This window comes from Netta rufina, assembly GCF_964035555.1.
Source record: "Netta rufina genome assembly, chromosome: 2".
NCBI lineage: Eukaryota > Metazoa > Chordata > Aves > Anseriformes > Anatidae > Netta > Netta rufina.
Genome location: NC_140124.1, coordinates 126,971,895 through 127,043,983, shown reverse-complemented (window position 1 = coordinate 127,043,983; position 72,089 = coordinate 126,971,895). Strand labels below are relative to the sequence as shown.

Here is a 72,089-nt window from a genome sequence, read left to right as displayed (position 1 = left end):
CTGCAACAATTAAAACATCAGCATGTTATCTGCACCCTTCTCATCCTAATCCAAAACATAGCACCCTACTAGCTACTAGGAGGAAAATTAGCTCTGTCCTAACTGAAACCAGGACAGATGTGATTTCACTTTATGTTATGTGTCTTGTAATATAATGAAGAGACCATTGAACTGGTTCACAATTGTGCATTTAATTTCTGGTTTTGTATGTTTGCTCTGGAGAGCTCAGAACTGGACACTACTCAGGTACAGCCTCAACAATGATAAGCAGAGTGGAAGGATCACCTCTTTTAACTTGTGGATTATACTTCTTATCTATGTAGATAAGAATACTGACAGACTTCTTAGTATCAAGGGCACATTGCTGACCCATGTTCATCTTGGTGTCTGCTAGGACTCCCAGGTCCTTTTCTGTGGAGTTGCTTTCCAGTTGGGTGGACCCCAGCATATACTGGTGCCTGAAATTTTTCCTCCCCAGGTGCAGGACTTTACACTTTCCCTTCTTTAGCTTCATGAGGTCCTGGTCAGCCCAATTCTCCAGACTCTCAAGGTTTCTCTGGACGGCAAGGTCTCTCTGGATGGCAACATGAACCTATGGTGAGTCAGCCACTTCCCTCAGTTTCATGTCAGCTCTGAATTCACTGAGGGTGCACTCTACCTTATTGCCCAGATTGTTAATGAAGATGTTAAACAGGAATGGACCCAGTATTGACCCCCGGGGGGGTCAATAAACCCTGCCTATTGCTGGTTTACAACTAGACTTTTTGCCAAAGATCACTACCTGGGTCCGGCTGTTCTGCTAGTTTTCAATCCACCTCACTGTCTGCTCATCCAGCTCATACTTCAACTTCCATATGAGGATCTTATGGGAGACAGTGTCAAAGATCTTACCAATGTCCAGGAAGACAATATCCACTGCTTCCCCCTTATCCATCAGATTGATGGTTTCATTATAGAAGCTTCTGTTTATCAAGGAGAAATACACATACCATCTCTGTCAGTTTTATCCTAACAAAGTTACATAAGACTCATGGAAAGAAAAACAGATTCTCTTGGTTATAGTTAAAGTATCTTGCATGTCAGTACATCAAGCTGATCAACCTCAATGTTTCTATTTTGCAGATTACATAATCCTTATTCAGATTGATCACCTCACTGAGCAACACTTGTAGACTAGGGTTGTGTAGTCTTTTAGGTATGTATGGGCAGACAATCTTCTAGAGATAGAGGAAAGGTGGAAAAGAGACATGAGCTATATGTAACCTATGCTGATTCCCAAAGCACATCCAGGTCCTGTGAACCCTAGGGCATCAGACTTTTTCACCAGGTGAGAGAGAGGCCAAGATCTAGAACGCAGTCTCAAAAAGAAGACCACAGGCTCACAGTGAAGCTCACACTGAAGCTGGCAGAATGCATGATGCCAAATAGAATATCATATACATCCAGCTCTATTGCAATGGCCCTTGAATATCTGGCTGGAAATAAACGTATTTTCAAGGCACAGAAAATTTGACTAAGCCAACGTGGGTTCATAAGGGGTAGGTCCTGTTTAACAACTTTGATTTCCTTTTATGATAAGATCAACCATCTACTTGATCAAGGGAAGCCAGCAGATGTGATCTTTTTGGATTTCAATAAAGCTTTTGACAGAGTTTCCCATAGGATCCTACTGGACAAAATGTCTAGCATACAGCTGGACAAAAACATACGATGGGTGAACAATTGGCTGACAGGTAGGGCTCAAATGGCTGTGGTAAATGGGGTTGCATCAGACTGGCAGCCAGTCACCAGTGGGGTCCTCCAATGCTCCATTTTAAGGCCAGTTCTCTTCAGTGTTTTTATAAATGATCTGGAAGTTCTTTTAAGTATGTTTGAAGTTGTAAGTTTTAAGAAGTTGTTTTAAGTAAGTTTGCTGATGATACTAAAGTGGGAGTTGTTGACTCTGTTGAGGGTGGAAAGGCCTTGCAGAGAGATCTGGACAGATTGGAGAGCTGGGCAATCACCAAGCGCATGAAGTTTAACAAGAGTAGTCCAGGTCCTGCACCTGGGAAGAGGCAACCCTGGCTTTACGTACAGACTGGGGATGAGATGCTGAAGAGCAGTCCAGCAAGAGAGGAATCTGGGGGTTTTGGTTGATAGCAAGCTGAACATGAGCCAGCAGTGTGCTACGGCAGCCAGGAGGGCCAATCGTATCCTGGGGTGTGTCAAGCATGGCATTGCTAGTTGGTCAAGGGAAGTGACTGTCCCGCTCTACTCTGCGCTGGTGCGGCCTCACCTCGTGTGCAGTTCTGGGCACCACAGTACAAAAAAGATGTGAAACTATTGGAGAGTGTCCAGAGGAGGGCTACAAAGATGGTGAAGGGCCTACAAGGGAAGACATATGAGGAGCATATGAGGAGCACTCACAAGCAGGAGTGTAGGGGCAGGCGCCGATCTATTCTCTTTAGTGATCAGTGATAGGACCCAAGGGAATGGAGTCAAGCTGCAACAGGGGAGGTTCAGTCTGGATATCACGCGCGCACTGGAACAGGGTCCCCCAGGACGTAGTCATGGCACCAAGCCTGTTGCAGTTTAAAAAACGTTTGGAATGTGCTTTTAGTTCTGTGGTCTGAATTTTTGGGTAGACCTGTGTGCTGCCAGGAGTTGGACTCGATCATCCTTATGGATCCCTTTCAACTCAGGATATTCTATGATTCTATGATTCTGAGCTTGCAGGGTTGCAAGTGAGATGTTAGTTCTGAGGCAGTACTACTATGTCATTGTACCTGCCCTAGAGACAAACTGGCTCCAGATAACTCCCTCTCCTGAGGAGATTCTATTGCCACGAGTGAGAAAATCACCACAGTACAGGTGATTCACGGACTGATTGAGCACTTACTCTTTCATTTTTTTCATAGACAAATTTTGCTCAAATAAGTTATATCAGCTGCTCTGACTCCTCTTTACATGGTAAACAAAAGTACACAAAGATAATAAACAAACAAATAAATAAATAAATGAAATAAACCAACTCATCCAACTCAAATCTAAATCCAGAATGGCTCAGTTTTCATGAAACTTCAAGTCATATTTTGAATATGTTTTTAGATACAGAATGAGTCCTTTCATCAAAACTAAAAATTAACCTTTCTCTCTGAGAAAAGATCAGGGGAAGATGCCACGTAATTATGGAAATGCCTCCTGGGTTAGTCCCTTGAGGTCTTTTGTCTAGTTACATGAACAAGTGTCTCCTTAACTCCACTGGCCACTCATTGGATGCCACTACTGCTGTCTCCCTGAAAACTGAGGTTTTATAGACTAGTTTAATTGTACCACACTTTTTTACCATTGCAGGCACCAATACAAACCTATCCTCTGGGAAAGATGAATAAGCACTGGAAAGGAAAGGATCTGTGCCAAACATTATTGTTTTTTTGTGGCACAGATGAATACTTGTAAAGAAGCAGTGTCCAAATAAAGTGTTTTAAGATCCATTAGCTACCACAGGAAATTTAATAAATAAATAAATAAATAAATAAATAAAATAAAAAGTAGTGAAAGAAGGGATTCTTTCAGTCAGAATGTACATAGGCCAACCAGTCAACTGAATACTTGTCAGAGCAATTTTGGCAGGGAGCCTCTAAATTATCTTACTGTTCCATTGCTAACTCATCTTTCAAGTACTCTGGGGTTAGCAAATACTTATGAAGTTCATATACTATTGTCTGCTATTTTGCTATTGCTAACATGAGCTAGGACATTTGAACAAGTAGCTCACTGGGGATTATTGTTCTCATTTTGTGCTAGGTTTTGGTTTCTGCCTATTTGCATTGGTGCCCTGAAGCATTTTTTAGTTTTGTTGCCTGTAAAAAATCAGCTGCAGCAATACATTTACTTGATTACTCTCATACAACAAATTCGAATTTATTCTGCAGTCACTTGTTTATTTTTGATAGTGGTGTTCAATTATGCAATGACAATTATCAGGACACCAGAACAAGACTGTGTTCCCTAACAGGGAGGTCGAATGATATTTCAGCTGGTAAGTAGTAGAAGCTCAATTAGTACATGAGTCATTTAAAACGAAATTGAACACAGCAGTCGATAACATTCTTTTGGGAGTAATCTTGCACTTGCAGAAGGATCTGTCTACTTAGCAAGGTAGCCTCAGGGCTGCTCTAACCTATGCCTGAGGGCTGGCCATGCAGCAGCAGCCCAGAATGAAGGCTTAGGCAAGAGTTCCTCTTCCTTTGTATTCCTTCCCTTCCTCTTTTCCTCCTTTCCTCTATCTCTCTCTACCCTCCTCCATCTCCCGCCCAAAAAATACACTGAACCATACCTGCACATCGGGTTCATCTATCAGCATTTTGTTCTTCAGCCACTCCTTTTCCATTCGGCTGTTTAAATTGAATACCATGGGATTGTGGAACTGAAATTGTTCATCTTAATATCATAACAAAGGTTTCCTTCCTTGTTTGTTTGCTTCTTTTTTTTTTTTGTTTCCTTTTTTTTCCTCCCCACAACATCTGGAACAGAGAACTACTGCAATTCAAATGTTAACAGCAAGCAGGGATAGACCACAGCCATCAGACTTTGAAATCAGTGTCGCAGGCCACTACTTCCCATTTCTAACAATTTAGGATGAAACCTTCTCCCCACTTAAGTCTCACTCACAGATTTTACCACATTGTTTCCAGATAAAGATATTGCTGTCATCATGTTTTGCATTCTTTATCAGCTTGACTATAAGTTAGTATAACAGTTACAATATTCATTTATTGTCAATTTTAAAATTTACTTGCTTTCTCCATCATGTCTGCCTCTGTAATCATTTGGATCAGTTAAGAAGTCAGACTCAGGGAAGTGGCAAAGAATCCTCTGAAGAAACCACTGAAAAGTAGGTCTATAAAGGGATCCAACAGAATGCCATGTCTACCCTGTGCAATAACACGTGAAGAATACAAAGTTAGTAGAGAAATGCTACTGTAATGGAAATGCTGTCTTAGGTCTGATGGCAGTTTGTACAGAAATGTCTGGAAATGTTAGTTTAGGTCTGATGTCAGTTTAGCCTTATCAGCCTCATTAAATCACTAAGCTTATTGTTATACCAACAAAAGAATAATTATTGCAATATGACAGCTGTCAGTGAGAGCCCAGAGGTAGTTAGAGGCCATACAATCATGATGAAGAACACAGGACCAAAGAGGGACACAGGTCCCAACTCTAACCATCAAGATTCTGCTCTTCCTAACATCAAAGTCCCCTAGAAAAGCTCCTAAAGTCTAACTTGTATCCATACGCAGATGCATCATAGCCTCAATAACTTGATCAAGCTTTCCTATGGAGATCCACAGCTTGCTCAGGAAAAAGGCTCAATAAGGACACATCTTTTTCTGCTTTCTTTTTACGGTGGTTATCACTCATTCAAATTTCTACATGGGAGGTATCTGGAGTAGGAATGTTTAACTTTCTACCTCACTGCCCACTAGTCAAATCTTCTGACTTGCTTTAGGGGCTCTGTCCCTACCCTGCTTAGGGACATACCTTAAATTATATTGGCTATATGGTGAGATCCTTGTGTTAGCCAGTAAAACATGAAGAGGAGAGGTTTCATTCCTGTTCTTCAATGGACCTTTGCTCAAAGGACCTATCTCCACTCAGGATGCATCCTTCTTCAGCACTGGGCGTTTGATGTAGGTCAGCCCCTTGAGCCACAAAGAGATTGTGTAGACACAAAATTGGGCTAGGGCTTCCATGAGGAAAAATATATCACTGCTTCTATAAAGATCTCAGTGATTTATGTACTGCCAGTGTATAAACCTTTTTGTCCCTATATGAACTGTAAATGGTAGACATATTTTTTTCAGATATGACAGTCTTGTGCAGTAGGTTACTTTTTCCCATTAAAACACATGCCATTAAATCCATTATCCTTTTAAGTTTCACTGTCAGTGCAATCTGTCTCTTTGCTTTGCTACAGTTAATGCCACTATTAATTAATCTTATCCTTAATTCATTCCTCGTGTATTTTTTAAAGCAAATGTAGAGCTTGTAATGAGCTGTACTGACAGGTTTGGAGATCAAAAGCACAGATCCTCAGAGATACATAGGCACATAATTACTATTTAGGTACCCAACTTCCATTGATTTCAGCAGTAGTTAGGTGCCAAAGAATCTTTGAAGATTAGTGCCAAAGTTCACATTTTCATATTAGCTTTATTGCAAAGTTTTCATCATTAGATTCATTTTGAGGGGTCCTATGTCTAAAGGTGTTATAAACTAGAGCAGTTTTCATAGCTGATTCAGTCACTGACCTTGCTGCAAGGATGTGAGTGTAACTCCATTTGCTACTGTAGCTTTGTGGAGAAAAGTGTCCACCCAGCTGATGGCTGAGCAGTCCATTCCACCAACATGTCATATGAAACTAAAAAGAACAACTTACTTCCTTCAAAGCTCTCTCAACAATTTCCAGTGATAAAAGTCATAATTTTCCAACTGTGATTTTCTTTTTGTATTCAAAATAATGAGGAGATGGGGCAGTCTTTGCCATTTACACAAGACACTTGGCTCAGTCTGCATCTTGTCTTCCCACATGGGCTTCTGTGGCTAGGAGAGAGCAGCTGTTCTGCTGAAAGTTGCTGTGGTTTTGTAGTTTGTGTAGTGTTTTTGTTTTGTTATGTTTTGTTTAAATACTGTGGCTGAAATAGCAGTAATTTGCATGATGAGTTGCAGTACTGCAGTATCACCAGTTCTGCAGGGTGACATGCAGTGGCATGCAGACTGTCCCTACACAGCACAATGTGATGGAATGTACCTTTTAGCCCATGAGTACCTCCAGTGAGGTCAACCATATCACTGAAGTTAAGCATTGCCTAACTGCTGTACTGGATCGGGTCAGAGTGCTAAGCATTATTCCAGATTATATCTCAAATATCTTAGCAGCCTGATGAGCTCTACATTACGCCCTGTGGGTGTGTGTTTCCTTGTATAGACTAGGCTACATTAGTGAGTGATACCCAGATAATCTAAATTTCTGTATGAAGGGAGATAATAAGACCCCTGTTATCTCTTTTCAAACTTGATTACTTATATAACAGAATTTGATAAAACTCCAACATAGACTTGCTAAGCTCTTTAGCTATTTTTTTCTTCTCATAACACCATAATATTTTGGATAGTGTCATAATATTTCCTTGTAACATTTTTCATATGAAAAATAAATAGCTAATTCATGAGTAAGGACTATTTAAATGGAGCAGGAGCTTTAGTGGAGGCTGAGCTGTTATTCCACAGGAAACGAAACAGAGAATAGTTTCATTCCAGTTACAGGGTGATGCAGCCCTACAGAGATGCTGGAGCAGGCAATCTGATGCTTCCTTCTCACATTAGGGGTCATCTGCACCACTTAGCCTCATTACCGCAGAGGACACTAGTCACGTGGGACTGACTGAGCACTCTCAGTTGTACTCCTCATCATCTGAAATGAAAGAATATTAAAGGAGCTTGACACTCTACTTTAAAGGTCAACAAATAATTCTCAGTGTCTCCATATATAAAGCAAATGACAGCGGACAACGGGCACAGCTTTGTTTCACATGGTGGTTGTAGTTTAAAGCAAAGTGACAGGAAATAATGAGGTTTAAATTGGTGAATTGGCTTGTGCATTCTGGGGATTAACCTGTAATGCACATTGCACCCAAATTACAGAACTTCAGAGAACAGCCTTAAAGCATGTGGCACACATACTGATTGTAATGACACTTTATTTACAGAAATATTGTTATTCCTCATTACCGTCACATAGTCATGTCATAATCTTAGATAGAAATCTTAAACTACCTAGTAATAAAATTGAGTTGTATTAGAAAAAGAGCACTACTGAAAACTGATTTTAGTAAGGTGAGCAGTAGAGAAAGTGAAAAGTATCAACTAAGGATCTAGTCCAAATCTTACATTTTTGGTTATTTTAGCATTAGTATTCATGAACAAAATAAAGTTCAAAGAGACAAAGAATAACTCATGAATTTTGCTTTTTAAATAAAGGAATAGCATGAAATAACTTCTCTGCTTACATCCTTCCAAACACTCCCTATACTAGTCCAGATGTAGAATGCACAGAGAAGAATGGCAGGATATAGACCTTTGTGTCACCATATGTCTCCCTGTGACATGAGGAACTACCATGCAACTGCTAACATGTTCAGAGGTCATAAATAGTAGGCAATGAGTTCAGAAGCAGTAAGTAACAGAAATGACAGGATGTGCTGCATCCCTCTAAATCTGCTGCTTTCTCTTGCACTTCCTAGTTATTCTAGTAGGTGTTGTTTGTTTGTTTGTTTGTTTGTTTTCCCAGAGAATCTCAGTCTGAACTCACATGAAACCAGACTAACAGTGTGACAACACAAGTACTGCAAGCTTGATGGATTCAAGGATTCTCAAGCACAAGATTCAATATAAATTAAGCTGTAAATAAATAAGGACTCTTACTCTGGGAAAGATAAGATTCAGGTGAAAGAGGAGACAGAGTAATGCAATTAATAGTTATTACACTAAAGGACCTTTATCACCAGCAAATGATATTATTAGGGCTGAAGACAGTAATTTGAGCAAATTAGTTCCATTAACGTGCTTTAGTTGAAGTAGGTCCCATGAGTCTATTTAGTGTGCTGTTGAAGGCATATTCTTTAGGTCTGAGAGTTACTATTTTTTTGTGGTTCTTTTTTTGTTCTTTTTTTAGCCTTCTAATGTCTTCATTCCTCACACCGCCACCAGGCAGAACATGAAGATTAAATTTGAAATAGAACAGTCAATTCCAAGTATTTAAAACCTGGAAGCAGCATTCAAAATACCAGAAAGATTGACTTGTATATGTATATGTGTATATATAATTTATATATATATATATATATAATAATCAATAAACTAAATTATTTCCAGATCAAAATAATATGCCTTCTGATTTTCCTGTGTGTAAGTTTCATTTTTTGAGGAGGTTCTCTGGAACCACGATGCCTCAAAGCTCACTCTAACTGCAAAAAAAAAATACATATAAAAAATAATAATAAAAAAAAATAAATCCTTTTCATATATTCATATACCTCTAGAAGCTGAGACATTGAAAAAGGCAATAGTTCTTAGATCCTTGGCTGATTGTCCTTCTGTACGCATCAAACCTTCATGAATTTATCTTCTCTGTTTTCCCTTGAGACTTACAACACTTCATTTTTCTAAGGCATTTTTCCCCACAATTCCCCTATCTCCTAAGTGTAAATTTCAATTTAAACAGGTGTTTTCTTCTGTAAGTTAAAAACTGAAAACTCCAGCAGTGCTTTTCTCACAATCAAGATGTAGATTCCTCTTCTTCCCTCCTAAAGGACTCCATTCCTATTTTCATTTTCAAACTATTTGTTGGTTAATAAGCACCACCTCAGGCTGTCAGTCTCTGAACAGGCACAGTGTCACAGGGATGGAATATCTGTTTCTGTGTATTTACTCACAGGATTAAATTTTAATTAACCTGCAAAAAAATGAGTTGAAATAGATGACAGATCGTTCTACAGTTAAATCATGAATTTGCTGTTGAGATGAAAATTGATATTAGTTCATATTGCAAAAGAAAATGTACTTCACAGTAAATAAATTAAATATTTATAATATATAATATAATTTTGCTATTCTATAATACATCAGTCTGCATATTTTAGAGTATTGTTCCCTTATACTGTATTTCTGATCAATACTAATCCTCATTAAAACAAACAAACAAACAAAAAAACTAATATAACAATGAAAAAAATTATATGGAAAATTCTTGTCCTCTGTTACAATTATTATCTCCTTCACTTTTTGGCAACCACAGCAAATTAGTCTTGGGTCATGGTAAGCATAATTATATCTTGGAACAGATGATGTTGGAAATATATTGAACAAACTCTATTGAGATTGCCTTTGCCTCTTAATGCAAAATTTCTATGTTCACATGTTTACATTATTTAAATTACAAAAGGCAGGCATCTGAAAAATGGGATATTTTGTTAGGCAGTCATATTCATAAAAATTCATTCAGTTGTGAGGGGGTCAAAAAATGGTGAAAAATAAACAAACAAGCAAAAAAAAACTTGCTCTTCAAAATGTAACATAAGCTGCACTATTTCATTTAAGAAGGAAAATTCATATATGATATCAAAACTAGGCTTCTATAAATTTGGCATACATTTAGCTAGACAGTATTTTTAACTCGAACTATTGTGTTTTATTCCAAACAGGTAGAGAATGAGGACTATTCTGAGGCAACACAAGGGACCTGCAGATCAAGTGTTTTGCCTTCGGCCAGTACCACTTATGGATGTAAGAGGTCAGCAGATTGCCAACTTCAATGCTTCTCTTTTCTCCACTGTTGTATCAAAGTGTTGACTTTGTACGCAACTAAACTAAAAATTGGCCATGTATTTATCTCACATTTGTTGGCCTGTGAGAAATATAAAATAAAGTATAAGTTAGCATACTGAATCAGCTGCTATCATGATTACTTTGCATGATTACTTTATCAGCAGTCCTGGCGATCGGGGGAGGTCCCAGTTGACTGGTGGCTAGCAAATGTGACGCCCATCTACAAGAAGGGCCGGAGGGCAGACCCGGGAAACTACAGGCCTGTCAGTTTGACCTCAGTGCCAGGAAAGCTCATGGAGCAGATCCTCCTGAGAGTCATCACGCAGCACTTGCAGGGCAAGCAGGTGATCAGGCCCAGTCAGCATGGGTTTATGAAAGGCAGGTCCTGCTTGACAAACCTGATCTCCTTCTATGACAAAGTGACGCGCTGGGTGGATGAGGGAAAGGCTGTAGATGTGGTCTACCTTGACTTCAGCAAGGCTTTTGACACCGTCTCCCACAGCATTCTCCTCAAGAAACTGGCTGCTCTTGGCTTGGACTGGCGCACGCTTCGTTGGGTTAGAAACTGGCTGGATAGCCGGGCCCAAAGAGTCGTGGTGAATGGAGCCAAGTCCAGTTGGAGGCCAGTCACTAGTGGCGTCCCCCAGGGCTCGGTGCTGGGGGCGGTCCTCTTTAATATCTTAATTGATGATCTGGACGAGGGCATTGAGTGCACCCTCAGTAAGTTCGCAGATGACACCAAGTTAGGTGCGTGTGTCGATCTGCTTGAGGGTAGGAAAGCTCTGCAGGAGGATCTGGATAGGCTGCACCGATGGGCTGAGGTCAACTGCATAATTCAACAAGGCCAAGTGCCGGGTCCTGCACCTGGGGCGCAATAACCCCAAGCAGAGCTACAGGCTGGGAGAGGAATGGTTGGAGAGCTGCCAGGCAGAGAAGGACCTGGGAGTGATGGTGGATAGTCGGCTGAATATGAGCCAGCAGTGTGCTCAGGTGGCCAAGAAGGCCAACGGCATCCTGGCTTGTATCAGGAACAGTGTGACCAGCAGGGCTAGGGAGGTGATCGTCCCCCTGTACTCAGCTCTGGTGAGGCCGCACCTCGAGTACTGTGTTCAGTTTTGGGCCCCTCGCTACAAGAAGGACGTTGAGGTGCTTGAGCGGGTACAGAGAAGGGCAACGAAGCTGGTGAGGGGCCTGGAGAACAAGTCCTACGAGGAGTGGCTGAGGGAGCTGGGCTTGTTCAGCCTGGAGAAGAGGAGGCTCAGGGGCGACCTTATCACTCTCTATAGGTACCTCAAGGGAGGCTGTAGCGAGGTGGGGGTTGGTTTGTTCTCCCACGTGCCTGGTGACAGGACGAGGGGGAATGGGCTTAAGTTGAGCCAGGGGAGTTTTAGGTTGGATGTTAGGAAGAACTTCTTCACTGAAAGGGTTGTTAGACATTGGAACATGCTGCCCAGGGAAGTGGTGGAGTCACCATCCCTGGAAGTCTTCAAAAGACGTTTAGATGTAGAGCTTAGGGATATGGTTTAGTGGGGACTGCTAGCGTTAGGTCAGAGGTTGGACTCGATGATCTTGAGGTCTCTTCCAACCTAGAAATTCTGTGATTCTGTGACTGTGAGTCCTGACTATCATCAGTGTTGTGCTTTGTGTCTTGCGATGTTCCCAAAATGAGGAAACTTGTAGAGTTGCTCCATCAGGGCATATATTTCAGGCCTATATAACTGGCAGGTTCACCTGTGCCACAAGCATGTGTCATGGTAAAAGTGATTGATGACTTCTATGGGTTAGATGGAGAGTCTCATTTCATTACTATGGTGTTAGTACCCATTGATAAGAAATATGTTTAAATAATGCTTAGAGAAAGGATCTTTGAACAATGATGCAGAATGCACACATGCCTACCTGTACAATCACCCCGCAGGGTGCCAACAAGTTTTCTGAGGGTATGCTAAATTGCTGGGATATGCTTCCAGACCTGCTTAAATAAATAAATAAATAAATGGATAAATAAATATAAATAATCTGTTCCAAATTAATCTGGTGTTTGCAATGAACAAGTGATACACTCGACCACAGACAAACAAACTGTCTTGAGCAAGATTGTCTAAGCTCTCATCTCTATTACAGAGGTTCTGATGATATCTTCACGAAATCAATGATGTTACCAGATTTGTGAAAGCCTTATTTTATTCATTTTTTTCACTATTTTCCTTGAAAGACTGTAATACCTCTTATTCTAGTAAAATGTTTTTTTTCTGTAAACAGTCATAATCTCATTGTATTTCATAAGGTAATTTCATTGAGAGTACTCTCTTGTTACAGTAAGATTTGTTACAAAGAGACCAGACAGTGTTATTCAGACACAAGTAGAATGAGTGGATGTCTAAAATGTAAAAATGTGAATGTCTAGGCTTTTTTTTTTTTTTTCTCATCTCAGAGCACAGAGCTTAAGCTCCAGATTAAACTACCCCTTGATCAGCACTTGCTACTGTTCACCCTGTGGACTTTTAACTCATTGTGTTAACTCATTGTCACACTAGTGACAATCAACTTCTCTAAAGGTAAAAGTAGTGTCAAGCCCAGAATCACCAATGGTTGCAATGAAGAACTGCTGTGTAGGCCATACCACCACGGTGTAACCTGGAGCAGCTGTTACATCAGGCACCCTTACTCCTCTTTGTAATCAAGTTTAGATTTTGACTTTCTAGAAGGCTCATTATTGACAAGTAGACTTTAGAATTCATTAAAATGTTTGGATTTACTACAGGACAGTAAGGAACCAGATGGAAGTAGTGATAAACACCAGCTTTGATGAGAGCTTTATTCCCTTTTTGTATTACAAAACTGACAGAAGAGAAGGAAACCTGTTAACACAATGACTTAAAATTGCTGTAAAAAAGAATGTACTACTTTCTTTCTTTCTTTAGGAACATGAAGAGAAAGATGAAACCTACTGTCATGAAAAAATGAAAAATGTAGGCATTTGCAAAACAATATAGAAGATGTATGAAATAATTCATGGAAAAGGTGGTGTTAAAAATTTGCCACAAATATGAGCAGATGAGAACCTCTCCTATGAAGAAAGGCTGTGAGACTTTTGGTTATTTAGCCTAGAGAAGAGAATGTTCCAGTGAGAACTTACAGCAGCCTTCAAGTATTTTAAGGGGACCTACAGAAAAGATGGAGAGGAACTCTATCAGGGAATGTTGAGATAGAATATGGGGGAATGGTTTTAAACTAAGGTGGTCTGTTTTGATTAGATGTTAGGAGGAAGTTCTTTATTTAGAGGGTGGTGAGGCACTGGAACAGGTTGCCCAGAGAAGCTGTGGATGCCCCATCCCTTGAAGTGTTCATGGTCAGGTTGGATGATGCCCTGGGCAAACTGATCTTGTTGGAGGTGTCCCTGTCCATTGGAAGGGGGATGGAATTAGGTCCCTTCCAACCCAAATCATTCTATGATTCTATGATGCTATTATTTTGTGATTCTAAGTGACACAAATATTGGAGGTGAGCGATTAGAAATAGTCTGTTGGAAAGACACATTTTACTCAATCACAGATGGACAGACATTATTCAGGTGAAAACAGAACTACCAAGTACACAAATATTAAACAAGAATTATAATGGATTTTCTTCCTTTATTCCAACAATGTTAAACTTTCTGTCACAGAAGCATCCTGGAACTCAATACCTTTACCCACATTCAGAATTCCTTAGATGGGAGGAATTTTATGCAGTGATTAGACCTGAAAGCTAATACATCCATCTCTCTCTGTAAAATATACACTCCTGATTCACCTATTGAAGCTGTTGGTAAAATTGATTTATGGAAATCCTTTAAGAGTCTGTCTGTCAACGTTTCATGGCATTGAAGATTTAGGGGATTTTCCATGTTTTCTCCATTTTAAGCTGAAAAACAAACAAACAAACAAACAAACAAAAAACTCTTCTGCTCCTTAAAATCATTAACTTATTTCAACTAAGTCAGCATTTACAAGCAAATAGCAGAGAAATCTTTAATCTAGAATAATCAGCCACAGACAAGTTTCTCAAAGAGACCTGAAGATCTCCAGCATTCAGAGAGAAGCCTCTTCTGCCTCCCATGACAGCTTTTTCCTGAAGCTCTGCACTCCAAATTAGAGACCATTTGAACAAAAGCAAATAACCCAATTCATTGTGCTATTCCCCCCCCCCCAAAAAAAAAAATCCTCACACCCACTTGTCGTGGTTCCGCTCGAGTGGGCAGCCGAGCTCCACCACAGCCGCTCTCTCACTCCCCCTCCTCAAAGAGGAATGGGGAGAAAATATGTGAAAAGAGCTCAAGGATTGAGATAAGGACGAGAAAATCACGCAATAATTATTGTAACGGGCAAAACACTCGGCATAAGGAGATAGTAAGATTTATTGCCTACAACTAACAAGCGAGAGAAGTGAGAAAACAAAGGAAAAAAACCAAAAGCACCTTCCCCCCCATCCACCCTCTTCCACCTCCTCCCCCTGAGCAGCGCAGGGTAATGGGGGAATGGGGGTTATGGTCAGTCTACAGCACTTCTTCTCTGCCGCTCCTTCTCGGTCACTCTCGTCCCCTGTGCTGTGGGGTCCCACCCACGGGATGCAGTCCCTGATGAACTGATCCAGCGTGGGCTTCCCACAGGCAGCAGCTCTTCCAGAACTGCTCCAGATATGGGTCCGTACCACGGGGTCCATCCCTCAGGAGAAAACTGCTCCAACCTGGCTCCCCTACGGGCAGCAGCTCCTGCCAGGTCACCTGCTCCTGCGTGGTCTCCTCTCCACGGGCTATAGGTCTGGCCCGGAATCTGCTCCGGCAGGGGTCTTCCACAGGCGGCAGCCTCCGTCGGTGCAGGGCCACCTGCTCCACCGTGGTCTCCTCCACGGGCTGCAGCATGGAACCCTGCTCCACCGTGGTACTCCATGGGCTGCAGGGGGACATCCTGCTTCACCATGGTCCTCACCACAGGCCTCAGGGGACTTCTGCTCCGGCGCCTGGAGCACCTCTCTCCCTCCTTCTACACTGACCTTGGAACCTGCAGGCTGTTTCTCACTCCCGGCTGCTGTGTGGTGCAGCGTTTTTTTCCCTGTCTTAAATATGCTCTCACAGAGGCGCAAACAACATCGCTTATTGGCTCAGATCTGGAAAACAATGGGGCCCTTCCCAAACATGGGGCAGCTTCTAGATCTTTCTCATAGAAACCACCCCTATGGCTCCCTGCTACCAAAACCTTGCCACGTAAACCCACTACACCACTTCTATTCAAAAGCTACTCACTAAAAAGTATACTAAACGTATTTACTTACAAAGTAAATAACTTCTTTGTTGTAACTAAATTGGTCTAAATAACAGTGCACTAGAGCAAGGAAAGAGTGATTTCTGAAGTTATCCCTGTCCAGAAAACAAACAAACAAACAAATAAAAAAACAACCCACAACTGTTGAACATATGCTTCGTTTTAAACACATATGGAATTAAGAACAGGCTTCAATACTTTTCTGAGGCAGAACTAAAAACTGAAAACCATAGCTATGTATTACTTTGTCATGTTACAGTAGAATCAACTAAAATGTTGCCATCATATTCTCTCATATGATTTCAATATCCTGGTTGAGCTGGGTTGGACTAGATGACCTCCATAGATCTCTTTCAATCCCAACCATTTTGTGATTCTGTGAACACTGTAGAGATGAAAGCATGTATGGTTTTATACTTATTCATAAGATAAGCAATATAAAGCATCATAATTGTTTATGTAAATAGTAAAAAAAAATATATACCAAAAGGCAAATGTGTAATTTGCATCATTCATTTTTCTTTATTGAGTTTTGATGAAAAACAGTCCATTTGAAATATTTCCAACAACCATTTCAATTTCAAACACAAAAACTTAGTATCAGAGTTCAACCATATAAAGTTACATCTTATTATAATTTAATATTTAACAAAGCTAATCATTTTTGATTTTTCATAATTAAGTTTACAAAAATAATGTTACATTTATAAAATAAATCAGCTTTTCCCAATAAATTATAGTGGTGTTCTTCTTATTCAAAAATGTAATATATCATACAAAATAGATAACACCTTTTAGCAAGATAAAATACTAAAGTATATTTTTCATCTAGTACATTTTGGCAGTGTGAGAGGACATTTTATTGTACATTTGATACCTAAACTACAGTGTGAAAACTAAGCACATTCAACTATTATGTGCATATAAGGCACAACTTGTGGACTACTTTTTATTTCCACTTAAATGTTTTTAGTCAGACCAATGTTGTCATGTTCTTGAAATGGGCTTAATTAATCTGATCCAGTGAAGTCATGCAGATCCAGCTAGAGACAAATACTCACCGTCTTTCTATGACAGGTATATAAAAGTGACCCCAGACAGTCAACTTCTGGGTGTCTCTCATGCATGCTTTATCTGTTTCTGCACAAAGTGATAGTGAACTGCTTGGAGAAATAGTACAGTCCTGATCCCTCTAAAGTTGATGGGAAAACTTTGGTACTTTTTTTTTTTTTTTTTGTCATAAAAACTCATACTAAAAGGGTCTTGCAAAAAAAGCAATGAATTGAGAAAAAATAAATGGTAACCAGCAAAAAGAAAAACATTCTCCAAAAAGCAAAGTAAACTTCAAAACAAAGTGTGCAGACTTAAGTACAAATGCAACTACTTCAAAATAACATAAGGAAAACCAGCATCTACCTGGTGGTAAATGTATTCTCATTAAAAATCTTTCGAACAGTTAGGTCAGCTCAGCATTTACTGTGTATTTATTTCCTGCTTGCAAAATAGTATCTGAAGAATAGTACCCATTTGTTTAAGTAACTTTAAAAATCAGAGGTTCAATGCCTTCATGCCACCTTTGGATGTTGTGATTAAGGCAGGTGTCTGATTCAGGATGATCAACATCTCACCTTGAAGAATTTCTGACTTGTCTGTGTTTTCTTTTTGTAATAATTCAGCAAACTGCAAAATTTTATTCTCTCTTTTCTGTTTCTTTCCTTTACAGCTTCTGGGAATAAAAAGTCTAAAGTACTAAAGGAAAAACATTGCTGTTTGGAATAAATAAAATGTGCGAAGTGGCAATTTTCTTATGACACCAGTACTGTATGAATAGCATAATCACTTTTTATATCATAACGAGATCATTTTCACACACTGTTACTGAAAGATTTGCACAAGGTGTCCTTTGTGCAAATCAACAGCGCATCCATATCCAGATGGGTTAATATAGACTCCAGACCCAAAACTTTAGTCAATGCTAGATCCTTCCAAATTGTAAAGGAAGAAGATGGTAAAGGGGGCTCTTCATAGTAAGTCAATTCGTCCCAAGCTTTTGAAGACTATAAGAGTTTGAAATCCACAGAGCAACTATTTGATGTGCTGGCTATTTTCATGGTTTGAAATACCATGGCTCAAAACAGGAACATCTGAAGGTGAACTCAGACATGTCTGTTGCTTGGGTTAGTAAGCCACCTCTCTCTAGACAGAGAGCTACTACAAAACTACAACTATTCTGTAGGTAAAGTTTAGAGTGATTGCTGAAACACAAGTTCACCAGTCAGTTAGGTAAATAAACACAATGGCTACATTTACACTATTAAATTAAACAGTACAAAGTCTCCAGCCCTGAGGTCAAGTGGTGTGGTCTGGCCACGTTCCTATAGTTATACTCTGTAAAGAAAGTTGGCCATATTCAAAGTGCCTAGTGAAAAGACTGGCCTAATTCCCAAAGTGTGCCCATAAATTGTTTGGGAGACCAATAGTTAGTCCTGACGACAAAACATTATGAGTCCCCTTCTAACGTTTTAGCAATATAAATGCTAGCAGTCTGGTGTCTGCACCCACGCCTAGGCACTGTCCAGTTGAGTAATATAGACATTACTGTGTATGCAGATTTTTAAAAGTCCCCAAATGTCTTTGCATGTGGCAGATTCTCTGATTCATACAAATAGGTAAGCAGGGAGAATTCAAATCGTTTGTGGGAATTTTACTTGAAAGAGATGCTTCTTTCAAATCAGGATATTAAAGAAAAAAAAAGGGGGGGGGGATGTATATTTCTATCCATTCAGTATTTTCTCCTTTTTATTTAATACATGTGCTTTGTTTGATAGCCTACTGCCTTATTATTTATGCAATCTTGTCTTTGGTTTGATTAACCCATTTTTTCATGTCTACAATTCACAGCTAAATGAACACTAACCAGTTCAGTCACAAAAAAAAAAAAAAAAAAAAAAAAAAAAATTATATACACATCTAAAACAATAATATTAAGGCAACAACTACAACAGGAAATTAATAAAAAAAGATAAAAAAAAATCTGTGCAGTTAAAAGATCAGAAGATAGTATCAACCTTTATACACATTTTTCACACTTCAGTAGCCACAGTTACAGCTGCACATGTCAGTTAGAACAGCGTATATTACTTTCTAAATCATGAAGGGTTTTAAGAAATACCCACAGTAGTGGCTGCTGAGGAAATAATCTCCTTTATCATCCTGAGATTTTTAATGTGCAAGTGTCCTATCAATTTATTTAGTGCATAAAATGGAAGAAAGAAGGAAAGGATGGAGGGGGGAAGAAGGGAAAGACTGGGATAAAGAAGGAAGGTATGAAGAGCAAGACAAAGAGATAAACATTATCACAATGTTTTTTGTTTCAAAATAGACTGCTGTGCGATTACTGAAGCCTGGTTTGTAGACATTTTGTATTCTTGTCCAGAGCCTTGAGGAGGGGAAGGTAATGGAGTTTCTGGAGTTGCTGGAAAAGAATTCATAAAGAATTGTGTATTTTTATATTCTTGCCTATTCTGCATACATATATACATACTACTGCCCCAAATGGATGTTCTTCTGCATTTGGCACGCTCGGTAAATAGGACAATATCAGAATTTCTCAACTTATTAAAAATTGTTCATGTGAAACCAATGATATATCAGAATGGTGCTGAATTGTTAAAATTAGATTAAATTCAAGTCAAAGTCTCTTATATAACATTGTTTATAAGTACCTGTTTCTAATGTACAATTACTTTAATCTAGGAATGATGATGAAATAGCTCTATGAGCACTGACAGCTCACCAATATAATTAATATTTTAATCTCTAACTTTGAAATGTTATGTTAGAAGGCTAACTTGCAATTACTTACAAATCTGTTCTGCATGTACAGGAGTAGACATTGAACTTATGAGGATAGTTTGGCCAGTTATTGGATCTTGGGCTAAATGAGGATGTACTGGATGATGCAGATGACTGGCATCATTAGAAGTACCTGCAAAAATACATGAGCACATAGCAATTCAAAAGAACATGTTGTTGCCAGCAATTTATATTGCAATAATTACATTTCTGTAGAGCAAATATTTTGATTGGCAATTTGAATAATTGCTTCTGGGTATTCATTAAACAATTTAACCAGACTTGAACCACATTAAGCACTATGTTTATTTGCACAGTTTTGACTGCAGTAACAGTGGATTTATTTAAATATTTGCAAGGGTTCTGCAATCTACCTAAGGAATCTGCTCCCAGTATAACAACCAGCGCAACTAAGTAAAAGCAACAGGTGATAGTAGTAGGCACTTCTCTTTTGAGAGGTACAAAAGCACATATTAGCCAACCTGAAGCATTCTCTAGAGGGGTGTGATGCTTAATGGGCATTTGTATCAGGGAATTAAGTCATCAGGACACTATCAAGCCTAGTTCAGTTCACTAACTATTATCCACTGTTTTTGTTTCATGTGGGCACCAGTGATAGGAGTAATAGGAGCAGTCAAAAGAATATCAAGAAAGATTACAGAGCCCTGGGAGTGGCAGTAAGGGACTCAAAAGCAAGTAGTTTTTACAGTCAAAGGAAAGAGGTTTGAAAGGGCCAATCAAATCTGTTGAATCAACAAACAGTAACACGGCTGGTGTCACAGACAGGGGTTTGGCTACTCAGACCATGAGATTCACCTTGACAAACCTGGCCTCCTATGAGATTCATCTGTCAGAGGAGAGGAGAGCGTCTTTGTTAGGAGACCTGCATGGATAAGCAAGGAGCCCCCGGAAGAACTCAAATAGAAGAAGGAAGTATATGGAATGTGGAAAAAGCAATAAGCCACATGGGAGAAATACCAGAACATTGTCAGAATATGCAGGGATGCAACAAGGAAGGCTAGGATCCATGTGCAAGGGATATCAAGGACAACATGAAGGGCTTCTTCAACTACATCAGAGAGGAAGACTAGGGAAAATGTGGGTCTGCTGCTGAATGGGATGGGTGTCCTTGTGACAAAGGATACAGAGAAGGAAGAATTACTGAATGCTTTCTTTCCTTCAGACTTTATTGCTAAGGCCAGCCCTCAGGAATCCCAGGCCCTGCAGACAAAGAAAAAGTCTAGAGAAAGAATGACTTTCCATTGGTTGAAGAGGATCAGGTTAAAGGTCATTTAAACTAACCTTATAACCACAAATCCATGGGCCCAGTTGGGATGCATCCACACAAGTGCTGAGGGAGCTGCTGGATGTTATTGCTAAGCCACCCTCCATCATCTTTGAAAAGTCATGGAGAACAGGGGAGGTGCTTGAGGACTGGAAGAAAGCCCATGTCACCCCAGTCTTCAAAAAGGGCAAGAAAAGACCCACAAAACCACAGGCTAGTCAGCCTCAGCTCCATCCCTGGAAAGGTGATGGAACAGTTCATCCAGGATGTCATCTCTAAGTATGTGGAGAAAAAGAAGCTGATCAGGAGTAGTCATCATGGATTCACCAAGGGGAAATCATGCATAACTTACCTGATAGACTTCTATGATGGAATGACTGATTGGGTAGATGAGGGGAGACCAGTGGATGTTGTCTACCTTGACTTCAGCAAGGCTTTTGGTACTATCTCCCACAATATCCTCACAGGCAAGCTCAGGAAACATGGGACAGAAGAGGAGCCAGCGTGGAGGACTGAGAACATGGATGGATGGCAGAGCTCGGAGGGCTGTGATCAGTGGTGCTGAATGTAGTTGGAGACCTGTAGCTAACAGTGTCTCACAGGAGTCAGTACTTGTTCACTCTTGTTCAACTTATTTATCAATGATGTGAATGAACGGATAGAATCAGTGTATCCTCAACAAGTTTGCTAGTGCTACAAAACTGGGAGGAGTGGCTGATTCATCAGAGGGCTGTGCTGCATTCAGAGAGAGCTGGACACACTGGAGAGGTGGACTGACAAGAACCTCATGAAATTCAGCAAGGGAAAGTGCAAAGTCTGGCACCTGGGGAAGGACAACTCCATACACCAGTACAAGTTGCTGGAAAGCAGCTATGCGAAGAGCCCAGGAGTCCTGGCAGACAAGCTAACCATGAGCCAGTGGTGTGCTTTTTGGACAAGAAGGCCAGTGGTATCCTGGGGTGCATTAGGAAGAGTTGCCAGCAGGTTGAGAGAAGTAACCTTCTCATTCTACTCAGCCCTGGTGAAACCACATCTAGAGTACTGTATCCAGTTCTGAGCTCCCTAGCACAAGAGAGTTATGGAGCTCCTGGAGAGAGTCCAACAGAGAGCTACAAATATGATTAGGGGACTGGAGCATCGTTCTTATGAGGAAAGGCTGAGGAAGCTGGGCCTATTTAGCTTGGAGAATAGAAGGCAGAGAGGGGATTTTATCAATCTATATAAATATCTTAAGAGGGTGTCAAGATGATGGGCCCAGTCTCTTTGGTGGTACCCAATGATAGAATGAGAAGCAATGGGCACAAACTGAATCACAGGAAGTTCCATCTGAATATGAGGAAAAATGTCTTCACGGTGAGGATGAGTGAGCACTGGAACAGGTTGCCCAGAGAGGTTGAAGGGGATGGGTGATACCTTTTCAGGAGATATTCAAAACCCTCCTGGACATAATTCTGTGTAATGTGCTCTAGGGGACCCTGCCTGAGACTGGCATGTTGGACTAGATGATCTCCAGAAGTCCCTTCCAACCTCAAATACTCTGTGAGTCTGTAAATTCTGTGTTTAGATATCCAGCAATGACTGAGAAAAATACAGTAAAATCAAGTTGTAGGACTGAGGGAACAACATGAGCAGCCAAGACTTAAGCCAACAATTATATGACCCAAAGCTCAGTCGTTGTCACAGTACTCACAGTACTCACAGTGCTTGCTTACATCATGATTCTCTCAACATCCCTGTATGCTAAACTCAACAGAATAAAACATGGTAAATTTGAGAGGTTATTATCTTACCTCCCAGTAACATTTCTTGAAGTAAACTGTCAATTTTAACCATTCCAAATAGTTTAACCAACTGTATTTGCTCAATCATTTGCCAAGTGATGCTCTGGAGTGTAGGCAGTAGAAGCAGAAGTTCTCCAAATCTCCCTCGGGAGTCATATTGACGGTCATTGATATAATCCTCTAAACTTATTTGGACTTGGAACCGCATGTTCTTAATCTTTACTGGATTACTCAAGCCCTTTGCATCTGAAAAAACAAACGGACAACAAACAAACAACAACAACAAAAAATATGAGCACTTGCTACATGAACAAAGATTATTTTCAACATAATCTTAACAAAATTAATAATTGGCAATAATTCTCAAATATTTTCAAATATGTACCTGGGTCAAAAAACACAATTGCTTTCAAGCAAGCGTATTCATTGTCATCTATTTGAATTTCCTGGAAGGGTCGAACTAGTTCATCTAGAATCCGATTTGCCACTCGACTGATCTCTACTTCAGTACTGTTGCGATGGATTATGTAATTGTTACCTTGGAGAGAAAGAAGACCAACATGTTGATTGATATAAAGATTTAGATGTAACATAATACATGAGGAACATTTTCAAAAGTATTCTTCATTTTGCTTAATCAAATTGTTTTTTGTTTGTTTTTTTATTCAATAGCTCTCCATTATATGATACAAAACTGTTATTTTGCAAATAATTACAGCTCTCACCTAGTCAATAAGCTGTGTGGATGAATATGGCAACATGTGTAGTTACTGTTTAGTCTACAGGACTAAGATGGACATTTGAATGCATGAACGTGGAGGAAGCAGGCCTTTATATGAAAGATAAATGCAATGTAATGCAATGTAATCTAAAAATTCTTCCTCCTACATTACAATAACATATCCCAAGCTAAATGATCAGGATTTGTCCACGGACAAAGAAAACTTCTTTCACAGAAGGCACCAGGAATGCTTCTTTATCCAACAGATGATCCTGTTATTCCTACTAAAATGTAGAAGCATCAGAAAATTTTCAGTAAAGAACCAATTTTCTCTGCTCTTATCATTTTAAATTTTGATATTGGGTAAGTGACCATTTTTGGTATCTTCATTCAACTTCTGTACAGAAATGATCTAACATAAGTAATGAGAACAGTGGGAAAAACATAGAGCTTCCAGAAGCCACAAAGCAGTTTTTGAAAGAAAAACGGATGATTATATCACAAGAGATCTATGCCAAAATGACTCATAAACTATATAGGCATCTACTTCTAGGCATCGGAAATACGCCTTAGAGCTTCAAATTGTTTCTTCTTTTTGTATATATGCTGATTCTGGTGATGCTGATTATAATTTTCTGTTTATTTTCTCATTATTTGTCCTTATTACTTGCTAATCCTAACGAAAATGTAGATATCTCATTTTTATTTCATTAATTTTGTCAGTAAAACTGCAGCTAGAGAAAGAAGCTACATCAAGGAAGTCATTTGTATAGTTTCTAATTTGAAAATATCACTGGTGCCAGTAACATCTCCAGAGCAATCTCTACTAATATCTTTCTGTTGCTTTAATGTTATGGTATGTGTGAAAGTAAATTCAAGACGATTTAGAGCTATGAAAAGGCAGTCCCAAAGAGAACAAGTAGCAGAAAACTTTCTTGTACCACGACACTGATAAGTCCATATTCTTCATAATCTTGACACACATCAACATTCCAAGAAGACCTACATGCTTTCTCACAAAACAGCCAAAGTACTGCGCATATTCAGCGAGACCATTTTGGCAGGGTGCACTTGAGACTGCCAGAGTACTGTGTCAGGCAGTGCTAACATGTCATAATCCAGGTCATTATGTACACAGGCACACATCTCATCATATGACTGTGCTTCTCTGTTGTGTGAATGAACGGAAGACATATTTCCACCATGTGACAATGCCCCTTTATCCATGGTCTCTTTATATAACTCAGAAAAGGTGACCATCAATAAGTTTGTCTCATGATTTGTTACACATGCGATACTCCTTAGCATGCCATGGATGTACCTGTCTCCCACACAACAGGGGACAAAAGGATTGCTCTTTACGTGATGAACATGTGATGACTGTCAAGGCAGCAGTGAAAGACCTCTTGGGAAAAATAGTTGCAGGGAAGAAATAGTTACAGGCTAGAAAAGCTAGCCTGTAAGATCTCTGTCTAAAGAGCTCTCAGGAAAGTGCCAGATAAAGAGTTTTCATGAAAACTGAAATGACTCTCTTTAAGAGACTCCTCTCTTAAATGGTTTCTTATGTGTTTTGGTTGTTGTTTTGTTTTGTTTGTTTGTTTGTTTTGCTTATTTTTAATGGAACAAAGATGCCAGAAATATTGCTAGTATAAGGAAACAATTTGCTAGGAACTCTGAATTGTTTCTCATATCTGATCTTTATCCATGTTAATCCACACAAAAAAATGTCCTGCTTTTGCTAAAACAGGACATGTGATATTATGTCTTTAATAGCTGTTTCGCATTCACAGAATGTATAGCTTTAATTGTGCCAGAACAGTTGTTCCACTCAAGTGATTACATGGTTGCTAGTGTACTATAACATCATTGTTATTAATTGAAATAAAATCAATATTTACCTAAAAGTAAAATGTCCTTATACCCCATAGACCGTTTTGCCGCTCCAAGCAACAGGTGTTCCCCAGCATGTGCTCTTAACAGGGCAACCTTAAACAAAACAAAACAAAACAAAACAAAACAAAACAAAAACAAACAAACAAAAACAAGTAAACAAACAAAAAACAGCAGATTCATTAGAAAATAAAGCAAAACTTCTAAAGAGGGGAAAAGAAATGAGGATGCATATTACCACAGGTACATTCAGCTATAGGTACTGTTAAGATTCCAAGATACAATGTAAACTAAATGAAAAGACCTTCCATTTTGTAGCACTGAATTAATAACACACTATAATTAACTTGTAATACTTTGTCACTTCTAACCATTGGTCTAGATTTTAAACTTACAGCTCCGCAGAATACTTCTCAATAGTATTTTGTACTTGCATTTCCTAGTGTTTATTTTATTATCAAATTTTGCTCTGGAATTATAAATTGGTACTAAAGACTCCAGTGGGTTGGAATGAACTAAGGTGGTAAATTTTGCAGTATTGCTCTTTCATTTTTATCACATTGAACCAATAATTTATGTTACTTAAAAGAGCTTTTTTCCCCAACACAGCCAGATATGCTAAAATATCTGCTACAGTCAACAACAAAGAAACCTGATTCATACCAGAAAGGCAGTTCAAAATGTGATCATTACTTTACTCTGTCACATATTTACTCTCCTTTTTAATGTTTGCTCGAAGCACTGACCTCTATTTCTTCACAGAATTTGTGTCTTTGCATGCAAGTCTTTTCTTATGAACACAAGTCAATACTTTATGGGTAACGTAAAGGAACACAGCACCTAGAAATACTTAATGTGTTAAGACTTGACAGATTCTCAGTAGAGTTAACTTATCCACATTGACATGCTCCATGGTTTGACTCCAAGATCAAGAATCATTTCTCCCAAACTACTTGATTTGTTGTTTTTTGTTTTTGTTGGTGTTTTTTTTTTCTAAATACTTTATAAATTATATATATATAATAAACTTGATTTATATATATATATGTAAATTTGATAATTTACTTGATAAGTAAATGCACAATGCCTGATAGAAAGAGGTTATCACAAATGAAAATGTGGCATTTGTTTTAACTCCCAATACCTTTGTCATTGTTTTTCTAAGGTACTTAAAGTTCAGGAATATTTCCCAGACATACTCTTTGAGCAGTGCAAGTGTGTTTTCAGTCTTAAGTTATCTCTTATCTTTCCACGCAATATATTTTTTTCTTTTTAAGAAAGCCAATAACTTTTTAATGATGCCTGATCCTTTCCATATTCTTTCATGCCATCTAAACAAGTTAAAAGCAGCAATATTTATTGCTTGCTTTTGTTGCCCTTATGGAACCATTGTATTTAAAGATCTAACATTATTTTTCTCCCTCTTTTACATGAACAGATTTTTAACTTATTTCAGTACTTTGAGCATGTGCACACACATATTATGTGGGTTTACTAAAGCATCAAGAGCCTACTTTGGAGGGAATCTTCTGTTGCCTGAAACAACTCCATATACCTGGGAAAGAGTATACCAGCAAATGAGCTCAGTTTGAGTTTCAAACCGAAGGATGAGCTAACTAACCTTCTTCATGGGACTTTGTTACAAACTGAAAGACTGAAGAGGCAAAAAGAATTTCTTAATGCCACTTCCCAGAGGCATTTTCAAGCAGAATCAAATGTCAGTGGACTGGAATCAGGAGATCCTGAGCCATGAATTCACCTACTAGCCAGGCGGCCAGTGAAAGGACTGCCTACATGAAGACAGTTCTAAGTGTGCCAACATGGCTGACTCTGAAAACCACTAAACATTAGGTGTATTACAGATGTGATGATAGGTCAGACCTCTGTCACATAAAAACCCTGAAGAACCCATCAAGGTCTCATGATTTTTTCCCCACACTCTTGTTATATACAATATAATTTGAGTACATTACATCATATGAAATATTACTTGCTATAGAATGACATAAATACGTGTTTGGCAATTACTCGAGATTCTGATGACTTTTTTTTTTTTTTTTTATAAGGAAAACATGCTTCATATTAAATAGCAGGATGTCTTAAACCATATTATAAAAAAAGATGGACACAAAATAAACATTTTGCAAGATCAGAAAAAAAAAAATGTTCTTTTTTTACAAGATTTTTTTTTCATTTTTACATTCAGCTTGGTATCTCCTTGCAAAACAATGCAGAAAGCACAAAATACTGATGGATGTATTGGTTTGCTAAAGACTTGATTTCTTGATTTAAAAGGCTGAAGTCATATAAATTTCCTCTATTTTTGTGGTGGTAATGTTATAAAACTTAAAAAATAAAGGGGGGGGGGGATCTAATAACAAACTATTTGATCAGAAAAAAAAAAAAAAAAAATGACCGTTTACTCATAAAATTTAAAAATCACAGAAAAGACACAACAGTAATTAAAGTTCTCTCTTTGGTTTCCTCTTGTACCTGGTCATCCAATGGTAATTCACAGAAGCCTGGAATATATTTAGCCCATTCTACCAGGACCAAAAGTTGTTGCTTCATAGATTCACAGACATCACTAATACCAGCAATTTTCTTAGAATTTATGTCAGTGCTTGCACCAGGACTGGAGATTGAGATCTGGACATATTGAAAGAAAAAATTAATAATGTTGAACTTCGTATAATTGAATTTATATGACAGCTTAAAAGCATAGTAAAAAAAAAAAAAAAAAAAAAAAAGTTGGTTGTTGTTGTTGTTGTAGCTTTGTTTTATTGTTGCTCTTTTTTTCCTCTGAAATGGTTATCTTGTTTTAGAAAAATGAAAGAGCTCATAGAGACAATAACATTAAGGGCAAAGAAAAAGAGAGATACAGGGAGAGATAAAGGAGAGGAGAGGAGAGGGGAGAGGAGGGGAGGGGAGGGGAATACTGTATGAGACCTCTGAATCTGAGTTTCACCTTCTATTTAACTTAGGAAAGCATCCTCAGGAAATCTGGTGATTTGGTTATAGCTGCTGCCCCCACCCCAGTTCCAAGATAAGAAAAGATTGTCTTATTTTTACATAGCTACAAATTTGAGGATGCTGGATGCTATTTGCATTGACTCCTACCATATTCCCCTCATTTGCAGATCCATGTTAAATCCCCCATTGGGATCCATGGTAAAATCCCGTTTTACTTGGTGGGTCAAAGGGAGTTGCACTTCTGAACTAAAGCCCAACACTTCCTACATAATTCACTAGCCTAAAACCTTGAAAACAGCTTAGACAGTAATGGCTGTTAACCATCTGAACATTACTTCTCAGGGGAATACAGCAGCCAGGCAGGTGAAAAAATCCTCAGACATAATTCAAAGGCTATCATGTAGGAAAAACATTAGAGACATTGTCTCTTTGTAGGCAGACCATTTGTGAAATCCCTGCTGTAATCATGAATCCATTTCTGGTATCTGTTCTACAAAAACAAAGTTGAAAATACTGAATAGCATTCAGGTAAGAACTACCAGAGTCATTCAATCTAGAAAACCCACAGTACAGTAAGAGAATAAAGAAACTCAACATTTCTTTTTTTTTTTTTTTTTTTCCAGAAAAGAGGAGTCTTGATCATGATTCAAAAATACCTACACAGGAAAAAAAAAAATGTTTTGATAGCAGGATACTCTCTGATCTACAAGAAAAAGACATAGTAAAAAAGACATCCACCAACCAGTTGGTGGGAAGGACCACCAAAGAGGGGAAAGAACAGGCAGTTTAAATCATTAGACTTATCGACTCATGAACCTGATACACTGTCCATCCTTTAATCAAAGCGATACAACTTCATAAATTACACCTTCTAGGAAAAAATATGGGCCGTGTTCTGAAATTACTTTGTGAACTTCTGTTGGGGATTCATAATGAACTCCTAGGTTTGCATCTCTTTACAAGGACATGAAGCTGTGAACTTTCCTTTTTCTATTTCTTCATTGCTTTGACATGCCCCTCATTTCTGGGGTTCAACATGGGAGTCATCAACTTGATGAACATGACAATATGACACTATATCCCCACAATTCTGAGAAGCGTCAGTGACTCATATCTTTACTAATATGAGAATCTACCATGTCCCTTTCACAATTACATGATCCAGAAAGCTTCTCCTGTAACTGTGAGAAAAAACATTTTACTTGGACAATTTGCCCTCATGAAGCATATTAGGAGACAAGACAATTTATTTTCCCTATTTTAATATGAAAATTTAAAAAAAATGGAAGAATGCCATCTTCTTCCTCATTTTCAAAGCTGAAGGACTGAGCCAATTATTTGTGACACTACCTCCATTTCCAAGTCTCTTCTCAGGACTGAATTCATCTTACAGGCCCGTTTGATTGAGGAGAAAAAAAAAAAAAGGACTTGAAGGATATCACTTTTCCGTCATGTTAATGTCACCTCTTGGTCTTTGAGGTGACTTTCATGTATATCTTCATATGTGCTTGGCTTATTGGGAGAAATTCTCTCCCACTACAACAAGTAATAAGTATAATACATTCATATGTATGCACAAGATGATGTCTTAGGACAAGAAGCTAACAGCTGAAAAGAAGTTTGTGACAGAAAAGACTCAGGACATGATTCTGTTTAAGATAGCTCTTATTTCTGGACTGCAGGTGTCAGTTGGAAATGATTAAGGGAGTAACACACACACAAAGCACAATAAGCAAGTTCAAAGAATTACCAAGGAGGTAAAAATAGGTATATTTTTATACTGTATAGTATGAAAGGTAGGAAGGTACATTACATTCATCTAGTCTGCCAAGACATGCAATATGTGCCAAAGACTATCACCCAGTAATTCCTGCATCAATTCTTTACAGACAGTTTCACCCTAAGAGAGATGCTGATAAAGGATGAGATTACAAAACATTTGGGGATGTATAAATCATTCATCATGAAATCATAAAGGTGGCAGTTAAATTCTAAGTAAGTTAGTAAGAGGTGCAAGAATGCAGAATCAATGACCATGATTTATCTGAGTTGCAGAAAAGGACTGGAGACTGTTACAGTCAGTAATTGACTGAACATGGAAAAAGAAAAAAAATGGAAAAAAAAAAAAAAAGGAAAATTAAATTCAGATGAGACAAATAAAATTTAAAAGTGAGATATGAATAGACTACAGTTGGAACACTTTTGTTTGCTGCATTTATAATGTCTAAGGATATTAAAAATGGGATTTTCAAAAGAACCTAAGGAAATGAGTGTCCACACCCCTTTGAAACCTAATGGCTTTGGACAATTTTTTCCCTAATTTTTCATGAGAAAGCCAGTCTCAAGGATAGATAGATGCCACAAGCTGCCTGAGACAGCAACTGATTTAAAAGCAGTAAGAACCATAAAGCTTTATTAAGAAAGGTGCCTAGGACATATTGTCCTGGACAAAGTAGAATTTTTTATTGACTTTGCTTTAAGAAGGTATTATATTGCTGATTCTTTCATTAGGAAGTCGAAGCTGGGTGCATTTTGCAAGTAGGAGAAAAAATAATCTTCATTTAATACAATGAGAAACTGAAAGTATTTAACTATTGCATAAATGTTCTTAAAATCAGGAAATAATTTTATGGTGGATCTCAGTACCTGACGGGAGAGTGTCTCAGCTTGTGACAGTGTGCTAATAGATGGAATGTTGCAGCCATCAAAATTGTTTCTTCTTGTACTTATTCTGTCCCGTTCGTTTTGTACAGCTGTAAGAAAATAATTGTCTCATTTATTAACTTGTAGACATTACCATACAATATCATTTCAGAGGTTTACTAGATAAGCATAAGAAACAAAAGATACGACACTCAAAAAATACTTTCTGCTTTTAGTTCTGTGTAATGAGGAAAGATGACAATACCTGTTCATGGTCCTTATTCATATAATGAAGTTTGCCTGTAAAACTAAATATAACTACTTGCATCTAGATACTGAATTGCTAGCACTTTTGTGACTGTCATTATTAAAGTTAAATATATTTCTTCCTTTAGAACATATTCTGTCATTTTTTTTTTTTTTATTTTACCCACTTCAGTAAATGAGGCTTTATGACAATGGTAGAAATTGACACTTGGTACTGCTGAATAGGTCAAGAGGCACCACCTCTGACAAAATGTCTGAGTGAGAGGAAATATGAAAGTCCTACTCTTGGATTTCTGTGAAAAATCCTGAAACAGAATGAATGGCTAAATCCTCTAGTAATGTAATTTAATGGTTTAAATCTCATGCTCCTCAGTGAAAATGAATTCTTAGCCAGTTCACAGAACATTAGCTAAGTACAAAATATATATAATGTATTTTAAAAAGCAAGAAAAAACTTCCAGGAAAATAAGTTCTGTCTCATGGTGTCTTAAAAAAAGACAGTTAAAAGCACTTTGGATAAGAAATCCTTAATTAGTACACAGAAGGCTCAGGAAGCAACAAGGCTTACTTTTGAATTCAAGGAAGAAAAGAAAATAAAACTCCCAATCAGATTTTTCTAAACCCCAGACCATGCCCAAGATTAGGCCAAGAAGAAAAAAAAAAAAAAAAAAAAAAAAAAAAAAGAAAAACAATAACAACAACAAAAAAGAATGATACTGATCAAAATCTTTTCATTGCACAAGGGATCTCATCATCTTTTAAGGGCAGTAGCTTTATTTCCAAAGATATGTTTGCTGTTTTGTGGGAAACAATCTACATTACAGAATTTAGAAGTAGTACCAAAGGCTTCAATAAAAAAGAAAACAAATAAATAAAAAATCCATACACTGAATAGTTTTCAGGGTTTATCTGAACAATTCACACAGTTTATTCCTGAGGTGTAGTAACTTTTTGCCAAGGACATTCAATGATGGGCCTTTTATTAAGGTCACAATAAGAAATGTTGCACAGTGATAAACACAAAGTGCTAAATGTTTGTGCAGACGTGAAACAAACAAACGCAAATAGCATTTTTTACAAGAATGAAGAATAAACATTCACTTTGGATCTCTGCAGCTTAAGTGCTTAAAATAAGGTCAAAATAAGGTCAGCAATGATTGGTATTAGAAAAATAGTATGTTATTCTGACAATCACTAGTGAAAGTCACTAGCAGAACACTTTGATTTACATAGGTAAATGATTCTATTTGCTCTTGTGTATGTATAATTTCTGATGGACTGGATTGTTTGTCTTCCTAAAACTTTTGTTCAGACTCCATCTGCATATTAAGTGGGAATATTTGCTCAAAGACGGCTTGTATAGCCTCTGCCAGCTGAAACCCTTTTTCACTTTCACACTGAAAGAGAGAGTCGCTGAAAACAAGCTGAAAATACATCATATAGACTATATTACAGTTACAATATAAGATTTAACCTGATGGTGTACAGAGGTCTAAAATAGAATATGAGTAGTGAAATTTACAGTTTAGTCTTTTCAATTACTTTAGTAAATTGAAAAATTTCAAGCCTTGAATAAACATGGCTCAGACACAAGTTAAAAATAAAGTTAAAAATAAAGTTCTACAGGTAGTGGGATCAGAAGAGGCAGAACAATGTAAATGAGACTAAAAGTTTTGAATAGGATATATCTTTTCAGTTCCTAAACATAAGTCAGCAGCATGTCTTGTGGTGGTGTCAGCAAACCATGCACTGGGCTCACCAGTGTGTGGGAGACACTGGAAAACTGGGAGGTGTCCAGTGGAGGGCTATGGTGATGTAACCCACAGGCTGTCCAAGGTGAAGCAGGGAAATGTGTCTTTGTTTATATGGCAGAGGACCAAGGTGGAAGTGGAGGTGAGGTTCTAATTTTTGTAGGGAAATTCTTCTCAGATGCACAGTGAAAAGACAAAAGGTGATGGACACTACACTACTTGCAATATAATACATTCCAGTTAGATATGAGGAAGAAAATGATAATGAGGGTGGTCAAGCACTGGGAGAAGTTGCTGAGAGAGCCTAAGAAATCTCCACTATCGGGGACTGTCTAAACCTGGCCAGACAGGGTCCTTAGCAACCTGACGGAAGCTAGAAGTTAGCCCCGCTTTAAATGGGGGCCTGGACTTACAGATGTCCCTTCTGAGGTAAACTGTTCTTTAATTCCAGTTTTTGAATGTCTGTAAAGTTCTGCTTTTTGCAGAAGTTTTACAGCTGCTATGGACTTGAAAGTCTCCCCTTTTCTTCGTTTTAGATTGATGATATATACCCAACATTACTAATTTTATTAATTAAAATTTCAGAAGATTAAACTGTGCTCCACAGAAATTAGCAAACCCATTTCATATATTCACAGCACTATTCTATTTAGAATATTCCCATGTGTTTGCAAGGAAAAAATTCTTTTTATCTCATACCACAACCTGATCACTAGCAAAGAAATACTACGGTAAAAATGCACACACACACACACAAAAAAAAAAAAAAAAAAAGCCTCATATTAGGAAAGCTGTGTCTAGACTAAAGCTAATGTAGACTAGTTACAGTACAGGAGAGCCATGTGTTCACATTGCAGACTGGCCTTCAAGTGGACATACCATGTTACAAATAAAACAGGTTGCAAAGAGTATCACAGCAAACATAAATTTTGTGATGAAAGAACCATTTTAACTGCTTATTTGAACCAGATTAGGATGTCTTTTGCCTCTACATTATAACTGGCAGTGAAGCAACAGGCCCAACAACCTGGTACAAGAATTCTCTGATATTCTTACTGCTTTTCTTTTGCTATTGCTTTGTAGTGATCTAATCCTTCCACTTCCACAAGAAGATCACTGGGATACCCATGTTTCTTCATGTCTGCCATGGAGATGCCTAAATAAAAATCTTCCCATACACACGAATGAGAACCCCAGTGAGGTTAGAAGTCTTTCTGATTATGGACACTCTACTGACAGTTACCTCTATTAATCTCATCAGTACTTTTTCTCTCAATTTAACAAAGCTTCCTCTTGTTTAAATGTTTCAAACATCTAAAATTAAGGGAAAAACAAGTAAATTGGCACTGTAACTTCAGTAATGTAGAAACAAAATCCTAGATGTGGATTTTATTATTCAAATTTGGTTAAAAAAAATAAAAATTTGAACTAAAATCTCATGCTTTGAATTTTTCCAGGCATACAGCTCAATGTTTAGAAATTAATACATTTTAGTGCCAAGATTCATGCATTAAACAGTTTCAGATTTACTTTAAACCTATAATGTTTTCTAATGCCCAAAGTGTTAAAACTTCTTACCTACCTGAAAATTAGATGATGCATATGTCACCTCAGTATAAAAGCAATTCTCCATCATTCAGGCACTAGAACAGACTTTTCTATTGAATTATTCTGCTGTTATGTTTTTTAATTTTGATCAAATTTTAGAACACATTCAGATTATTTCTCTTAGTATATCAAATAGTAAATGACTATATTACCTTCTTTTTTCATTCCTGCTCGAAAACATTTTTTTAAACGACAATATCTGCATTGATTCCTCTTGTCCTTGTCAACAACGCATTGTCGATTGAATCTATCAGAGATGAAAAAAAAGAAAAAAAAAAAAAAAAGATAAATATACAGAGCATTAACAAAGCACCACCTTGATTATGAAAACTAAATAATCTGTCCTGACAGAATAATGTCTATAATCACTTTTTATATGCATTTTTTTTTCCATTAGCCAGTCTTGAGAGGCATTTCATACCTCCTTATTTTGTAGGCATGTGTGTGTGTATAAAGTGTGTATTGGAATGGACAAGTGTAGAAAAATTTGGAGTTATGTGCATTATTTACACCTCAGTCTACTTGTAAACTAAGCCAGCAACTGCCTATACAGAAAGGTGGTGGGTAGGGGAGGAAGGGTAGAAAACCTACTAATAGGAAAAAGATGGGACAATTGATGTAAATGTCAACTGTTACAAGCACGGAGGAGCCCATACCTGCAACACTGGTACCTTTGTCTGGCAGAGTTTACTTTTTCCAGGAAATACCAATGAACAAGTTGTGTCATTACAGATGACAACTTAAACAGGAAATGTGAGAGAAAAAAAAATGAATACCACAATAAAATAAAGACATGAGGAAATGCACAGAGCACTACAAGAAGAGATTGGACTGTGCACTTAGTCACATGGTCTGAACTTTTGGGTAGACCTGTGCGGTGTCAAGAGTTGGACTTGATGATCCTTAAGGGTCCCTTCCAACTCAGGATATTCTATGATTCTATGATTCTATGATTCTACAAGTAAGCTTACCTAGCTTTCTCATTCACCCTTACAGATAGATGTACTTACAGAGAATGGATATGAGATATCCTCTCCTCTCCATTTGTTTTTGCCTTTTTGTTGTGCATGTATTAGATAAATCACAGACAAATATATAAATAGATGTATGTTTTCCAGAGCTCTGCTTGGAGTCAGTTATTGTCACACCATGTCACACCACTTTGGAAGCATGTCTATGGCATATCAATGTAATCTACTTATAAGGCAGATACTTCCTTATAAGAAAGCTCAGTGTTCAAGGAAGAGCTGAGCAAACATTTCCAGCAACAAGGCTATAAATAAGTTTTCTGCTACTGATGTATCTAAACTCACAAAGTACTCCTGTGCATGACTTAAAACTGGTATATTACAGACTTGTGCATGCACAGAGCAATTCCTCAAATATGGTACACATACCTGCAATATGACAATTTGGGCAGCTAAGCATCCAAATATTAGGAGATTGCCATTCATACTGACAGGGGGGAGGGGAGTGGAGAGGGGAATTGTCACTAAAAGGAGCAGTGTGTCACCAAAGTGGAAAGATGTGTAGATGTGCTTGAACTGTCTTCAGAAGACTCATAAATTCTATTCAGAAACTGCCTTCTAAGGAACAATTTTGAAAGAAAAAAACAAAACCAAAAAAAAACAGTTAAGAATCACACTTTCCACATTACCAGTGAAGAGACAAGAAAATATATTGTTTTCTTCTTTCTTTTTTTTTTTTTTTTTTTTTTTTCAGGAGATCCCTTTCTGGACATGGTTCAGGGCAACCTCCTCTAGGTGTCCCTGGGGGGTTGGACCAGATGGCCTCCAGAGGTCATCCAGAGGTCAACCTTCCAACCTTAACTATTCTGTGATTCTGTGATGCCTTTTATAACCATAAAAAAGTAAGCTCTTTAGTCTTTAGTAATACAATGACAATTTTTTTCTAGTAGAGACAAAAAGAATATAATTCATAGCAAAAATAAATAAATAAATAAATAAAATTTTACATGTTACAATCACAAATAATAATAATAAAAAAAAAAAAAAAGCATGTACGGTGTTACAGAAATTTCACCTCAGAGAAGCCATTTATAGATAGTCCAATTCAGTAGTCTTGAGTGGAAGGTGTTTTTTTTTTTTCCAAATTTTGAGAACATACCATCACTTACATACTCCATTAAAATGTTGTTTAGAATTCCTTCAGATAAAGCTGAAATACCCCTTACAAGTTCTGAAAATTCTGAAAAAGTCTGAAAGTAATTTTTGGTACATTCATTAATTTGGTGCATCTAGAGGAACTTCTTTAATACCTGCATGTATAAACATGATTTTTCCGTATACTTCGTCTGAAGAATCCCTTGCATCCATCACAACTGGAAGCACCATAATGTTTTCCGGTTGCTCGGTCTCCACATATCGCACAGAGACTGCTGACTCCACTGTCAACAGTATTCATGTTGACTGCTTCACCTGAACTATCTGAGGAGAGGCAAGAACAACATATGTAGTTACAGACAAGACTTTCAACAACGACTCCATGACCAATTTATACTTAAATTGAGGGGTTTTCAGGTCTTTTCTCTTTTGATTGACACTTGCTATTTATTTACCACAGTACGTGTGATTATATCTGGTTGTCATTCTGATGAACACTTCCAAATTGATAGAGTCAGATTAGCAGAATTTATGAAGCTCACAACAGAAATAATTTTATTCCAAACTCTATCCAATTGAAAGGGGTTAAAAATTAAAGTATAACTTTGTAAGTATAATTACATATATGTTCTAACTAACATGATGAGTAACTTTGACATTGACTAGTGTTGCCTACTTAGCTGGCAAAGATATATACTGTCTTTGTAGTCACAAATTATTGCCAGCTCCTATCATATAAAGAAACAATTGCATGCATGACATATAAAAAAAAAATAAAATATTTGCATAATAAATGATAAAATGAATGTTAAGATGACTTGGTTTAACTTCCTTGAAGAAATTTCCCAAAGGAAGACTTGTGTAGACTTTACAGTTCCATGAGAGATTATCTACATATGATTAACATTTAGTCACTGAATGTGGTAAACAATACTGAAGAAATTTACCTTAAAACAGAATAGTCATATTTATTCTCTTTTGAGTCACAAGGTTTAACAGATGTTTTCTGAGTATGTTTCTAGTCTTATGAAAGGAAAACTCTTTGCAGTATGTCTTAAGCATTTGTAGTTATTCAGTCAGAGAGGAAAGAGTTTCACATTACTTAGATATTCAAGCCTGCATTAAAAACTCAAGTACCTCAGTTCATGAAAAATGGTCAGATTGAAAAGTAAAACTATTGATATTGATAAATATAATTTGTCATGTCATAGTGGATCCATCTGAAATGTATTATGCAAACATATAATATAATTTTGCTTGTGTTCCAAGGATCTTAAAATTTAAATCGATTTTTTTAGACAAAGAGAGAAGAAGCACCAACTTTTCCTGTTTTACAGAGATGTGTTTGATGAAAATTATAAAATGCTCATATAAAAATAAGAAAGTTAACAATTCAGTTATATGAAGAACTTATTATTTTAAAATTGGGTTTGTTTGACTGGAAAACTATTTTTAAAATGGTTTACAGAATAATTTAGCTGGAGAAATATAAAAGTTTTCTTTGTAAGCTATTATATATATAGTATATATAGTACATATAGTATATGTATATGTTTATAAAGAATAAAATTGTATCTCTTTGTATGTGCATGTATGTGTTTGTATATAGACACATATAGACACATAAAGAGAGAGACGGAGATACTTGTTTTCCTTGTTATTATTCTGAAACAAAATATCTGTGAAATCGACCTGATTTTGTAAAATTCTCAGATTTCAACAGAACTGCATAATCTGTCTGAATGTGGACAGTTAACATTCTCTGAATAGTTCTAATTAATGAAGTTTCAAAAATACACATATGAAAGTTCAGAAGAGACATTCTGTTCCAGACTAGCACTGTAACTCGAAGTCAAACTTTTTGATAAATTCTATCATAAAGCACATAAGCTTAGCTCAAAGCAAATGCTAAACAGAAAAGGACTACATTCAATAACTAATAATTGTCAAACTAATCATTTACAGTGAATAATTTAACTGTATCACCAACACATAATGCAACACAGCATAACCTCCCTAATCTGCTTTCCCATTCTATGTAACATTAACAGATCTGAAGGGTGCAATTCAGCAAAACACAAATGACCAATGAAATCACCCATATTGAAAGAAAAATCAGATAAATCATCTAAAAGTTACATAATCATTGTTGATAGCTTCAAAATCATTTTGGCAGTGAAGGTTTTTCTTCCTAAATCAATAACCAAATCTACTTTTCTGTTTACTAAGAAATTCAAATAAAACTTCAAGCTCAACAACAAAAACTAACTTGGGCTCCCTATGGCAGGAATTTATATATATAGGAAATGCAGGTGCTGAATATTTCCTGTAAATCACTAAATATTTGTTTTGCCTTTTAACATATATTATATTTCATATATATTACATACACTATAATATATACACTATAACTATGAATTATGCTTTATTATAAAGCTAAAACAATTTTTTAAATACATTAGAAGATTTCGAAAGTCATTTTAGTTTAGTTTAGTTTAATTCACCTGACACTTCACTTTAATAGTCTGAGATTTCCTATTTTTCTCGTCAGTGTTAAAAGAAGGCAGAATTAAATGGTGTGCTTCCTATTTCAAGCATAACTGACTGGTTCAATTTCTAAAAAAAAAAAAATTACATTAAAAAATTCCACCTAGAGTAAGTAGAGTGGTTAATGCTATATTAGCCAAATACCAATAGGTTTTCTCAGCTAAACTGTACCCTGTAGAAAGCCAACATGATTTAAAATAATCACTCTCATTCACAGATACATGTATCTAGAATGGTTAATTAATATTTAAATAAGTAAAATATTAGTCCAATAATTAGAAATTAGGCATCAAGAAGCAGTAGACTTTTTATTTATTTTTTTTTTCACAAGCCTCTGGACAATTTTGTACTGTCCTCATGAGTGTTATATACAAAATAGACTTCATGTCCAAATCGTCAATACTAGTTATTCATTTGTCTTACAGCAAATAAAACAACTGCTGAATACACCGTTTTCTTCCTTTGACTAACTGACTGATGACAGTTAGTTCAGTTAGTTTATTACATATAACCTCTCGTTTATTTCCCTTAATGTTAAAGAATTATAATATTATTAACTTAGAGTTAGCGATGAAGTGTAAAAGAACAGATTTGTAGTTTGAAAACAATCCCCAAAAGCTCCATAAATAAAACATTTAGCTACCACCCTATAACATTACTAAACTTCACTTTTTCTGCTAACTGTCTTGATTTTGTGTCATGGAACAGAACTCACCATTGCCATTATACAGAATCTGCATAGTTTCAAACTCCAGAGCAGTATACGTTGGATCTAAAACTTCACTGTAGTTTGCCATTTCCATGTCTAATATTGCTTCTGAGAGCCTCATCATTCAGTGCAAAAACAGTGAAAAAGCTACTCAAATGTACAACCTTTCCATTCTGTTTCACAGTGATTGATAATCCAAAGTTAACTATAACCGTGTCTCTTGCGTGCTGCAATGGGAGGAGCTGGAAAACTGCTTCTGCATGCTATATTCTGTCTGCATTTTTTTTTCTTTTATGATACAGTGCAACCCTTCTGATAATCTTGGAATGCTTTATGGAATAACCTTATCGGGAGTTGCACTGGCTCCAATTCTTCCGTGAACCCAAGTACATCCAGGAAGCTTCCTATCTCTTACGACCTTCTACACATTTTGTTGTCAATTTGCAGTGTAAAAGGTCCCAAACAAACCACACTTGCTTGTAAATGGATTGCATGCCATTTTGCTCTCTCTGTTCTCAACAGTAAATAAATGTGATATGATTATGGACTATGCTCAAGCCCCATATATTTATTGTTATTTAAAGAAAAAAATATACCTATTTCTACAGTTGTTATTTTTTATATATTAACAATATTTATTTATTTATTATTAACAGTGACAACAAGCAACTGTGTAGGCACACTTAACCAAGACCTCAAGCAACACAAATGCTACAGCAAAAAAGGAAACCTTAGAGATTCCCTCCATCACATCCTGTGTCGTAATGGCAGCAGTGGATCTTGCACAGTCTTAGGTTATGATGAAAGCATGTTGTTTTCAAGTAACATTCAGAGACACAAGAAAAAATATAATTCACCTTCTCTAAAAAGAAGACAGAGATTTTAGGTAGGTCCACTGCTCATTGACTGGTGTACATGGCATATACAAATCCAGTTAACCTCCACCTTTGCCCACTGCCCCCCCCCCCAAAAAAAAAAAAAAAAAAAAAGTTAATTGAGTATCAGTGGGAAAGCTGAATTTCATTTGCTAATTAGCAAAATGTCAAATGTTTTTGCTTCCCAAGTAATTCTGTACAGAGAACTACCCTTTACACTTCAGAACAGTTACATTAAAGATTATGTACATAGGAAAACTTTCCAGGTTGCTTAACTAACAAGGGCAACTATACATACAGCACTGAAATGCTTATTTGAATGGAAAGAGTGCCTGCAGTTGTTGTTCACTATAGGTAGCCACAAAATGTCATCATAAAATAATTCCTTGACTAAATAAATAAAAAGACAGCAATCAACATCAGGCAAACTATCAATGAAAAATGGACATTCTCAGAAGACAACCTAGAAAAAAAAAAGTTTCAAAATTCATCCTTCTAAATTCCCAGTCCTCATTATTACATGAGGCACAAATTGTCCTGTTTCCTTGTGGACACGGATCCCAGCAGACACCACGGGCATAATTATGACAATAGGATTCCTAAAGAAGTGGCTATCCCAAAGCCATCCCCAAATTGAAGAACATTTCTGATCGTGTTCCTGATTGCACAAATTCTCTGCAAATTTTGGAGGGTGTCCATGGGGGCTATCCTTTTCAACCTACTGCTGTACTTCCCATACACTGCAGAAAATAAACAATAGTTGGCAAAGTTATAAGATATTTAGCATTATGTTAAACAATTTCATGTCTACAAACATGAAATTCTATTCAGAAAGTGCCATTTCAGAAATTTCTAGTGTATAGTTTCACTATCTTTGATTCTAACTACTATTTTTTGCCTATTTTTAAAGCATATTGGTATCTTTGCAAATTTAGATTGACAAAAAGCTATTTTTTTATTGACATCCCTTATTTGTTTAGGAACTCACGGTAGTTTCATCATGAAATAGAATCCTATTACACTCCAATGGTTCAGCTTGAAGTTTCTTCAATAGAATTTTTTTCAATGCACTACTTGCTACAAAACTAGTTACTAGTTATATGAATAAAATGATTCATTGCATTAAATAATATACTATATATACCTAAAATAATATACTAACATACATAAAATAATATACTAATTTTTCATGTTAACTAGAATTATCTTTTGTTCCTTCCTTATATTTTCCTTAATTCCTTGATAAAATTTTCAATTAATAATTTCTGGCTTTTTCATAGCAAGACTGTGTGTTGCTCAAACACAAACATAAACTATTTTATATCATTTTATAAAAAATATATTTTATACAATTTTATATATTTTAATATATCATAAAGTAGCTGTGTTTTATTTCAAAACTCCAGATCCAAAACCACTTTGGCATACAAATAACTTTGAAATAAGAAAATGAATGTAAAATGGAAGATATCACATATGACATGATCAAATCCTAGTATTCTTTCCACTGTTAATAGAACTTCTTCAATGCTGCTAAAACAGGCCCCTCAGTGACTACTAAAGAGAGGGAATTAATTAGTGCCTCTGTCATATAAAAACTAATTTTGATTGATTTTTTGATATGGAAAAAAATATATAATGATAGGAAAGCTGTTCTTTATGCCATTTTAATGTTCTTTATACTTCTTCATGTTTTGCTAAGGAAATTACTTGCAGTCAAATCTTAAATTGATAAAAAATCTGCATTCATATGGGGATTTTTGGCATCATGAACCATTAATGTATAGTAAATGACTAGTCTAAAATATTAATATGTTTTCTTTATCTCTGAAGTGGATCACAATGCTGTCCCAAAACTAGAGCAGTTGAGGAGGGAAGTCAATGATCAGCTTTTGGTCCTGTCAGTCCAAACTTTATAAAGTTCATTAGCATTCGAATCAATGTACAGCAGTATTCTTTTCATATTAGACACTTCCATTGTTTTTCAAACTCTTTGTGACCTTGCAGCTTGTAGTATATGTTCTTTCAAATTCTAAGTCATCTACTGCTGACAGCCAAGAAATATTAGCCTTAGATAAGCAGATATTTTAAAGTTGTATAATTGGACTGCAAAACAGACCTTTCAGGTAAGTGATATTGCAAACTTGAGTAAGAAGTTATATTTCAAAATTAATTTTACACTAATTCTGAAGAAGTAGAAAACTGCATAATATTTTCTTCATATGTTTTTATTTTTATTTTTATTTTTTATTATTTACATCTGACCTCACTGTGACATACAGAAAGCATTCCTATCTTATCTTTAGGACTGTTAACCCTGTTAATTGTTCAGCTCTCCATACTAAATGTAATCATTCTTTCTGATTGTGGTATAAAATAGAGCACAAGCTAATAAAATCAAGGTTGTTTCCATAAAAGTCTTCATGAAAATAAAAACAAATCTCAGGTTACTATCACTATTGATTTTTTTTTTTTTTATAAGTAGCAATACATCCTTTTATTATTCTAGCTTAGTAAGAAATGTAGGTGCCTATAATAAGGTCTTTATTTAAATGTATGTATTCCTATTTCCCATGTGTTCTGAAAAAGGAACACATCTTCACAGTATCTCTTTGTTTTGCATGTACAGTGAGTTGTAATGGACATCCTACTTATGTCAATAAGTTGGCATACTTATTCAGTATGTTAATAACGCATGTTTTGAAATGTCTTTTCTCCCATTTGCTGGCAGTCAGGGAGCCTGTATAACAAAGCCTAATGAAATCATATGAACTTATGCCATAATAGCAGCTTGCAACAGTCAACGTAGCCAAAGATCTCCAAGTCAGAGTTTATTTGCTAAAAGCTTGATATGCGGGAAGCTGATCATAAATTTCCTCACACCAGTGGAGAATTTCACCTTTGGTTCATAAACATGAACCTAGCAGAGACTGAGTGTCCCTCTTCTGTAATGCATCCTCAACACCAGGTATCTTCACAGGGAGGCTGCATCAGCTCTGCCGCCGCCCACCCCAAAGTATTTCATAAATTATCCATGAGCAATGGCTGGGAAATGTTTGCTTATATTCCATTACACATAAAATGATTTAAGTGATTGATATGAAGATATCTGTAATGCTGCAGTATCACTGTGCGTGATAGAGATCAGGTTGTTTTTACTTTTTGAAAACAAAAATGTCAAAGGTGAATCACATCCAAAAAAAAGACTGATAAATCCAAATGTGTTATTACCCAGTTTCTTGGACTTCTTGGAGCATAAATTATCTCTTGTGCTTAAAACCTAAATATCATGATAGAAACATGGCTACAGTTTCTACACAGCTACAGCCATGTCCTCTACAGTTCTAAAACAGTACAAGTCTCTAATGTAGTGGTGTCTTCCCTCCCCTTCCTCCCAGTAAACAACAACATAGTTCCAAACCACAAACAGGACAATGTTGTTATCTCAAAGAGATAGTTAAGGTTAAAGGAATTTTCAGAACAATTTGTGAATCATGAGAGTAAATGCACAGCACAACTGCTTCCAATAATCTGATTAAAGGCACCATCGTACTTCTGAAACAGAGCATCAACTATCTGCTTTACCGAGTAAATTTCTAGCACTTACAGGCTTCTGTGTCTTTTTTCATTTTACATCTCCATTTTCACTGTGTCCTGAAAGAACAGGTGTTAAACAAAATACAAGAAAAGTGAAATGAGAACCAGAATAGGTTTTCATGACACACGTATTAAACAAGGTAGTAAGATTAGCTGCAACAAATCATGCCAGGTGAAACATAAGTATAAATCTTTCTAGGAAATCTAGGCTAAGCCTGTTTCTATTACACACATTTTTAGACACTTAGACCACCCCAGGCATTCTATAAAAACGAGATACTTGCACATACTGAATCTGCCTCTTTTTTCACTTGAATTGGTTATTCATTACATTGAACTCCATCATACAGCTAAAATACACAGACTTCTTTAATAAGTTATGAAGAGGGTTGTGGGGTTTTGTTTTGTTTGTGTGGTTTTTGTTTGTTTTGTTTATCTGTTTTCGTTTTGGAGTAACAGGAAACACAATTACTGTGAGGTGTGAACTGTCTTTATGTTTTTAGCTTCATAAAGCATCTAATGCAACAATCGCCTACTTCAACAGCCATAAATATGAATACACAGAGAAAATAAAGAACATGCCTGGCTTCTGACTTGTCAAATGGTATGGACCCACACTATTTAGTATGTTTTGCAAGCTGGAAATATTGCCCAGACTGTTATGAGGATGTCTATGACTAGTCTACATCAGAGTTTCAAAGGTCAGTTGCTGATTTAATATTCCAAATTCTATGAAGTGCAATTTACAATTTTAATCTTGCATCCACTGGGGGCTTGTCTGCACTTAAGGGGAAATATCAAAGGAATATGAAAGCTGTAAAATATTTTAAGCCTGATAAATTGTTACTGGAGCATTTGAAGATAATTTACACTAGGTGAGCATATAGTCTACCTTCAGATCCTCTCACCATATTCCAATATCATCCTCTGCAGCTTATTCTAAAAGATAAATGATTTATTCATTCTGGGCCCTGCAGCACAAGAAGGACATGGAAGTATTGGAATGAGTCCAGAGGAGGGCCACAAAGATGATCAAGGGGCTGGAGCACCTCTCCTATGAAGAGAGGCTAAGAGAGTTGGGGTTGTTCAGCCTAGAGAGGAGAAGGCTCTAGGGAGACCTTAAAACAACCTTCCAGTACCTATAGGGGGTCTACAGAAAATCTGGGGACAGACTCTTTTGTCAGGGAGTGTTGTGATAGGACAAGGAGTAATGGCTTTAAACTAAAAGAGGGGAGATTTATATGAGAAGTTAGGAAGAAATTCCTTACTCTGAGGGTGCTGCGGCATTGGAATAGGTTGCCCAGAGAATCTGTGGATGCCCAATCCCTGGAAATCTTCAAGGCCAAGTTGGATGGGGCTTTGAACAACCTGGTTTAGTGGACAGTGTCATTGCCCACGTCAGGGAGGTTGGAATTAGATGACCTTTATGGTCCCTTCCAACCCAAACCATTCTATGATTCTATTCCTCTTACATTCCACATTGTCACTGAGGAGATGTTATACTAGCATAGCAACACTAATATAATGCAGCCATATGCAAAGTGAAGACATTATACCCACTGTGTAAGGTCAAGGTAAACAAAGCTATTTGGTTTATCTGATTTTATTTATCACATACACATGCTCACATATATCAGTTTGCAGTGAGTGTCTTGAATAGAAACTCTCAAAGTAGAAAACATTTTAGATAAGAAACCCTTAGTAGCTCTCTCTCTCTGTAAGAGAAAGGCATGTTTTGAGGATGATTCTCATGTTGGAAGTACCTGCTTTCTGCACAGATCAAAATTATTAAGAAAATATCTTATGTGTTTTCCCAATGTGCTCTGCTACTGTCAACGATCTAGCAAAAAGAGTGGTGTTCCTGTGCATGGTGGTCCTGCAGTGGCAGCCACCAGCCCTTGAATAAATACCAAAATCAGGAAGATTTTTGCTATTATTATTTCACTTCTTCATTATCCTCATGTTGCAGTGAATTTCTTCAACCTAGGAGAGCTGGATTGCACCTAAAATAATTCTATGTCAGCAACTGAAACTTACAAACTTTCTTCTGAGATTACTTGGCTTCCATCTTAGCATAGGTTTGGACAGCCTTCCACCAAATAATAACACTATTGAAGAGCTAAAATTGACCAGGAAATGTTATTTCATAGCCTAGAAGTCACATACGGACCACTGAATATAAGCCACCACAAAATGTCAGATAGCAGCTGTGCAACCACACTGGTGGAGAGCAGTGTGTCTGTGTGAAGGAGAATCTGATGTCATGATAGTGCCTCTTGAAGAAGCACCTTTCTAAGGGAAGATTTAGAGGGACAGCTAATGGTGAAGTGGAAGCCTGATGACAGTCATGACATAGTGTTCCTGGTTAGGAGATTAGGGGTTAGGTAGTGAAGAAGACTGAGGACACAAAGTAGTTATATTTCCTTATCTAGCAGTTCCAGGAGGCATTTGGAGACAGTAGACCTTGAGACACATGTAGATACCAAAAGATATGCAGATTTAAAATCTCAGTTTATGTAATATACACATGTATATGTGTATGTATACATACACATATGAATTTCTTTTCAGTGTTTTTCTAACAGTTGGATTTGGCTCCTGAATTATTATCGACTATAGCTATAAAAATGTATTTGGCAGGGGAAAGCTTTCTATTTTGTCGTAAAAAGTCTCATTTGAGACTTTTAACCTAAATATTGGATCCCAGTAATTCTTGATGTTATATTGTCTGCATGCAGATTTTCTTCATAAGCTAGTAGTAAATCTGAATTTTGCCACTTCAATCCATTCCCGTGTTTGCTTTGTGTCCAGATTAACAGTAAATTTGCTAACCCTATCTGGTGTTAGCAGGCAGTATTAGATAATTGTACTTTTTCATGGGGAGGTGGGATAAAAAAATAGGATACTTTTGCTTTTACATAGCAGCAGATAAGGCTTACTGTTAGGTATGTGGATTATTATTAGGTAGACTTTAGTATTTAATATTTCTATTTTAACTGAATATTATTCAGTTCATTTTATTCTTGAATACTCAGAATAGCCATGAAGTTTTGCCAGTTTAGAGGGCTTAAAGGATTTTTGTAGCATACATTTTTTGTGATGAGATTTGCTGAGTTACTGTTAAATGACTGAAGTCTCTTGTTAATTATTTGCTTAGATCAGGTAACTTATTATTTTCTGATACACACGGGAAAATTAATCAGAGACTTGTCTTGAAGAGCAGAATGAACTGAGCAGAAAAGAGGAAAGAATTCAGGCATAAGATAAAAGCAAAACATCATGATATCGATAAACAAGATTAAACATTCTTGTTCAGTCACCCTCAGGTGATTATTAATTTCTTATTAAGCCTTCTTGGCAGGTTTTTATTCAAACTTACTCATAAAAAAAAAAAAAAAAAAAAAAAAAGTTTTACATAGCCGGTTATAGAGCTTATAATTATCAATGTTTACCTTGATAAATACCATATAATGATACATATTTTATATATTTTTTTTCTCCATAAACACCCTTGTCTTTGTCATACACAATAAAAGAGTTCAAAAAAAAAAAAATGTTAACCAGTATCTAGGCAAGGTTTATTTTGTTTTGTTTTGTTTTCAAGCTTGCCTAGAATCTTTCTTTTCTGACAAATTAATCACAGCAAGTCTTCTATATTCTATCCCTTGCTGAATAGGTAATATATTCTACATAATGTTTCAGGACAAATTCAGTAAACTTCTGCCCATGTTAGTGACTGTATAACTCTCAGTCCTACGTAAAAAAAAAACTACTTAAATAACTGGATGGTCAGAAAAGTCCCATTATTTTCAGTTACTCTATCTAAAATTAAAATTTTTAACTAGAGTTAAACTGACTCATCACATTCCTGCAGAGAGAACCTCATGTCAACACACTCGGCGTAACTCTTCCAAGCCATTGGCATAGTTATGCTTAGCTTGACAACTTCTCTCATTTTTATTGTTACAAAACTCAGTTAATGAAAAGTTCAGAGTGTGTTAAAGACTACGAGGTTAAACTGAAAGTACTGCAAAGGGACGGAAAAATCAAAATACTACATGAAGGCACAACAAGAATAGAGAAAGCCGTATATTTTGTTTCAAGGATACTTTGGATCATTTTTTTAAAGTATCAAAATAACTCAGTTTTATGCACCAAATAAATATTAAAATTTTTAAAACAACTAATCTTCTGTGGGGCCCTGTATGTAAATATCCTGACTTTCAAAAGGATATTGTTCCTTGTGAGAACAATAATATATGACAGCATTAAATACTGGTGAAAATCTAGCATCCAAAGTGTGTCAAAACCAACAATCCAAAGCTTCTAAAAACCCTAAAATGGGCCAATAAAACCATTATGCTAGCTTTTAAACCAAGAAATTTCACAATGAAATTGTTACATTATTTTCCTTAAGAGAACAAAGTCACTCTTGGTTTCAGGGAATACATAAGTACAACAGTGTCTCCTTGAAAATACAAACCTAGCTTTCCTAAGAGTTGGGAAGGCCCTGGACACTTAATATGTTTATGGGCAGAGGCATCTGCATTGTACATTCAATAAACTCACAACCCGCTGTGCATAAAAAAATAATTATCTGTGGAAGGAAATTTAAGTCTATTCTTTGCTGTACACACAGAGATATCAGCTCTGCAATTGGCCAATGTTTAACTCTTAATTTTTAAGTCATGCTCAGTTTGTTCTCAGGTAGTAATAAAACATTAACTCTCATTGCTTCTAAGAGATACAAATGAAAGTATTCCTAACAGAATTTTTGACAGCAATTTTAATAAGATCAAAATGAGCAAAATTCTCTATTAGAAAGCTGATGATTAATATTTGAGAGCTAAAATGGACTTATCTGTCTGACGAACAAACCAGAAAACTGATCAAGATGAACACGAAAAATTCATTGGTATTGGTAGGGAAGCAGTGCTGCAAAATTGAACTTCAGCTTACCTTTATGTCCAGGTAACTTTAGGAAACAGTCAATTGAGGAAACTTTAAGAAATAGTCATAGGTGCAGTTATGACCAAAACCACAACGCAAATCATCAAGATCAATCTATGTGTAACTACAATAGTGTAAGTTACATGATCAATTCTGTGTTAAATTTTATAGATAACTCTTGTGCCTGGGTGGTTTTTTAGACATCAGCAATATTCATATGGTCATATTCCTTTTTTATTCATGTAGGCTTCATCACTATATTTGAGAATCTTGGAGTCAGTAAAATTATTTCTGTATCTGTAGGAGAGGGTCAAACTATATTCCTCTTTTTACAAACAGAGAACCAAAACAAAGGACAATTAAAGGTAGTGTTTATCACGTGAGTCCATGTGCCTACAACATAGTAATCCGTATGCAAACTAGAAGTCTAACTGCCTTTAGATACAATGAACAGACACTGGCACTTCTAAACAGATTCATCAAACCTGTCTTTGATTGTGGGTTGAACTGAAACGTCAGAGATCTCTTAGGCAAATTTGAAACCCACAAATCCATGGACCCAGAGGAGATGAATCCACGAGTGCTGATGGAGCTGGCAGAAGTTATTGCTGGCCCACTATCTGTCATCTTTGAAAGGTCATGGAGAACAGGAGAGGTGCCTAAGGTTTGGCAGAAATCCCATGTTACCCCCATCTTCAAAAAGGGCAAGAAGGAGGACCCAGGAAACTACAGGCCAGTCAGTCACACCTCCATCCCTGGAAAGGTGATGGAGTCACTTATATTGGAAGTCATCCCAAACACATGGAGAAGAAAATGATCAGGAGTAGTCAGCATGGATTTACCAAGGGGAAATCATACTTGACCATCCTGATAACCTTCTATGATGGAATGACTAGCTGGGTGGATGAGGGGAGAGCAGTGGATGTTGTCTACTTTGATTTCAGTAAAGCTTTTGACACTGTTTCCCATAACATCCTCAGAGGCAAGCTCAGGAAGTGTGGGATGCATGAGCGGACAGTGAGGTGGATTAAGAACTGACTGGATGTCAGAGCTCAGAGGGCTGTGATTAGTAGCATGGAGTCTAGTTGGAGGCCTGAACCTAGCAGTGTACCCCAGGAGTCTACACAGGGTCCAGTCCTGTTCAACCTATTTGTCAATGACGATGATGGAATAGAGTACATCCTCAGCAAGTTTGTGGATGACACAAAACTGGTAGGAGTGGCTGATACCCTAGAGGGTTGTGTTGCCATTCAGAGGGACCTGGACAGGCTGGAGCAGTGAGGAGCCTCAAGAAGTTCAACAAGGGCAAATGCAGACTCCTGCACCTAGGGAGGAATAAGCCCAGGCTCCAGTACAGGTTAGGAGCTGACCTGGAAAACAGCCCTGAGAAGGACCTGGGAGTCTTGGTGGACAACAGGTTAACCATGAGTCTGCATTGTACTCCTGTAGTCAAGAAGGTTAATGGTATCCTGGGGTGAATTCAGAAGAGTGTTGCCGGCAGGTCAAGGGAGGTGATCCTGCCCTGGTGAAGCCTCACATGGAGTATTGTGTCCAGTTCTGGGCTCCCCAGTACAAGTGCTCAAGCCAGTCCAGAGAAGGGCAAGGTGAGGGGTCTGGAGAACAAATCTTATGAGGAGTGGCTGAGGGAGCTGGGCTTATTCAGCTTGGAGAAGAAGAGGCTCAGGGGCAACCTTATTGCACTGTATAGGTACATTAAAGGAGGCTGTAGTGAGGTGGGGGTTGGTCTATTCTCCCATATGCCTGGTGACAGGACGAGGGGGAATCGGCTAAAGTTGCGCCAGGGGTGTTTTAGGTTAGATATTAGGAAGAACTTCTTTACTGAAAGGGTTGTGAGGCATTGGAATGGGCTGCCCAGGGAAGTGGTGGAGTCACCATCCCTGGAGATCTTTACAAGACGTTTAGGTGTAGCGCTTAGTGCTATGGCTTAGTGGAGGACTTGTTCGTGTTAGGTTAGAGGTTGGACTCGGTCATCTTGAGGTCTCTTCCAACCTAGACAATTCTGTGATTCTGTGTGGTCCTCTTAAATACTTCCAGAGGTGGCAACACTATAAATACCTTCAGGGATGGTGACTGTATAGTTTCATTTGGAAGGAACACCAAGCATGCAGACAAAATAAGAGTCCAGCCAGTACCTTCTTGGGTCTGGGGACAAGGCATGCAGCAAACGCAGGTCAGTTCCCCAGTCTGCTGGTACACCGTTCAGGTGCAATTCCTGAGGAAAGGACTGTTATGCTTTCAACCCAAGGTATAAATACAGCCACAGGAATCTCCACTAGAGGTTAAGCTGCCTTATCAAAGCTACATGCTATATTGAACAAAAGGAGAAATCACAACTGATTTATTAAATATATTTCAGGAGAGACACAAAAAAAATTATTGTACCCCAAAGTTTTAGTTATTTTTCAAAATAATGCTTTCAAGACATACAATTTTTCATCTGATGTAGGAGGAAAGAGCATCTGTAAACTGTATTATTTAAAATTAAATGCCTTGGCAACCTTCTCTATCTAAAGCTGATTTATTATCCAGGTAATGATATTGCTTTAATTACACATGAGAAAATATTCAAGGTAACAGTCTACTTGATCAGTAAGTTTTATACATACATCAGCACATAAAACACATTTGTATTTAAATATCACTAACTGATTTGGGAGCATGGTAAGAGTAACTTCCTGTGAAAAGTTAGTCTTTCAGTACCCAAAAACAAGCAAAAGCACACTAGAAGAGTATCTCCTGGTAAGAAAGAACCACAGAACAAATATATCTGTTTAGGAATCAGGAAGTCTGTTTCTGAGTCAGAAGAGGTGGGGTGTAAGGAAACTAAGATGACAAACTAGGCATATGACAAAAAGGTCATTAATGGGCGTATCTAACCATTTATGTTAAGGTTTTATTACAAATAAAACAAATTAATTATTAAAAAAAAGTTCAGAATCTGCAGGTGAATTGAAGTGTTAGGTGTGACAGGATATTCTTTTTCAGGTGATGTAAGGTCTAGAGCTGCAGGCACTGTTTAGTAGACTGACTGTTATACCTAGCAGCAACAATTTCTGCACCAGAGGATCTCCTCACACATCATACTAACATTTGCTGTTTGAAGCAGCTTGGTCTAGCAGGAAATGTGATCTCTTCCTAAAACTTTGCTAACTCCCTAGTTTGAAGAGAATTAAACTGACTAAAGTAGTATTGCAGCAGATTGCTGTGATGAAGCAGAGAAGGAAAAGTAAATAAAAAATAAATAAAACGTCTGGCTTTTTCTTATTTCCTGAAGGGGATCAGAATATAAAATGCAGCCAAGAAAGAAAAGATACAGAAGTGAACTAAAAGGCTGTGCATTTGTATAGCACCCAGTAATAAGTTTTATAAATCCGACAAGACTCATGAAGACTAAATTTTCATATAGTCTACAGGACTATATGAAATAAAACTATATATATGAGGAATCCTGAATGCGTTCTTAATCATTAATTTCAAGGACCTCAGGAGATCATCTACTTCAACTTCCTGCTCAATGCAGGTCAAACCAGGTTGCTCAGGGCTTTATTCAGTCCTATCTTGAAGTACTATGAAGGATGGAGATGGCCCAAACTCTCTGGGCCATCTTCTGACAGATCTGTCAGATCTGGTTTCACCCACTGGGGTATTTTTTTCTCCTTACACACAGACTGAAACTCTTCTGTATCAACTCATGTCCATAGCCTGTTGTCCCCTCTCCCTCACCACAGTGAAAAGCCTGGCTACATCTTTTTTACTTAGTTCTTTGTCTCTTTGAGGTACTGGGAGCTGTTGTAAAGCTCCCTCCACTAAAGCCATCTCATGTCCAGGCTAAGACATCCCTGGTGCCTCACCCAGTGCTCTTCTCACTGGGCAGGTGCTCCGGCCCCTGACCATCCTGGTGGCCCTCCACTGAACTTGCTGCAGTTTATCCATGTTTCTTCTTGCATGGCAGAAGAGGAGAGGGAAAACTGGATACACAATTTTAGATAATACCTAATAAGTGCTGAATGAAGTGGAGAAATCACTTCCCTTGATCCTATTAATACAGCTCCAGCACACACTACTGGCTCATGCTCTGCTTCCTATCTGCCAATACCCCTTGGATTTTTTTCAGCAGAGTTGCTCCCCAGCCAGTCCCCTAATTCTCCCCCTAGTATAAGATTATTCCCCAGTTCTCTAAGGACCATAATGCCTTTCCAGCCTCCCCTAGCTAAATTGCTAAAACATTCTTTATGCTTAAGATATATACATAAATTAAGTTACCATGATGGATTTGGTTTGAAAAGATTGATTTAGCTGTTTCAATTTTAACTAAAATACTGTAGCATCCATCCATTTAGCCATGATAAAAAATCAGACAGTTTCTTCTACCTGTACTCCTGGGCATATTTCATAGAGCCTGAACTCATCTACACCTCCTGCTGTCACTCATCTGAGAGTGTACAGTATTTCTGATTCCATCTACACGGGGGGAGGGCTTAAAAGCTACCATTACAGCTGGAGTTAAGGAGCGCTAATGGCTTCCCAGCCATGTTCAGAACATGAGAATGTACATACTACAGAAAGAGGCTAAAAGGAGTTGGTTTGCCCATCTCAGGGAAGTGAAAAGTGAGAGGGAAGGTTTTCTGGAAATAAATCATGCATGGTGAATGCTGTAGGGGGAAAAATATTTAGATAATAAAATAGTGCCATCAAAAGAACAAAGGAATATTTTTTAGGCTGGCAAGTGAAAACTCTCTGAATGTGGAAGGCTTAGAGCACTGTAACAAACTTCCACTTCGGTGGCAGAGGCAAGGAACCTAACTGGTTTTAAGAGACAGAGATTTATTTATGAAAGGTATTATTTGGGTTGATGACTTCAGCCAAAGTGATGATTTAGGAAATATCTCTTTGTCTTATGGTTTGCAACACTTGTATCGTGATTTATTTTTTTTAAGTGGTCACTGAACAATATCAAGTGTGATATTCCAAGTATGTGTTAAACAAATACAAATGACAGAAAGTTAACCTTAGTGTGATAAGCAATTAACAGAATTATGCTGTGACTGCAGCTGATACATAATTAACAAGTGCTGTAAGTGATATCCATCTAATTTGCCCAGATTGGAGTAGCATTATTATTAGGCATGCTTAGAAAGTTCTGTGGTAATGTGCACTTGAGTGAAGTGCTCTTTACTAACGTGTTCAAATTCACAAAGCTGTTATTAGAATTGCAAATAAGATATACCCCAGCATTATTTTCTCTGCCCATCATTTTCTCTTCTTCATACCTATCCTTGACAGAAAATCAAATTGTAACAAGTCCAAAGGATGTTTACACAAACCGAGCAAAAGAAGCATTACATAATTAAACAGGAAAAAATGTGCAAAAAAATCATCCTGATGAACCAACTGTGATTGAATTAAAACAGTGAGTTTCTGCTGGGTAGGAAAAATGGGAACTATGGAGTTCACTGGGGACAGAAGGTCACGGTAGAATTCACTTAAGAAAGTGGAAACAGGAAAAATATTTTTTGAAATGTTGTATATCTAAGGCCTCAAACTGGAGAATATCTGATCATTCAAAGTCTAATGAAAACAGTATAAAAAATAAAAATAAAATATTTGCCCTTCAGTGCTGGGTCTTCAAGGGCAATATTTATTGGATTTGCAAAGTAATTAGCTGATTAAAGCAAGACAATTAAAGAAAAAGCTAGTGATTCATAGGTCTTCTGGTCACCTTTCTCAGAAGGATATTGAAGAATCTGGACAGGTGGAATAGTAATATATGATGAAGGAGCAGTTGTCTCAAATGGAACACACAACAGCCTTGGTTGAACAACATATCAATCATGTATAATTGATGCATAGACATATGCAGTACAACATTTTGGTAAAAGTCCTTGTGTTAGGCATATCTTCCACCAACCTACCACCAATTTCTTCAATTTCATAGATGTTTATGTGGCTTTCAGGAGCACATGATCATTCAGACAGCTGTGTCTTCAAATAGTCACAATTTTCTGAGAGAGTGGCATGTCAAAATAGAACAGCTAACTATATAATCTCTAACAGGCAAGAAGGATATTGAAGCATGCAGCAAAACTTACATTCAAGCACAAAACAAGAGTGCAGAACCTTCAGTTCTCCATATACAGATGAGGAAAGGCTAATTTCCTGGGTTGTGTTTCCATCCTCACTTGTAGATAACACCTGCAGTAAACAAGAGTAAAATAAATGCTAAGCTACCTGTAACGTAAACCAACCACGCTTCTAAAACGTATGTATTTTGATTATAAATGCTGAGAATACAGTGCATTCATTCAAAGTACATAGGCATTTCAGAAGGTTAAAGAAACTTCAAGAAAATGCTTAAGTCATCAGACAATGTTGCTATATTTTCTTCCACTTGTAGAGCGAAAAAGCATAGAATTTATTCAATTTCTTGAAATACTATCTGCAAGGATTATATATAGTGAAAAAGAGAAAAAATGTTTTTAAGACTCGATCTGTTGACAGAGAAGCATATGAATAAAAGATTCCCTGGGTTTTGGATAACTCTAATGTTACGTATTGGATAAACTACATAGTAAAACAGGCTTTGTAGTAAGTAGTAAAGTCTGAAAGAAAAGTAAGTTTGGTTTGACTATGTGCAGAAAATTTCAAAATGGATAAAGGTATGAAGGAAAGCAAGGGACAACTTGTAGTAACTTTGAGAACTACCTTACACATCTTACAGCCATGTTAATTTTTCTGGAGTGACTTGCATTTTTAAATACTAAGCTTTAGCTGAGCAGTACTACCTTTCTCCCTCCTCCCCCCCCCCCCCCCCCCTTTTTCCCTTTTTTTTTTTTTTTTTTTTTCATTATACACATTTTTGCCAATGCTACCTATAAATTAAATACACTATTACACATCTGTAGATTTATAAGAAATCCTTAAATACAAACAAAATACACTTAAAATACACTGAAAGACACTTTTTTTTCTGCTTCTCAAATCTAATTCTTTACTACTAAATTCCAAGTAAAAGCATGTTATTTTCAGGTTCTCCTATTAAAAAAACAAAAAAAAAAAAAAAAAGGCTTAACCTAAGAAAGTGTTCTTTGCTTTGCTTTTTATTTTACTAGAAATGTTATGGATTGTATATTTTCTTTCCCTTGGAATAAACTGACACCTTCTAGACACCAGGGCTGAAAATATCTTCCCTTATTAAGATGTAACAGGACTTTAGTCAAGAACAGATATTCTTACAGTCTAGATTGTAGGTCTGCTGAGGCATTATACATGTATTCCTTATTGATCGTATAAACTGCAGTGAATGTAAAACAGAAAACAGTAAAATTATTAGCTGATAAGTACTTTTTGTCCTCAGAAGTGATACTGCTGTTATAGTGTATGAGGTTAGTTTTGTCAATATTAGAAATTAGAGTGTTTTATTTAGTAGTTGGCAATATCAGGACTTATTTAGTAGTTATGTATACATAAAACTAATTCTCATCTGCATATTTTCACACTTCGACTGTGGAACTGAAATGTACCATTTGGCTAACTGCGCAGTACATGTAATGACATTTCCTCTCCCACCGGGGCCACTGTAAAGGCGCATAATATTATCAGCTATACTAAAGTAAGGATGAAACCTAGAAATTGATCTGTTCTTTAAACCCTTTTGCACCTTTCTCCCTACCCTAAATTTTCTACGCAAATTAAATCAGCCTCTCCATCATCCATGATTAGGAAAATTTAGAATCTCTATAGGAAGCACACACTTCTTAATATACTTCTTTCGGTGCTACATTTTCAGAACTCCCTTACACACCTAATCCTATAGCCATTACTAAGGTAATAAAATGACATAAAATGAGCAAAGAGCAATAAAGCAATCATATCCCAGCTTGTTTATTTAGTCATGGTCCTTAATGACAGAGACCTTCGTACCTGGTGATACCTGGAGCTGTTACTAATTCCTCCTCTGTCTCAAATCCCTGGTTAGCCTTATTCTCAGACATGCCCAATACTTTACAGCCTGCATCACAAAAACCATGAAAAAAACAAACAAACAAACAAAAAGCTCAAAGAAAAAAAAATGGTTAGTTGTATGAATTTATTTATTTATTTTCAAATTCAGCCCAAACTCATTTTCTTTTAAAGCAACACATGTAGAGTAGTTAGGTGAGGTAGAATGGTTACGAGTAGACATCAGGTCTGCCTCACCAGGTGTGCTCAGGCCGCATTTCTGCTGCCCACACTTTGAACAGGCTAGATGCAATGAAAAATGTGCACATCTGCACTGAGACTGTAATAAAATGTGTAAATGTTGGCCTCAGCCTTTAATTGTATTATCCAAACTAGGTACATAAAATGGCTGAAACATAGAGTTTGGTGGGTATTGTTATTAGACAATACAGACATCTTTACTAGTAAGAAAGTTTTTTACAAAACCTATGTATTTGTGAATCTGATGGCCATTCAGGCTTTCCTCTTCTCAGAATACTTGACAAGCAGACAAATTGAAGATGTACTAACTACAGCATGTTGTAATTACTTTTACAGTCACTGCTGTGCCAATCTAAAATCCATTCTTAATAAAATACCACTAATCTACCCTGACTTCTGATTAACACAGAAAAGTGCAGTTTGACCTGGTTATTCATAACCAGGAGCAAGCACATGTTCATCTCCTTTGAGAATCCATTTTGATTTTAAAATGATCAACGGCCTACCAAAAACACAGGGGACCAATGGCATTGACTAGTAACAGTCACAAATATGGTCACAGTCAAAAAACAGTAACTTATTTCCAGCTTGGATATTTCTAGTTTCACCCTTCAACCATCCTTGTTTTTATTTTCTTTTTCTTTCTTTCACTCTCTCTCTTTCTCTCTCTTTCTCTCTTTCTATCCCTCTTTCTTTCTATCTCTCTCTCTTTCTCTATTTTTTTCTCTCTCTCTTTTAATGAAAATTAATCTATTTTATCTTTTTAGGGTTGTCAATTTGTCATATCAAATGTCTGCAAAATCATTTTAGTTTCACCTCACTCACGTGCTGTGTATGTTCCAGTATTTCCTGCCCAACATTTCTCTTTCTTCTTTCCCTGTCCCACTTGCTCAATTTCAATCAATCTCTTCCCTCTTTAATTTTGTTTAATTCATTCCCTACAGAAAAAGAACACTAAAATAAATTAAAAACATTATATTTCATGAAGCTAAAATGTCTTTAGACTGGTATTGAAATTAGAGAAATCCTTTCATGGAACCATTTTTCCAGATGAAAAAGTCATAATATTCCTGAACCTGGAAGAGACCTCTGTTGGATTACTACATCATACTGAAATATGAGCAGATTTCACTTTCTTCTTTAAAACCTTCATAACAAATGTGTGAGAGTGTAATTATACATTTTCTGTGGCAATTTGGACAGGACTGGTCTTTGAATCACTTTTTAGATCTGGAATTCTCTTTTCAGTAAATTCTGGGGTTTTAAACTGCATTTCACCTGCTGTAATACACATCTGCTGCAATACTCCTACTCTTCCCATCTGCTCTAGATTTTTCCAGAGATACTTTATCAGAAATTGTTTTACTGTAGATTTCAGCAGTGTTTTGTTCGTCTCCAATATGCTCAGGGAACCTGTCTTCCTTCAAACTGGGATGAGCTACACAAATGTGGAAGCCCAGCCATACACTAGCAACTGCTCAGAACAAACAAATTACCTGACCAGGACAATATGTGGTACGGTGCATTAATATTGTAAGCAAAAAGATAAAACAGGTTGTGTTTGCACAAGCAAGTGCACATGATATACAGAAAAAGCTTAGCAACATTCTTCAAAAAGCTTATTCTAAAGTTGGTCAAAAACTACTATGAAGAAAAAAAAATGTCCTTTTACATCTGAATTTTTAAGTGTCCAAAAAGTATTTTACAGTAAAAAAAAAAAAAAAAAAAAAAAAAAAAAGCTTGCTGAAATAAAAATACAATAAAATAGAGCTATGTGTTAAATTATTTTATTTTATTGAGCCAGGACAAAAGTAAAGCACAGTGTATAAATCACCTCATTTCGCTGAAAAACAGAGGAGAACAAAATATGGACAGATACAAGGAAAAAAAAAAAAAAGGAGAAACTAAGAAGACAATGGCAGAAAAATAAAACAAAGAAATACCCCTTTCAGGGTGGTTGAATTTTGTTTAATCCATATTTTGCTCTCCTCTACATAATTTTATATTCTTGGCAAAGTCTCAGGCAATTGGGAAAAGACTAGGAAAATAGCTTTTTGTCAACATTATGCCTCCCTAAATTTGAAGACCTCTTTGAATAAAGAATCTAAAAATAAATCAAGGAAGAATGTCCATAACGAAGAATGAATTACCCAGCAATAAAATAATAATAATAATTAAAAAAACATTTTTAGTATATTTTAAAAAGAATTTTTATAACTTAAATAGTGGCAATGAAACTAGACTGGAAAAAGTAATTTGTAGCTGACTTCTACAGATGACCTTTTTTTCCTTTTTTCTTTTAAATGACACTGCTTATATGCCCTGTGCCTTGTTTACTTACATGTTTAAACTATTCTAAGTACTCACAGTTAAAATGTGGCCAACATGTACTTTAACTAATCTTAATAGCAAAAGCTGGCACTGAAGTTGGATAAGCAAATATATTCACACTAATAGTTACAATTTTCATTTCCAGAATGAAAACCGGTGCCAATTTACCTGGATACTGTAAATAAATTAACAGAATATACAGTAAAATTAATATCTACAGATTTATATTACAATTTGGTTTTCATCACAGGTATAGCATGTTTTTGTGTATACAAAGAGGTAGAGAAGGCTATGCAGGTTGAGTTAGTGACAATTTTATGAAACAGTCATATTTGAACACAATATAATTATATTTAATGAAATGTGCTGATAAGTTATGAAGTTGAAAAATATGCATTTATACAAATATAACAGATTTATTCCTGGATTTTCTAACAGACACTTTTCCAAGACACTGTAAGCATTAATTATATTTATATAATATTATATTTATTAATTATTCTTCAGCTATTAGATTAACATTATCAGAGGTATCTGACAAGAATGATATTTGCTAGGCAACTACTATATAAGTTGTTTAGTTGTATATAAGTTGTAAGTTGTATATAGCTAACTAGTATAATTGATATATCCAACAATTTTCCTGAAAAAGCATCTATAAAATAATGACAGTGAAAAATTAAAAAAAAAAAAAGGAGCAAGTTGATTATCAAAATTAACAAAATGTTAATCCAAATATGAAAAAAATATATATTAATCATTTTTTTTGTTTGTTTGTTTGTTTTTAATCCTTTAGAACTTTAGCAAATAAAATTGTGTTTCTAACTATCTGTAATGAAATGCAACACTGAACCCAGGCTGAGATTTATACCAATTTCTGCCAATTCTTCATCTCTTCTATGAAATTACATGATTTTTCTGACCTACAGAATGTCCCAAGACAGAAGGTCCCCTACAGTACAGTAGGTTACAGTACAGTATAGCACATATATCCAGCTAAGATACTATCTTTTTCCTCCTGGGAAACCTGTAACCAGAGAAAAGCAGAATTATCAACCAGCTTTATTCACAACCTCTGGATGAAATTAATCATGTCTTACCTTACAATTCACTCAAGCCCCTAAATTTTTTCAGTGTTACTCTTCTGTGCCTATCCACCTGTCCCGTATCCTTTTCAATATTACTAGGATTATATTTTCCTATGTTAATGCACATAGATTTTTACCACTCACTTTGGTAAATTCATCAGTGAAACTATTGCTGGTCAGAGACATGTAAAAGTGAATGGTACTACTTGTAGCACGGGTGTTATTAGATTACTGCCTTCTCAAGCCACTCTTCTTGATTTTCCAACATACCTGTATTAAGCTAAACAAATATTTTCACTCAATAAACTTCCAACAACTAACTGAACACAGTCATAAAATATACCAATCAGTAACCAAATCCACACACAAAATGAGCAAATTATTACAAAGCAGCACTACATCTGCAACAATAGCAACATGCAGTATCTTCTAGAAGGTACTGAAGGACAAAGGATGCAAACCTTATCAGTATCACAAAAAAAAATATACCATTTGGGATACTACTTTCAAAAAAAGCCTGTGAGGAAAGCTAGCTAAAACTGTTAGCAATAAGTACATTTAGAAAGTACATTCGAGTTTAGAAATAGAAGTAGATCTAGAACTAGGATGATCTTCAGATAATGGCTTGATGGCAAGTCTGACCAAAGATGGTCAAATTTTATATAGAAAAATTTTGCACTTTTTAATGGGACAGAAAGAAAACTCTCCCATTGTTTTGTGCCATAAGAATACTTATTAATATGTTAATAGGCTGACATTGATTTTAGTTGAAACACTCTATTAAGTATCGGAAGACATGGTATAGAAAATGTGCAAAGCAGTATCTAGTCTACAGGAAATTAAACAAAATGAAGTGAGATGAGATGAAATGAAATGAAAATATATAAAAAAGTGTGATATACTAAAATGGTTCAAAATTCTAAAGAAGCAGCCAAGAACAGAGACCTTAGACCTGCTGAGAACTCATATTCTCAGCAAAGTAAAGTATCAGTGAGCAAACTGAAATGAGAAGTATATACAATCCACAGATCATGTACCCCCATAAAAAAAAGATCCAGAGACTTTTCAAAAACATTCAGGCACCTTCTTTTGCACTGCAAAAGAACCTATGGCTCTTAAAATAATGGCTAGCCTCATCCTATTGGGAACCAGAAAGGTGAAATGCATAACTTTTAACTGAAAGACTTAAAGGACGGGATCACTAACATTAAGAAGGTGAAAAGGAGCAAGTATCTTGTGCCACACAAGACACTTCTCCACACATGCACACAGCTGCAGTATTCACTGTAACATGAAAGAGAACTACGACCCATAATTATTTATGATGGTTTCGATCATCCTGTTCCTTTTTGCTGGCAGACTAGAAGCTGAGTTTACATACAAATAATATAGATATTATCTGCTTAAGATATGGAAGCTGTATTTCACTAGGTATCTATTTATACAAATCAAAAGATTCATATATATTCTAGTGCATGAGCCCCTGTGAAAATCTGATCCCAGTCCTAAGTATATTCCTTTGAGAAGTATGCTGATAAGGGCTTGTCTTCGCTAAACCATTTGTGTCTTGAGCTCATCAGTTGTCAGTTAACTGTAAATGATTAAGGCAATCATAAATGTTTGTAGGCAAGTCTTAGAGCTCAATTCCAGGTGAAAATGAGACATATTTTCAGAAACATGTTCTTGGAAAGTACAAACACCAACTGATTAACTTGAAAATGTAGGTTTTTTTGGTAAATATATCCTGAAAAAAAAAAAAAAAAAAAAAAAAAGAGCTCAAGGTCTTTTCCTTGTTTTTCTTCTGCATGGATATGAATTTCATGAGCAATGTATACTACTAAATCTAAAATAAATACAGGATAAATTTTAATGTAAATGCCTCTTCATTAATTAAAATAACTGAAAAAAAAAAAATCTGCAATTATTAACTAAACCCCTTTTTTAAAAAATTGGTTTCCAGCAGTCCAACCGCATGGCACTGTATATCAGTCACATTCTGCTATACTAAGACAACACAGCCAGTAGCAATTGAGAAAACACATTATACATAGCACTTAGTTCACCATGACATTCTAGATGAGCTAATGATAGATAATGGCCTACAATTCATGTGTAACTTATTTTATAGAAAATCTCACTGATACAACAATTCAAGCACATGGAATCAAGGCTGTGCTAAGTATAATCAACTGGACTTGCAGAAAAGTCGGCAAAAATCACAAAACAATAAAAAAGAAAGTGACACACTTAGAAGTTCCATGATCTCTATGTTGTCTGACTATCTTAACACTTCTGTTTTATTAGGATTTCCAGTGCAGACTTTGTGGAGAACAGATCTATAGTGTCATGCTCCTGAGTATGCTGCTCTTTACCAAAAGCTTTTCGAGTAGTTACAAAAACCTGCCCAGTATCACTGTGATGGCTGCCATAGTGACTGACACCAAAATGACATGTAGAGGGTATCTTTGCAAATCCTCTTACATCTTTTTAAGTGGGTTACCAGATCCACATCCAATATTCAAGATTTTGGTGCAATCTGGATGCAACAGGTTTGCAGCACAAGCAACCTTTACTACATCATGAATCAACCCCTTTCAAGAAGCTCTGATGAATATATTGAATAGCAGAAATCCCAGAAGTATCTATTTATCTAGAAATAGATAAATATGATAAATAAATAAATATGATAAATATGATAAATATGATAAATAAATAAATAGATAAAATGTTAGCAATCCTTTCATTACAAAAGCCAACCATAAGCCTAATCCTAGCCCTACCCTTTGTTTTCCATCTATTAAACAATCATTAATCCAGGAAAAATCTTTCGGTTTAACCCATGATATCTTATTTTCTTTCAATGCTTTCTGGAGGAAATTTGCCAAAGACTTTTTGGAAAACTGGATATGCTGTGATAGTGTCTAAAGTCCCAATCAGGAAGCACTTCAAAATTCCCAAGTCTTAGCCATGAATTATATTGGGATAAGGGCAACAGACTTGTTGTTTCCCTCTCAGCATTCTTGATGATGGGACAGGAGCTATGGCATTTGCTTGCTTTCTCAGGACAGGATAGTCAGGGACCAGGAGACAGGGAACACATAGCACCAGGAGTTCCATCAAGGCACACCAAGATCAGTAATATCTTTTCCCTGTATTTACTAACTTATTGAAAAACATAAAATCTTATGAAGTGGGTGATCCTGCTGGAAATATGTTTTCTGTTATAACTTAAACACTTTGTTTTCTATACAGAGCTTACGCTATATTTCATTGGATTTCATCTACAGACCTTTATATAGGGGGGAAAAAAAATGTGTGGCATTTACCATTTTCCATGACATTCTGGTACTTTGATACAAAGGTATATAGTGACATAGACATGGGCTAGTGAGACAGATTAGTAATTATGGATCATGCTGTAGCAAGATAGATGAAATAATAATACCTTCAAATATCTTCCTACTTGCAAACAGCATGCTAGAATGACCATTCTTTTTACCAGGATGATGTGTAACAACTTCCTGTGGAAAGGACAAGAATGGTGGTTCTCATGCTCCTACCTTTGTTCTTCTGCATGGACAAAGAAGCACCTCACTGTTGGTAGCATAAAAGGCAGTGCTGTCAGCTTGGACTCTAGATGGCAGCTCTCGCTCTGCAACCAATGCCAACCAGATCAATGATAATGAATTTATTTAAAAATGAGAAGTCCACTCTGCAATCAAAAGTCATTGATGTTCACCCACAATAGGTGTCAAAGCGTGGTCAGTAAAAACTGGAAACATGTCTGATCCTTAACAAATGGCTGTGTTCATTTGTGGGGAAGTCCATTTTTATATGGCATGTGTTATTTCATTTTGCTGTTTTGAAAAACACTAAAAAAAAAAAGTGAAAAAAGCACATATGGAACACATTTTGCTATAAAAAAATACAAATAATCAGGAAGTACATGATCAGGCTGAAGAGACATTGGAGTAAAATTTGTCTCAATAAAATTGGCAAAACTAGCCTATTTCCACAATAAAATATAGCCTGAAGCATTTACTTTGTCATTATTTATTTTTCTCATCTATAATTGTTTACCTAATATCAATACAAACTTGTGTAACTCTGTAGATATAAAGATCTCCTCTGTAATCATATTGTTGCCTCAATACCCAAGTACGTATTTTTAATTAATCAACTGAAGACATAATAATAATCTAAAGCTGAATTACTGGTTTTCCTTGATATTACCTGTCCATTCTCTTCAACAAAAAATAAGAAGAACAGAAATATCACTGCTCTTCTGCTACTGATTCAGTGGACATCTACAGGTTCAGAAATTTTTAGATTCACTTCTTATAATTTATATGGGGCTTGACATAATTTAGTTAATTCATAAAAAGATAGGCCCTCTTCAGCAGAAATGTCAGCTCTGGTAGCAGTGTTCACTTATGACTAGGAAATCATAAGTCCATATAAAGAGACTAAAACACAGTTCAAACTGCCTTTTTAACAACAGCTCCCCTAAGAAAATCAATACTAATACACCATTTCTTCCAAGACCAGAAATTACTCACCCTCCACCCCCAAATAAATAAATAAATAAATAAATAAAAACATAATCTCTAAGAATATGTGTAACAGTGCCCTCTGGTGAGTATGTGCCCAAGAAATATGTTTTCACTCTAAGGACAAAGACAATGATTCTGTGGCATGGTTGGTAAGTAATTTGAACAATTTTGTGAACTGCATTATGGTATCAATTCTCAAAACCAGCAGTGAAGAAATTAGGTATTTTGAGATTACAACTATTTCATACAATTGGTTTATGCCCATGTTTTTAACTGCAAACTTGCATGAAGAAAGAGACAGTAGCCTTGACTAGCTGAAGATTTATGAGTGCTATATACAGCATAGCTACTTTTATGGCTGAGAATGTAATATACCCTAAGCAAACACTGATAAGTCCTCTTTATTCTTCTAAGAAGTAACCACCCACCAAGTATCCTGACATTGGAAAGCCCCATAGTTTTGATAAGAATAAAGACAAGCTAGCTGTAGAAAACAACTTCATTTCTTAAGTCTAAGATCTTCATCAAATGTTTTGTGAGCAAGAGCTGTGTCTTCCTCCATTATTGGACAGTGATCACTGCATTTTCAATCCTACTGCAAGGTGTGCACATGTAAAATACATGTATATACACACATAAAATATGCATTCTATATATGTGTGTGTGTGTGTATCATAGAATTGTTAAGGTTGGAAAAGACCTCTAAGATCATCTTGTCCAACCACTTCCCTACCCACTAAACCATGTCTCTAAGGACAAGCCTTTTGTTAAACACCGCAAGGTATGGTGACTCCATAGCTTCCCTGGTCTCCGTTGGAACGCCTAACCACTCTGTCTGAGAAGAAATGTCTCCTAATTTCCATCCTAAACCTCCCCTGGCACAATTTGAGGCAATTCCCTCTTGTCTTATCACTAGTTATCTGTGAGAAGAGGCCGACCCCCAGTTCCCCACTACTTCCTTTCAGGCAGTTGTAGAGCAATAAGGTCTCTCCTGAGCTTCCTCTTCCCCAGACGAAAAAAAAACAGTTCCCTAAGCTGCTCCTCATAGGACTTGTATTCCAGACCCTTCACCATAGCCTTTCTCTGGACATGCTCCAGGGCCTCAATGTCCTTCTTTTAGTGAGGGGGCCGTATTTCTGAGAGTACAGGGGGAACGTCACTTCCCTATATATACATATATATATATACACACTGAAAAAAATAAGATATTGGAGAGATTTTTTTTACTGAATCAAGGAGTAAAATTCTACTTTCAAAAGTTTTAATTGTCAAATACAACAAAAGGCACTTAAAAAAAAAAAAAAAAAAAAGCTGATATTAAATTGCAGTGTTTGAAGCCTTAAAATACCATTCTGTTCTAGTTTATTACCTAGGGGTGAAAGTTTATTTCTCTAGGGGTGAAAACAAGGGTAGATTCACTGAGTGTCATAATACTTCATTAGTACCTCCCTGTAATCACATATGCTCCAGCTCTCAAGGTACTACAGCAGTAACTTCTAACCTCTATAACATAAACTAAACTGTTGCAGTGCTCCTATAAGGGCAGGAAAAATTAGAGAAGTTATCAGAACTGTTTGTTTCTATGATGTTTGTACAGCAAAAGAATGAAAAGGGAACTTAATTAAAATATTACACTAATAAAGTTATCTCTCTCCTTTGACGATCACTTTTCTCACTCATATTAAATATGCCTCATCAGTCTCTTGCTCTGATCATGGTGACTAATTAACTTCATGTTTTTTAAGAAAGGAACTTGGCAGTCTCGCTGCTCTGTTTAACAAATAACTAGCTATCCTCAGAGGATTCAAAAGAATCACTTCCAGCCAAGTTCCTTTTGGCCAGGTACAAATATCAGCAGGTGGCAGCAAGAAGTAAGGGGGATTGTAAAATTAGATAAAAAAAAAAAAAAAAAAAAAAAAGTAAAATTAGATCAGGAAAAAAAAAAAAAAAAAGACTTTTACATTATTTTGCAATGTTCAGTCAATTTATTATAGCTACTGTGATGGTTACATTGGACATTGTAGGTCTTGATTATACCATATGGCTCTTCAAAGTTATGCATTTGTCTCCCCGAACAATACCTCCAGAACATCCAGACATTAGTTTTCCCAAAACAGAGGTATTGGTACTTTTCAAAAAGGACAAGTTCATTCATTTTACACCAAATAAATGAGTGTGCTATGTTGCAAACAACAACTATAAAAGGTAGTTTCAAAGAGTTAAAAGTTCTCCCTCTTTGGCAGTGTGTCATCCTGAAAGAAAAACAAATGGAGTGAGTGAACTCTGCTTTTCCACAGGTCAAAAATGAAGCCAATTTGTTTTGGCAAATAAAGAAGGGAAGGGGCTGTGAAAGTCAAATCTGCAGTAGAAATATTAACTTTGCTGATAATACTTTTAAAAGCACTAACGGTCCTAGAGCAAAGGCTACCTTTTTATTATGCCAGCAAACAGCATTCAGTCTCTTGAGGCTAGCAAGCATTACTGCAATATATGAAAAACCTAGTGATGGTTCAGACCAGTCTGGGGTCTCCTTTGAACCTCAGGTGCATGGAAAGTTAGGAGTCAGCAGTCAATTTAAATTACTGACTTTTAAACTTTCCCATCATATATTTTTGTACAGTTCCATAAATAATTCTAAATTTAGGCAGCCATCGACAGCAGCCAACAGCAAAATGGAAGAGTGAAACTACAGTGTAAGATGTCACCACTTGCTTATGCAAGGAAGAGGAATAAGAGCAGAAGAGGAAAAAGAAAGACACTTTATGTTTAGTGTTCCTCACTGGTGATGGAACTGATAGCTCAAAGTGTTGGGATGAGAATGTAGTTATCTGGTGCCAGATTAACAATTTTGGTGAAAAAATATGATCCAGGATAGTAGTAAATAATACTGCATGGGAATTTAGTAGATGCAATACAGAAAGTTTACATACAATACATACAAAAAAATCAAAAAGCAAATATGAAAAAACTACACTTCTGGAAAAAAAAAAAAAAGAAAGAAAAAAGAAAAAAAGAAAAAAAGAAAAACTTAACAAATTGACAAAAAGTGACAAATTTGTTACAGTTGTCCTACATTCAAAATTGATGTGATCTTACCGTAACGGACATTTGTTCCGGTGCTAAAAACAAGAGCGCTAAAAAATCAGAAATACTGTCTTGCTTGGGGTTCAGTCCGGGCTTGTTCTGCTTGTTGCAAAGCTCTGCATTCCCTAAGGCATGCTCCCTTCTGTACCACCAAAAGTGGTGCTGACTTTTTCTCCCTGAGCATTTGTAGAAGAGTTAAAAGAAGCTTTACTGAAATTAAATCCTTATTAATCAAAGGCAAAATAATTCTCTCTCTTTCGGTCACATCACAGGGGGACAGTTATTTGGGACCTGGAGAACCCTGGCAGCCCTCCTGGTTCTTTTAGCTCAAATATATAGTATATCTCTGCCAGCGCTGTGGCATGATTATACTGAACTGACTTTATTCTTCTGTTCACAAAAGGGTACTTCACATATCTTAGATCAGTCACATCTTGCCCGAATGATTTGAAAGAAAGAAAAGATATAAAAAGAATAAAATAAAATAAAATAAAATAAAATAAAATAAAATAAAATAAAATAAAATAAAATAAAATAAAATGAAATAAAATAAAATAAAATATATACTATTATTCTAGATTTAAAAAAAAAAAAAAAAGAACACTGATTTTGTTGAGTACTACTCATTTTCCTGTGCATTTCTACATCACAAGCTGCTCAGACAGTAATGCTGCATAGTAAATAAAGTAAAAAGAAATACTGATCAGATATACTTATGATTCATTTAGCTGTGTTACCTTGACAAAAATGGACTCTAGTTTGTTTCCTTTGGGCCGTGGTATCACACCATTACAGACCCTTCAATATAAAGTTACAAGAAAAAGAGGGACAAATACGTTTTTTTTCCTATTTTTATCAAGTTTTTATAATGTCTAGGTTTTCCATCTCAACTGCTCTTGTTCAAACTAAATCTAGTTCAGGAAAATATCCCCACCTCATTTCCCTGAGAACCTAGTTATTTTATCTACCTCAACAACCAAGCTACTCTACCTTGTCATTTCAATTTTCACATATTTTCTTTTTGTGTATTAGTTCTATGATTTAGTGAAATCTCATCTCTTCAGCCCACTGCCATAAACTATTGTCCGGAACAAAGCCCTCTCTCAAATTCAATCTCAAACAAAATGAAAAAGAGAAAATCACAAATGAGAAACTGGACCATGATCAATCCTATGGGTCCCGTTCTCTCAAGGTCTGCAAGTCTGCTTCATCAAGTAAACCTGAACTATGGTAAGGTGCTATCACCTCTCTCATTACCAAATGAGAATGTGTTAATAAAAACAAGACCTCCTTACAGTAACATAGGAGTGTCAATGTTAATCACTGATTTTGCTGAAATACACTTCCTGATCTTGAAAGTGATTTCCAGATGAAAGGATTGAGCAAAGACATTTATTAAGGTTCTCTATGGTGAGAAAACACTTTGTTATATAATGATGCCTCTAAGTAATTTTTGCAATCAAGAACAAGTAGTTGTCTGTATCCAAAAGGTGCCATGGTTGAGGTACAAGTCATACAATTGCTTCAATGGAATTACATGCAAAGAAGGGTATCACTGAATTCAAAAATGTTTCATACAAGGATTGTGAATTATAATAAAAACAAAATAATTCATTTTTCCTTCTATCGCCATTATTTTAAACTGGTGTAACTCAACTAATTAAAGTATGATAAGCAGAGAAATCATCAACAGTGTGCAGAATTAGTTCTAATGATTCCCATGTGCCACATCATATCAGTATCACTGTTATGATGTGGCACATGAAACAGTAATAGCATAATCTAGCTTGATGCAGATGTTCCTAGAGCCCCCATGACAATTGAAACAGTTTCACTTTGAAAAGCAATACTTGGAATTCTTTATTCAGCATGAAATAGGAAGTGTTAATAATAATAATAATAATAATAATAAAATTTTAAAAATATTTATTTATTTATATGTTTTATTTTAATTATATAAAAACATATTTATATGTTTATAATATATAAAAACATTATTATCATTATTTTATTTCAGCTGAGCTTTTAAAAATCTAGGCTTCAGCTGAAAATTGCTAGCATTTCTTCATGACTCTTCAGGGAATTACATTATTCTTATCAGGTTTACTGCAGTATGATTCCGTAAGTGTGCATACGGTACAGAATAAGACCCTAATGAACTTGGGAACCTGCAACATATTAAAAGTAACCCTCTAACATGCATATGTACACACACCTTGTAATGCACACATATTTCTCTAATGCCTTCAACTTTCCCATTGCTGGATGGGAATATACATCTCTTCTTACTGCTTTATCTGTGAAAAACTTGTTTTACATGCTTCAACATTTTCTTCTAAGCAGAGAATCCTTCTTTTACGTAGTCCTGCAAGGCTCAATTTTGAGCCCTCTGTTCTGTTCTCTCCCAGGTTATCACCTTACTACCTCCTAAGCATCAGACCTAAGGTCATCAGTCACCTAAATGCTAACCACTACACCATCTTCAGTGATGTTTATCTGTAGACACTTGTTATCATTCATATCTTATTCAACATTGTCCCTGCTGTTCAAGTTCTAGGCTTCCTCTTGGCTTCCTATACCAAAGCTTTAAATGAGCCCAAACAAATAATCTCTTTCATTATCTGCCCTTTTTCTCTGTTCTTTTTGAACTGTTTGCCTATTTCATAATCTCAGCATCAAATCGGGTCTTCTCTTACATCTTCAAATTGCTTGATGATTCCTGAAACATTCTCTTTATACAAAGATTTCCTTGGCGTGCAGATGCAGTGTTTTTCTTACACACAAACCATGAGGCAACAGTTTACTCAGAAACCAAGACCTTGTAATGTAAAGTTTTGCAGCCTTTGTCTCTTTTCAAAGATGCCTCTAACTAGAAGTTGGAGCCCGGTTCAGTAGCTGCTAGAACTGATACCTGAACTATGGTCTTCCTGGCCATAACCACTTCAGGTGCTAGAGGCAAGCCACCTCACTTCATCCCTTCCAAACATAAGGTGGGAGGGTAGAGCCTTTGAAAATGCACTCTACATGCATCTTCACCACATTCCTCATCTTGACACTCATCTGTTTTCAATCCAGTTACACCTTCTTCTGTCCTCGAGACAAGCTCTCTAGTCCTACAGATGTACAGATGTAATCCATCCTCTAACACACAGAATGGTGCTCCTGCTCCTTCCCCATGAATAAGTTACGAAAAATAAAAAATAATACTAATAAAAAAGTCCTCCAGCATTCACCCTTTCCCTCACCAAAACATTTGCTTGGAAGAAATCTACGGCAATGGAAGCAGATCATGGTATGCCACATTTTTTTTTATGCTGCAACTACCAGCCAACCAGCTACATTTAATATGTAGCCAGCTGTTCAACTTGTGTCTTTAGCAAAAGTTGATGGGTTACTCAAAGGACAAACAAAAGAAAAAAGAAAAAGTTCAAACTCTCAAACACACACACACAAAGCATACATATATGATCAGCCTTTATACACAGAAAAAAAAAATAATAAAAAAACACTTTTTATTAGTACTAACACTTATAAATAACACGCAAGTTTATCTTAATTCACCTAAAG

At 36.5% G+C, this 72,089-nt stretch overlaps 1 protein-coding gene across 1 annotated transcript; it reads right to left on the bottom strand.

Annotated features, from left to right (window-relative positions):
- Positions 1-19,027: 19,027 nt before the first annotated feature.
- On the bottom strand, positions 19,028-39,948 carry HNF4G (hepatocyte nuclear factor 4 gamma; the record flags this gene model as incomplete). Its single annotated transcript, XM_084307011.1, has 10 exons — positions 19,028-19,146; positions 19,537-19,659; positions 22,602-22,838; positions 22,978-23,130; positions 25,212-25,299; positions 27,697-27,852; positions 30,823-30,929; positions 34,598-34,692; positions 36,724-36,892; positions 39,831-39,948. 10 exons carry the CDS (start codon positions 39,946-39,948, stop codon positions 19,028-19,030), a joined length of 1,365 nt encoding a protein of 454 aa, XP_084163137.1.
- Between the last annotated feature and the right edge of the window lie 32,141 nt (positions 39,949-72,089).